Genomic DNA, 50,770 nt, shown 5'->3' with positions numbered 1-50,770 from the left:
TTTACTCAGAATTTTGAAATTCTGATTGGAAATTTTTTTATGCTAATTCATGCATATTTTTTGAAATTCACATAAAATGCTTCTCTTTCTTTATTTGTTGACCAACTTTGATTTTTTTTTTTGTCCAGTCTAGTAGAGCTTTGCGAGATTCATCAAACTTGTACACAGAATTTTGAGTAGAAAATTATTAATGCTAATTTATGCGAAATTCATAAATTACAGAAAATACCTTTTCTTTATTTGTTGACCGAAGTTCAAAATGCTTCTCCTTTGTCATTTCAAGTTCGATTTCAATTCTGTTTGCTTTATATGATAGCACTAGGTGGGGGATTCAAAACTTCTGCACAGGATTTTAAAACTCAATAAATATGCTAATTTATGCACATTTTTCAAAATTAACATTTATTTATTGACTGATTTTGATTTTTTTGCTTCAATCTGGTAGCGCTTCATGTGGTTTTTACACAGAATTTTGATATTTTGACTAGAGAAATTTGATGCTAATTTAAGCGAAATTGAGTTATGCATATTTAAAAAAAATTCTCATAAAATGCTTCTTTAATTGTGGACTGATTTTGATTTTTTTTTTTCATCTGGTAGAGCTGCATGAGGTTCACCAAACTTGTACACAGAATTTTGAAATTTGATTAGAAAAATATCTATGCTAATTTATGCAAACTTTATTCGTAACCACAAGAAATGCTTCTGTATTTGTTGACCAATTTTGATTTTTTTTTCATCCATCTGGTAGAGCTACATGAGGGTCACCAAATTTCCACACAGAATTTTGAAGTTTTGACTAGAAATTTATGCTAATTTATGCAAAATTTATTCATAAATCACAAAAAATGCTTTTTCTCCTATATTTGTTGATCAATTTCAAATGAAAGCTCTTGGTGGGGATACAAAATTTCAACACAGAATTTTGAAACTCATTAAATATGCTAATTTATGCATATTTTTCAAAACTCACAAAAAATACTTATATATTTGTTAACTGATTTTGACTTTTTTTTTTGGTTCCATTTGAGAGCTACATGAGGTTCACAAAGGTTCTTCACATAATTTTGACTAGAAAATTATTGATGCTAATTTATACAAAATTTATTCATAAATTACAAAAAAAATGCTTCTAAGTCATTTCTTCATCAATTTCAATTCTGTTTCCTCAATTTATGTCACCAATATAATTCACTAGTGTCAACTGGATTGAAATTAAAAATTTGTTCAATTTCATTGCGAGATGCCGGATGAGCTCCACATCATTGATGTGCTAGTTTTTCTCAAACTTTTGTTGAACGTTTTTTGGTTGATATTCCTGTTTACCTGTTTACCATTCAACTGTTTCATTCTCCTGTAATGAAATTGGAGAATATAGAGCATCAGGAACTACTTCTGTTAAAAGTATGTCTTCCTTAGACTGGGCACTTGAAGCGCACTTGCAGTTATCAGCCACCTTGTTCCTGAGTTTCTCCAAGCTGGCTAACATCCATTGAAACACCACACCTCCCACAGTCTCCCTGAAAACGACTAGCCCTACTGTCCATGGATGACTAAAGTCCAACACCCAATAGATGTAGGGGTGTCCATCCTGATCAGTGCCTCCCAGGGCCCAGTATATTACTGCAAAGGCCAGGTATGTACAGCCCACAAAAATGGGATAAATTATGCGGAAGAAGCGGCTCAGCCCCCCCCCCCACAGCATGGGGGGGCACCAGCAAAAATATTGAGTCATTTAGTCGGCACGCGAAGCGCGCTCAATAGCCAGGTATACTAACCTAATAAGAGACATGAACCGTGCCATTTAAGGGATATGTATCTCACTGATCAAATAACGCAATTTTTTTATATTCAGACCTAAAAAAGTGACATAAACAATTTTTGTAATCATGGTTCGTACCATTCTCACTTACAAACAATGCGAACACTGCGTGAGATGCAAGTTTTGTATATATTGATCCAATAGAACAGACATTTTTAAAGGAGAATGAAACCTTTAGAACAAGATAGCTTGTGTGAAAACAGAAAAATCAAAGAAACAGACCAACAAAAGTTTGAGAAAAATTTGACAAATAATGAGAAGGTTATGAGCATTTGAATATTGCGATCACTAATGCTATGGAGATCCTCACATTGGCAATGCGACAAAGATGTGTGATGTCACTTGTGAACAACTCCCCCCATTACTTTAGTATATATTTCACTTAAATTGCCTCTATAGGAGGGCAAGTAATACAGATCTTTAAAGAATATATCATGGTTAAAGAGTTTGTATCACCATAAGAAAAAGCAAAAAGAGACATTTTGGGGGTATTTTATAGTCCATCAAAGCATTGCCAATGGGAGGATCTCCATAGCATTAGTGATTGCAATATTCAAATGCTCATAACTTTCTCACTGTTTGTCCGATTTTTCTCAAACTTTCGTTGATCTGTTTCTTTGATTTTTCTGTTTCGACAAAAGCCTACTTATTCCAGAGGTTTCATTCCCCTTTAAGGACTATTTTTCAGGAATTCATGAAGAGCATACATATCTCACCATTGTCATCTAATGCGAGCGCCATGCGCGTGACTTTTTTAGAATTACACCTCCGCACTGACATGAATCACTTTTTGTAGTATTGTAATCATAAACATGAAACGTATCTCACTAATCATATTGCAAGCGCAAAGCGCGAGCTATTTTTTTATAGTCAGACCCGAAGAGGGGCATTCTAAGGCTTGTTTGTAGGAATCAATTAAGACCATACGTATTTCACAGACCAAATTCATGAAGAGCAGACATATCTCACCAATCCACTAATGCGATCATAAGCACGGAATGGAAATGTTTTCTATTCAGACCTTAAAAGAGGGCAATCACTTAAAGTAGTCGTGAAAAAGAAGCACTTGTACTACATAAAATTATCAAAGCTCGAAGTGCGAGGAAATATATTTGGTGTATATTGACTTGAAAACGGGAATTTTTAGTACCATTTTATCCCCTTGATTGAACAGGATTATATATCTCATCAATACTTGACTCCCGACATAACAGCGAAAGTCGGATGTTATATGAGTAAATATAGTTAAAGTTTGTTTGGTAAAGACACCTTTACACCGGAGGAAGTTCCCGAAAAAAAATCCTTGGGGCGTGGTGCCAATTTCGTTATTTTCGAAAAATGTGAAATCGTCCGTGCATGCAACGTCCGCGCCAAGTCCTCAGATTGGTGACATCCAAGATTTACCACTTCGACCAGCAGTTGTTGCGTTCTTTCCGTGTCCGCTACGTAGATGCCCGGCGTAGATGCTACGTCTACGTTGATGGAGCTGTTAGTAGGTCCTAAAGAGGTCCGTCCTTTCAGACGGCGCTCGATCCCGAAAAGAAGTGAAAATTGAAAACTTTCGTATATATTTCACATCCGATTGTGATGAACATTTAAATGTTTTGCTCTTATTTAAATCAATTTTAGTTAGGGGTACACTAACATATCATTATTCATAGTTTCCCCATGTAATTCACCAATAATCGCATCGAATCCACAATGGGGTGTTTTCTTGGTGACCCGACAATTGCTCCGCCGACATCTGATCCGCCGACAATTGCTACGCAAAATAAGACAATTGCTCCGCCGACAATTGCTCCGGACAATTGCTCCGCCGACAGTTGCTCCGTCGACACTTGCTCCGCCGATATGTGCTCCGTCGACACTTGCTCCACCGATATTTGCTCCGCCGATATTTGCTCCGCCGACATCTGCTCCGCCGAAAATTGCTCCGCCGACAATTGCTCCGCCGACAATTGCTCCGCGACAATTGCTCCGCCGATATTTGCTCCACCCAAAATTGCTCCGATTATACGACAATTGCTCCGCGACAATTGCTCCGCCGATATTTGCTCCGATTATACGACAGTTGCTCCGCGACAATTGCTCCGCCGATATTTGCTCCGCCGACATCTGCTCCGATTATACGACAATTGCATTAACATCTTATTTCTCCAAGTTGGTCTATGTTACGGAATGATAAGAAATTCATCCTGATACAAATTGTTTTGTTGTTGTTTTGTTCTTGTTATTCGTTAATGTTTTATTTATTTTATTCTCCCCCTATCATCACAGCTTTCTGCTTAAAAAACAAAACAAATTGTTCTCCCTGCCGCTGCCACTTGAAAAATTGTAACGGAGAAGGGGAATGACACACTCCCCATTGAAATTGTGAATCTGGATTTTTGTTCATATATTATTATCATTGGTTTCACTCCGGTCTTGAGCGGGGAGAGAATTTGGGGGGGGGGGGGGGTGCTGGACACAATGTCTCTTCTGCTTTCCAGCAACTTATACACCATACATTCACGCGGGCTCTCTCTCTTTCTCGTTTTGTTCTTTCACGTTGTTTATTTTTATTGGTGACCGCTTGATTTATTGTATATTTATCAGTATTACAATTTTTATCAATCATTTTTATTTACGTCTTGGGCCTTATCTACCCTTGCACTTTTTTCCTTCAATTTGTTTCAAACGAAAGTATGATCATCACTGGCGTACAGATTGGGGAGGGGCGTGCTAGGGGTCACGGATCCCCCATTCTCCCTACCAATGAAAAAAAAAAGAATAAAGGAAAGGAAAATAAATGTCATCCTTGTCTGGCCCCCTCCATTTTTTGTTGTTGGCTCATTACGCTACTGGTGAGTTACTAAAAAACTAGACTTCGGTTGTATTTTTGTTCTATTCTGTGCAATAGCGACAATATAAATATATTATAATAAATGAATATATGTATGTATATCTCTCATTACGTCTAAACAAATAATGTTATTTTTAAAAGACAATGATATGTATACCAGCAATAATATAGTTACAAATTCATGAAACCCAATACGCATCTCACTGAATTTATAATGCGAGCACAAAGCGCGAGCTGTTATTGACCTGGAAAGGGGACATTTATACGCCTTTTTAAAATTGTAAACATGAAGCATATCTTTTATTTTTGGATTATTTTTTAAAATTTAATTATCCTTTTTCTATCAGTGAAGAAAACAATCATGATCAACATAAAACAAAAAAGCAACTCACTATTATATACAGTATTATCATAATCTAAAAACCTACGGTGTATATGACATGATATGGATGTGGAGACCAGACTGAGAGCACTGTGTATACGAGAGAATATGGAAACCAGAGTGGAGGGGTGTGCCGAGAAGGTGACATAACATGTAGCCTTTCACAAGTTGGTATTTTCTTGAATATTAATTTTTACTTACTGAATGTCTTGGTCATGTTTGTGTGGGACAAAATTTGCCGACAGTAAACATTTTGCGTGACTACAGTACAGGTTTTCGACAAATAAGGTGGGGTACCGTTGAATTTCACCTGTAGCAAATGTTTCCACTTCGGAGCAAATTTCGCCAGTCTGAGCGATTTTGACGCTAAGAATGGGGTATGTCTAATTTGTTTGTACTGTTATAACATGGAGCTATATGGTTATAATAATTACATGAAAACGCGTATTTTTTCCCCATTTTAATCACCAGGCACGTAATAAAACTTACACAAATGCTCCCCCCACCATGAATAAGTATTAAGAATATCTATCCCTTAGTGCTTACCCCTTTTTTTCTATTTCTTTCTATATGCATGTATCAGGGGCTGCGGAGCCGGGGGGCTTTAGCTTTAGCCCCCCAATTTTCAAAAACCGTGTACAAAAAAACGTAAGAATGACCATATGATTGTGATTTTTAGCATGGACAGCCCCCCACTTTTGACTCAGCCCTCACTTTGAAAACCGTTCCGCGGCCCCTGTGTATGACATGTAATATATCATGCAAGCATAGTTTAAGTTTACTTTGTAAATTGACGCCTTCAGCCTGTGCTACAAATTATTGTTATGCGTATGAAAGTACGAATAAAAAAATAAATAAATAATTGTCACATTATCGGAGCAATTTACGGCGGAGCCATTTTCGGCGGAGCAGATGTCGGCGGAGCATTGTCGTATAATCGGAGCAGATATCGGCGGAGCAATTATTGTCGCGCAGCAATTGTCGTATAATCGGAGCGATTTTCGGCGGAGCAAATATCGGCGGAGCAATTGTCGTATAATCGGAGCAGATGTCGGCGGAGCAATTATCGGCGGAGCAATTGTCGGCGGAGCAATTTTCGGCGGAGCAGATGTCGGCGGAGCAGATGTCGGCGGAGCAAATATCGGCGGAGCAAATATCGGCGGAGCAAGTGTCGACGGAGCACATATCGGCGGAGCAAGTGTCGACGGAGCAACTGTCGGCGGAGCAACTGTCCGGAGCAATTGTCGGCGGAGCAGTTGTCGTATTTTGCGTAGCAATTGTCGGCGGAGCAAATGTCGGCGGAGCAATTGTCATGGAACCGTTTTCTTGACCGAGTGATTACAATTCTGGCTTGAACCATGCAGAGTCATATGTTAATTCTAGACATGACTGTCAAACAACCTCAATGATTTTCAAAGTTAAATAAATAATTATTGCGAATAAATTGAGAGTATATTCACTATGGTCTTATTATGTCGCTCGAATGTCTTTTATCAAATTCACAAGAAGAATATGTACCCGAGTCACACATCTTTGATATTTTAATATCAAAACTGTTGTTTCAGAAACTAGGTTTCAAATATCCTTCTAGTTTGCCATTACTCAGACGAACTTATGTGAAGCAATACAACGGATCTACTTTCCTTTACAAATCAGTAATTGATGTATATAACATAATTATCGTAACAATCCATTAATGCGCATGCGCATGCAGAATTAGTGCCTATACCCCATACCACCCCCGGATACCACCAGGATAAATATTTGGTTAAATACGTTCACCTGTAAATTGTCCTTGTACTGACATGTCATGTGACATTTTTATGTCACAGTCATGCATACTGGCAAACCGAATCCAGGCGGTGTTTCATCAATAGTTTTGTCCAACAAGTTGTTGGATCTGACAACTTTCCTTGATTCTGATTGGCTGAGAGCAAGGAGCTGTGTTGGAAGCTCCTTGCTGAGAGGCACTGTAACTATGGTTACTGTCGGATAAAACACTACTTGTCTGATGAAATGTCCGACAAGTCCTTTCAATAAACACTCCCCAGGCCGACCCCCAAAAATGGTTTATTAAAACATGCGTCACAGCCAAAAGCTGAATAAAAAACATGACAAGTTTCGAAAGGATATGAACAGTAAACGGAACGACACTAAAATTACAATTATGAAATCAAATATGTGCAAGATAATTGCTTCTGATAAAACCAGGGAATAAATTATTGAAAACAAATTATGGATTTTTAAGTGCATTGAGGAACGTTATACACAAATTAATGAATGACAAACTACTTTAAGGCAGATTGCACATTATTTGGAGTCAGTTTCATATATATGACTGAAGCATTATTTTGATGACAACCATCCCCCTTGATACAGAATCTTAGACTATATCATGGGGCAGGCCTACCGAGGACTCACTCTGTCCCTTCGAGCCAATTAGACAATTAACCGGTCCATCCAACAAGTACTATCCATAGGCTACACTTATGTCGGATAATCACTGGGTCACACAGGAAATATCCCCGGGGGGGGGGGTTAAAGGGGTGTTTTTTCAGTTTTGGACGCGGTCCGCGCATGGACTCGTTAAGGGTATAAAAAACACCGATTTTCAAGAAAAAGGGTGGTTTTGAAAGACTGGTCAATGATCAATCGCGGGGTCAAACGTGTTTAGGGTATGGTTTTTTCCCCAAGCTTTTTCCCCGAGGTCATATTTTGGCGACAACTTGTTTAGGGGCCAAAATGTGTAAATAAAGCCCGCGAGAACCTTGTTTAGGGGGTATTTTGAACACAGAGAAAAACTCGTTTAGGGGGTGTTTGGAAATTCCTTGGTCACGCGTGTGTACAGCAATACATTTGACTGCCCCCCCCCCGGGAAATATCCCTAAACTTTTAAGGGGGGCTTATCCATATTTCATTAATTTGAAATTGATGTTTGGATGAAGTATATGCTTTTGTACAACTACCTTTAATGAGATATCCTCAGAAATGACAAATCTATAGGAAATCTATCCTTGATAAGAAGTATATTGTAGATTTGGCATACACAAGAATTAATGCCTGTGATAGAACATTATCGTTAATGATGCATGTGATAGAACATTATCGTTAAATGACGGATACTTATTTATACAAATGCCTTAGAGGTATTTCTAGAGCATTTCAAAAGACATTGTGGCAGCATTCATAGTCCAATCCCGACAAAATCTCAAGAATGCCTTTGATGAAAGTCAAGAATATGAAGCGACGGTAGCTACTTCTGTCAAAGGAATGACTTCCACAGATCGGACCCTTGGGGCGCAGTTGCAGTCATACGCGACCTTATTCCTCAAAAGCTTTAGGCCTGCTAACAACCACTGAAACACAACAGCACCTATGGTCTCCCCAACAACGACCAGTCCTATGATCCTGGGACGGCTGAAGTCCAAAAGACGATAGATGTAGGGGTGTCCATATGGATCAGTGCCTCCTGCAGCCCAGTAGATTGCCGCAAAGGCCAGGTAGATACCGCCCACGAATAACGGATAGATTACGTGGAAGAAGCGAATCGGTATTGCCGTCACCATGAGGTCAATAACCATGATGATACCTGGTACAGCATGTATGTTGATGTTCTCTGCTAGTTTGTATGTCGGTAGGTCATAACCGACGGTTGGCCAGAAAGATACGGCGATGAGTAAGGAGATGATGATACATATGCTGAAAAGACACCACTGTAGTCTGTAGAGGACAGGTGGTTCTGAATGATGTAAAAACAAATAATAAAAATAGACAGTCATATCATTTTAACTCTATTCTTCACGGTGATGTAACCAAAAAGAAAATATATTCGACAGATGTTAATCGTTTGATCAGGATAATATTGCTTAGGCTACTTATCAGAAACCAGGAGGGTGTCTCATGAAAGTTTTCAGCTCTGACTAAATTGCCAGTGTTAATTCTTCTTGTTAATGTTTCAAAGTAAAAGTGTTTAATGACTTTACAGACCACCTATTTCTGCAATGTCATCTTTTCTGTCTCCTTTTAATTCGTTTCTTCATGTACCATCTATAGCTAAGGAACAATTGTAACATTAAGAGGTGATCCCAAGACCCCCCTCGAATTATGTACAGCAGCCTATGGGAGAGGGTTGCTCAAAACGAAATCGCCGAGCACGCCTCCAACCACTTATTTTGTATAGGTGTGCATGGTGGTGATTCTGATTTTTATTGATTGATTAATTAATTGATTTTTTTATTTATCGATTTATATATTCTATTTCATTATTATTGGGGGGGGGGGGGGCTATATAAGGATAGGGGCGAACAGTGGCAGGCCTATGGTTTCCAGACTCACTCACCATTGTGGTAACTGCTGAGATACATGCCATACCATTGGTAGTAGGCATAGTCCGCTACCGCATTGAGGAAAGCAACGATGAGATAGAGTGTGGTTAGAACTAAGTTCCAGTCGGATAGATAGATGAAGATCTTTAACCCACTTACTCCTGCGATGGAGGTAGAGAGGTGAATCACTAAAAACACAATGAGGTAGGTCACTATAAGCAGGCGGTAGATCACAAATGACAACTTGGCATAGGTGTCACACTGTATAGAGAAATGTAATTGAAACCAGCAGGATAATATTTATTCATAATAATCATACAGTCAAACTACAATGTAATCGGTTTTTGTCTCACCTGCATAGCAGAGTGAGACTATAGGCGCCGCTTTTCCGACGGCGGCGGCGGCGTCAACACCAAATCTTAACCTGAGGTTAAGTTTTTGAAATGACAGCATAACTTAGAAAGTATATGGACCTAGTTCATGAAACTTGGCCATAAGGTTAATCAAGTATTACTGAACATCCTGCCTGAGTTTCATGTCACATGACCAAGGTCAAAGGTCATTTAGGGTCAATGAACTTAGACCATGTTGGGGGAATCAACATCAAAATCTTAACCTAAGGTTAAGTTTTTGAAATGTCATCATAACTTAGAAAATATATGGACCTAGTTCATGAAACTTATACATAAGGTTAATCAAGTATCACTAAACATCCTGCATGAGTTTCACGTCACATGACCAAGGTCAAAGGTCATTTAGGGTCAATGAACTTTGGCCGAATTGGGGGTATCTGTTGAATTACCATCATAACTTTGAAAGTTTATGGATCTGATTCATGAAACTTGGACATAATAGTAATCAAGTATTACTGAACATCCTGTGCAAGTTTCAGGTCACATGATCAAGGTCAAAGGTCATTTAGGGTCAATGAACTTTGGCCAAATTGGGGTATTTGTTGAATTACAGCCATAAATTTGAAAGTGTGTTGGTCTAGTTCATAAAACTTGGACATAATAGTAATCAAGTATCACTGAACATCCTGTGCGAGTTTCAGGTCACATGATCAAGGTCAAAGGTCATGTAAGGTCAAAGAACTTTGGCCACGTTGGGGGTATTTGTTGAATTGCCATCATATCTCTATAAGTGTATTGGTCTAGTTCATAAAACGTGGAAATAAGAGTAACCAAGTATCACTGAACATCTTGTGCGAGTTATAGTAGTTTTCAAAATCAGCACTGCTGCTATATTGAATCGCGTGATGCAGGTGAGACGGCCAGAGGCATTCCACTTGTTTTTTAAAGATATCTAATGATGATTCTAATGCGCCAACAACTATGAGTACCATAGCACTTTCCAATAAAGAAAAGTCATAATCTCGAAGAAAAGTAATATCGAGGGTATTTGTAAGAATTACACACATGAAGTACTTGGAACAGTTCTGTTTCAAAAGTATTAAGTGTAATTATACCAATGCCCGAGCAAAATGATGAAGGGTAATCCTATATATTTTATGAGAGAGTGATATTCGGGCGGCACACTCTTAAAATTGTTGGGCAAAAATGCCCAACTTTTAATCAACCCTGGGCAACATACTGTCCATACAACTATTGGCTAAAATCTGCCCTAATTGCGAAATGAAAACTAATAACTGGGTAATAAATTTGCTCAATTGAATATTAATTGCCCAGAATATATATATTTTTACCACCTTATATTACCCAGCACAGTGGACAGTATTTTGCCCAACATTTCAAGTGTATAGCTAAAATAAATGACTAGTCAAGCGATACATTTCATCCATTGATTTGATTAGGACCTATGTGACAATTTTATAATGGTTATTAATGATAATTTAGTTTATAACGCGTTTGTATCCAATCTGCAGAGCACCAAAGGTGCTAAATGTCACGATGGTTAGTATATTGTCATATCTTTACCCCATGCGCAATCCTGGTGCGCAAGCGTTTAAATCATTGAAGATCACTGCCACTACACCTTGGTCGAGTGAGCAAAATCGTTGATATTTTTTATTTTGATTATTTGATCTTTGGCTAAAGAAACAATCCCATGGCTGAGATTCGAATTGAGGCGGAAGTCAGAAACACCAGATGTTTCAATATCGGATATTGGCAGTTAAAATAATTACTTTTGGAAAAACATAAGTGTTTATATCATGCCGCACTCTGCAGATGGTTAATTTTAAGTAATTCATAAACTGAATAATGATGATCATTTCCATTATTTTCAATTACTATGATTACCCTTATTATTATAAATATCATCATTATTATAATTATTGATCATGTTGATGAAAGAATTGTGCTTTGAAAATATTTTCCATTACACTTTATTATAATGACGATTCTTTTTACGATTTTTAAAAATAGGATCTTGGTTTGAAAAGGCAAACAGGGATCATACAAATAACTTGAACTTAGGCCTGGCCCTTTATTGTGAATTAACATAAAATAAGTAGTGCCTCGTAAAATACTTATATTTTTCTTCACCTTTCCCTATATATTATCTGCTACTTTTTACACTCTGCTCCGATTTAACATTACATATTCCTACTATATACCCATATTTCTCTTTATGTATCAAACCTAATCTCACTCAAATTCAATCTCTGTCCAGTAAACGAATGTATGTCAGAACATGAAACTCTTGTAATTTCACAATCATTACGATAAAAATTATGATCTAATTATTCACTACACAATCAAACCAGAACCAGGCGTAAATCATCAAATTTAGCCCGATTCAAAATCATAATGACGATTCAAACTAATGAATTGAATCATTGTGAAGTTGGTGTAGAACATACAGACATCAAAAGTCTCGACATGATCATTCAGCAATATGAAGAAATTATTAAGAGTATATTTACCAACGGTCTGACAATGTTGCTCGGGTATCTAGTGTCAAAATCACAAGAACTACATGTCTCTGAGTCACACATCCTCACATTCTTTTGTTAGAGATGTTCTGATGACATTAATTTCTATGTTGCCACACCCTTATGGAAGCTTATGTGAAATGTTACAGAGGATCAATTAAGCGTCCCTGACGAACTGAGCATTGAGATATAAACACGTTATAATTATATTGGAAACCAGCCACCAGGAGAAATCTTGGGATAAATACCACCACCTGGCATTGTGCTGGCAGTAAGCATATCGGGTGACACAATGTAGTACTATGCTGAAAGTCACGTGACCATCAATACCAGTGAATACAGTCCAATGTCGTGCTTTACATTAATTATTCATCGATTACCATCTACTCTCCAATGGATTTTGTCAGATTTTAAGTATCTTTATCTTGTGAACTATCTCAACTGAGGGTGATTTAGGGTGCATTGTGCAATTTTTTAAGCAAATTTGGGCATTATTTCGAATAATCTAAATTAAGGATCAAAACTCTAACAAAACAGTTGAATTTGATTCCTCTTTGGTATTTCATGTAAAGGTAGTGGCCTGTTAAAAAAAAAATAAGATAGAAATAATAAGTAAAAATGACACGGGTTTCTAGGCTCTCAGGCCTCGAAAATAAGAATTAAGCATAATTATGCTTTATTAATTTGTAAAGAATAGTTTACATTTGCCCTACATAACCTATTGTCAATTAAAGGACAAGTCCACCCCAATAAAAAATTGATTTGAATAAAAAGAGAAAAATCCAACGAGCATAACACTGAAAATTTCATCAAAATCGGATGTAAAATAAGAAAGTTATGACATTTTAAAGTTTCGCTTAAGGTTACAAAACAGTTCTATTCACATCCTGGTCGATATGCAAATGAGGAGACTGATGACGTCATCCACTCACTATTTATTTTGTATTTTATTATATGAAATATTCTAATTTTCTCCTCATTGTCAAGTGAAACAATGATTTATTCTTCACTGAATATGTGTAACTAGCATTGTTTAATACTATATTGTTCAGTCAAGTTGGTCCTTATTGTCAAATCTGTAAAAAATGAAAAATTGTATAATTCAAACAATAAAAAACAAAAGAAATAGTGAGTGATGGACATCATCGACTAGCTCATTTGCATGTCACTGAGTTGTACACCTCACTGTTTTGTAAAAAATAATCGAAACTTAAAAATTCCATAATTTTCTTATTTTACATCCGATTTTGATGAAATTTTCAGCATTATGCTTGTTTGATTTTTCTCTAAGTTATTCAAATCAACATTTTTCTTTGGTGGACTTGACCTTTAAATTTGCTTACCCAAGCATTATATTACAGGAATAAATTTATTATTCTTCCATGTTTCCTACTACTTCTTATGTATCCTTCCTCCGCTGTAATCGGAGATCCACGGTATAATTATACTGCATCATTAATTTTGCGCTAAATATTTTAAAGTGAGAGTAAGGCAGAGCGAGAGAGATAAATTTTATGCAAAAACTTTAGGACAAGTTGGTTGAGGTAGTTTTTGCATGGAGGAATCGATTAATACGCTGTTGGGTAGAAACAGGACAGAAATGGCAAATTGTTGTGGTTCTTGATCGTTGTAAATGTTCAGAAATAAATTATTGCAATTCATCGTCTTCTTTTATTAGGTTTAGGATTGTTTTCGTGTGAGAGCTAAACGCATTTTGATATGTTATTGTTGCTTACACTTTGTATTTTACTTTGTTAATGATTTCGCAATTCAGTCTTTGGCTGCTAATTTGTTTTCCTAATAAACCATTTCAATTAAATACAAAATTTTCATAAATGGGAATTTTCATATTCAGTGGTTGAGCTTCTATCGAAGTAATCATCAAATTCAGTCAAAACCTCACTTCAACAATCCAAGGATGATTATTACGCCTCTGCTACATTATCACCCACGTACAGTACAGTGGAATAGAAATATCTGTTCATTCGTGACTATGATAAACTTCATAAGCTATGAAATCAACTCTCAAGTGCAAATGTTATAGTACTTTCACTATCTCCATAGAGCTTCTACATCTATGTATTTAAAAAAATGAAATGAAAAGCAAGCTTTCTGTGGCAGAGAGGGAGTTTTCATGCAGGTGGCATTCGTTTGGGAAAAGATGTAGCCTATCGCGATCTCTCGTTAAAGCACATATCCCTTTCTTTCTCCACACTTGAAGTCAACGGAGTCCACTCTTATTACTTGCTCTATTCACTTGTCGTTCCATATCTTGTTGAGACAGCTTGAAGCTCATCGTCTTCTGTTCTTTTTTCTATCGGACAACATTTGCATTTTGCAAAAATCTTCTTCCGATAAAGGAAGAAGAGCGTAAAGAATCCATGAATAAGGAACATTCCAATAATTTCTCCTGCTACTACAAATATCAACCGGACAGGATGCCGACCAAAGTCCAGAAAGACGTATATATAGTGGTTACCGTAGGGGTCAGTTCCTCCTGCTGCCCAGTAGATGAGCGCGAAGATGAGGTAGATAACGCCGTAAGCGAGTGGGTAGATGATGTGCTCAAAACGGAGGGGCAGTGTGACGATACCGACTTCGAGGACAGCGATGATGATCCACATTCCGTGTAGATTGATGATGTCATAGGCTTGAGTTGTTGGCAGTATACCTGTCACGATCACCCAGATCCAGAATGTGATACCTCCAACACAAGAAGATGATAGAGAGATGTTAAAGAAAAGCCATTGTAGCTTAAAACGCCACGGAGTATGCCCTGTAAATGAAAGGAATAAAGGCAATGTTATGGAGAATCATATTGACGGCAGTAATATCGCTCATGCTAAGTCCATTCTTTACTTCAGAATTTTGTGTATTGATAATTTAATATATTTAACTGCAATATCCGCTCATAGACCATTCAAAGCGCAATAAATATAAAACTAAAAATCATAAAGATTGTCTTTACTTTGAATAGTTTTTTTTTATGTTGTTGTTGTTCATTGGCTTGATCTGAATGCTTTGATATTTTCCTAATTGCAAGCCTACCTGTCGTAACAGCAAGAATCCATCCTCTGGATTCCTTGTATACATCAATAGCTACGTTCATAAACGAGAGAAGGAGGTAGATAGTGATACACACGTAGGTCCAGGTTTCGAGGTAGATGAATGTTTTGGCGCCAATTCGACCACTTATTTCCCGCGCCAGGTGATAGATAAGGAAGACAAAGGAGTATCCAGCCACTCCGAAACGGAATAAAACGAACAGGACGATTGGACATTTTGCACACTGAGGGTGAAAAAATAACAAGAAGAAATGTGAAAGATAAAAGAATCTTCAACAAACGAGATGAAAGAATTGCTTAGGAAGAAGTGTGCATCCTGTGCCATGTTTATATAAAACTTATAGGCCTATACACTAACACAGTAAAGAAATATATTGTGCGAACCCACATCATACTTCTCCGCCTTTCTTTCTATCTGTATGTTTGCCTCTCTCTCTTTCCATTCAATCCTTCCATCTCAGTCTATAACACAATTTTCTTCATGATGATGAAACTATATTTTCCCTGTCCAATTTCAGACTATTCACATTTCTATTTTCACGAGAATCTTTAGAAACAAGTAGGATTCAAAACTGAGCATGGAAAGATAACGTTCTGTTGTATACATGGTATATGCAGAGCGAAACACAAAGTGGATTCTGCTTCAGTTCTACTCAAGTTTTCTCAAAACGTTTCACAGCGCCTACCTTTTGGAACAATTTAGACACTCATATAATCCAATCGCCCTTTTTGTATTCTTTTTAATGTAGGCTGAAAAAGTTTATTACAATTGTATGCTTGCCATTAGGTAAACACTTTGCTCGAGTGACTATCATGTAGAACCACTGTAAGATGTATTTATTCCTCTTCACTTGATTCATCTTTCTTTATTGCGTAAGGAATTTTTAATTTTTTTCTGGAAACCTGTTTACAAGCTATGCTTTTTAATATGTTCCTCATATTTCACGTAATACATACGTGAGTAAAAACAGATTGACACCTCAGAAATAAATATGTCATGAATGCATAATCGTTATATATAGTTGGAAAGAGTATCTTCTCCCAAAATGTTTATACCATATTTTTGTTGTATGTCTTCACGCTTGGATAATCAGTAGGCATTCTTTGCAGTGATGTAAATTTCGATTTGCGCCAAAGTAAGGCATTACTCCAATGAATGAATCCAGATGGCAATGATGTCGTAATCCTACATGAGTTCATAAACAAATATGCTAAACCATTTTCAATGAAATTAATTGCTACCCAAAAGTGTTTATTAAAGAATAATAATGTTAATTACTGAGAAGGTGTGTTGAAATGGATTTTAATGCAACCCTTGTAGGATTATGACATCATTGACGTCTGGATTCATTCATTGTAGTCATGCCTTACTTTGCCGCAAATCGAAATATACATCACTGCAAAGAATACCTCCTGGTCATCCAAGCGTTAACACATACCACAAAAATAAGGTTTCGGAGTTTCAAATTATTTGGGAAAACATACTCTGGTCATATTATAATAATTATGTGTTTAAGGCCCTTTTCCCTTCAATTGGGGATTTGTGAGTTGTCGTTTTTTTTACTCACCCGGTATATTACTTTGCAAATAAGTGAAAGTAATTTTCATTATTTTCTCATTTGCTAAAGATGCACGTTTTTTGTGGAATGTGAAACAATAGATCAAATAAAAAATCAAATCAAAGTTATAACAAACGTACATATTAATAAACGCCTTTCCCAATAAATTCTTATGCTGTAACTCATTAATGGTTTTGTAAATACTTACCATGGGTCTGGTGAAGTCTTTATGGCAATCATGATCGAGCTTCACCTGTCCCAAGTCTACAGAATGACATCCATGCACTAGGACATCTATGAATTTTTCATCGCTGGTCGGTGGCAGCGGTTCCACCGAAGGGGGATCAACTGGTCTTGATGTCTTGGATCCCATCTTCTTTACTTAGATTGTGTGGTTCGAATATGTCGAAGTAGAAAGTTAAGTTACATAAACTTTAGATGTCTATTCTTGTGCGTATGTACGCAATATTTTGTTTGATGAACATGTCGAAGCTGGAGTCGTTTATCAGTCTAAGGATATTTGACAAAATGTAAGTTGAAGTATGTTCGTGAGAATTTTTTGAATGAAGAATCCTATTTCTGTCCCATTAATGTGATTTGCTGACAAATAAATCCAAAAAAGAAGTTTTTATTGTTTTCAAGAGCGGTTTCCCGCTAGTGCTACCCAGTTCTCCAAATCGCGAACATTCAATGCATTACTGACGAGCAAGATTTTTTGAAAATATTTTTGTTCAGAGCTTTCAGCCCTGCTATATCGTGTAATTCAAGCTCAAGTGCCCCAGATGTACAGGTATATAGACACTTGCTTTTTTGAACCAAGAGAAAATGATGAAGGTGGTTCGCCAAACTTATGGTCAAGGAAATTACTCGTCGTGAAATAGTTTTACTCTCCATATGCATTACTCTGGGTGATATACTCTCTCCAACGAACTCGCTTACATAAGACCAAAGCAAGGATATCCTTGGTACGTATGAAACTACATATATAATTATTACATTCAGCTTCCATTTCACTACGGTTACTTGGGATTAGCTTACAATTTTTTCTCTTCTTTTTTTCCCAGGGGAAGGGGGCAAAATGAAGAGGCCTTTGTATATTTCACTGGTTTATTTGACAGTTTTCTTTATTAACATTATGATAAGCACACCGTGCTACCATGGAGCTACTAACACGTTCAAACAATAATACAGTAACAACAAGACAAATGATATATGATGATGGTGTGTACAAAATAAGAAAAAGATTTTGTTCCTGCAAGGTATCCGTGTCAAATTGGAAGTGCAAAATGTCATTCACAATAATGCGATAAGATCGATAATGATTAGATTGAAGTAAACATCAATTATTTCATAATTAAAGTAGAAGTTTAAAGTGACGATGGCTAATAAAGTGACGTACAGAACAATTCCATTTCACCTTAAAATCGAATCTGTGATTGATTTCCCCTAGTACGAACAGAATTAATTCCCGAAATTCTCCAAAAATACTTTCCAAAAACGATCAATCAGCCTAAATACATAGTTTAGCAACACACCTTAAAACTTACCGCTCAAGTTTATCTTCGAAATTCAAGTTTTTAGATACATGATGACACATTATTTTATTAAAAGATTGCACACATGGTTGTCTATGCGTGTCACCTATCTAACTTGCTTCATAATAAATATCTACTTAATGGTCCTCATAAAAATCTGTAGACCCTATTTTGAAGAAATATAATTCATCAAATGAATTTCATTTCTTTAAAATCAAATTCGTTTAAGTGCTCAGTCGTGCATGCTAAATCTACGGAAGAGTTCTTCGATGGCATCGAATGCTAAACAATACATGATGGTAAGCTATACGATAAGCTGTAGTAAGGTCCCTCCTAAGAGTCCGTCCTACCAGATAATACAATCAAATAAATGGCAACTTGCTTAGGTTCGCTTTCAAGCAAACCGCTTTCTATATAGAGATGAAATTATTCTTAAAAATACATGTTCAATTTCCATCTGGGATATCTGCTCGGTGTAAAAATGGCAGAGGTAAAAATGGCAGAGGTAAAAATGGCAAAGGTAAAAATGGCAGAGGTAAAAATGGCAAAGGTAAAAATGGCAGAGGTAAAAATGGCAAAGGTAAAAATGGCTGAGGTAAAAATGACAGAGGTAACAATGGCCAGTCTTAAACTCCCATGCCAAAAAGTCCAAAAGCCCCTCCATGTACAGCAGAATAAATAAGAAAGGTTCTGAGAAGAAATTAAGAATTATAATGTTGGACTAATGGAAAGGGTAACATTTCTAGATCTTACTTTCGATCTTCTGCACCAAATTGATAACACTTGAGTTGGTATTTTTTCTTTTTCTTGGACTTACATCTCATGTCAAATCGCTCTTCTAATATTCAAATTTAAAGCACACTTTGAATCCCAAGTATTATACTTAATTCATTAAAGGGGAAATTCACCCTGACACATAAAGTTTATTGTAATAGAAAATAATCAAAATGATATTTTTGAGGGTTTAAGGAAACCTATCAAAGATTTAAAAAGCTATTCGATTTTTATATTTTAATGGTGACGTCATTTGCGAGCAGTTTTTCCCATATATGGTGTAATAACAATATCAATGAAATGTCATTTTCTTAAAAAAAAATTAAAATGGTTATTATTGTACCTTAAGTATATCAACATACAAATCATTTCACATCCGCTCCTGAAAGATTTTTTTAGCATGTCATGATCTTTACCTCTATCATTTTTGCCTCTGCCATTTTTACATCTGCCATCATTACCTCTGCCATTTTTACCTCTGCCATTTTTACCTCCGCCATTTTTACCTCTGCCATTTTTACCTCTGCCATTTTTACCTCTGCCATTATTACCTCTGCCATTTTTACCTCTGCCATTTTTACCTGGCACCGGGATATCACTGGCCTACCACGTCTTCAAAATATCAGGCAGGTATCGAAGAGGATTGAATATCGCGCACTTCAAATTAAAGAGCATGATATACTATCAACTCTTAGCATTGGCTTCCTCTGCTTCTATAAGTCCTTATTCCGCCCAGTTTACATAACTATTACTTATTTTTTATCGCTACTGCATGGGACAACCACTAATGTTACGATATAAATCGTAGGTCATCAAATCAATTATAAGTCTTAAAGTGAAATGTAAAATTGAGATTGATTACTAGTCCGCTTCTTGGAAAAGAAAAGGTCAACTGATCGGTGATAATTATATCAATATCGTCAATCGATTGCTTATAAATTTCTTGCAAATTGGTTTGAACATTTCCATGCATTCTATCTGTTAGGAAGTTCCATAGCGGATCCAGTCGGTCTACCACCAGCTGAGTTGGTTCCATCAAGAGCGGTGTAAGATGGATTGTTTGAATGCGTTAGCCATTCCCGAAGAAGGTATAGTCCCTTGACAACGACTTGACACAATATGGTAGCTGCTATCAACTCCACGCTAAAGATAATGGCTTCGCGAGGATCATCACCAAAATCTAGAGATGGGTAGATGAATGGCAGGCCCCATGGGTTGGTACCACCAGCCTTCCAGTAGATAGCAGCGAATGTCAGGTAAGCAAGACCGAGGAAGATGGGGTATATCACATGGACGAAGCGGATGGGAGTGGATGTGGTTAAGAGGTCTATCAGAGCAAAGATTGCTGGTAGGAGATGAAGGTTGATATTCCTCACCATGTTGGTGAAGAATATCTGGATGGTAGGTGTGGTGTAATAGAGAATCCAGAAAGTAAACGTAATCACCACTGAACCGTTGAGAACGATGTTGAATAGAAACCATTGGAACTTCAGACGGGTTGGTGTACCTGTATGAAGAGAGAAAGAAAAATCAAATATTTAGTTATATTTTACTCAGTATTCAATAACTTCGAATAATCTATACATGCTCACAAGAAGAGTCCTTCCTGATACTATATGAAAGTGTTTAGAGCTATCAAATCTTAATCCAGTGTATGTTGCATTTATCATTTTCAATGTAAATGATCTGGCTTCATTCTTCCATAAAGATGTGGACAGGATAAAGAATAAGCAAAAAGAGAGAGAGAGAGAGAAAGAAAAGAAGTCGGGAGGAACGGATATCAGTCTCCATATCAACAACTCAAACTTAAGTGATTCATGCACAGACACACACAGTATATCCCATACCCTCTTCCCCTACATAAGATCCACCCACAAACCAGTCGACCCAACCCACACGTACAGTCTGTCACATATTTGCCTGCAGAGATCGACACACTCTTCCAACTTGATACTTCCTTTTTTAATACATCACGCACCCATATCAACCCAAACGATCACATTAATTAACACACTCCCTATTCAAATTTCCGCACCAACACACATACACCAGCCCTCCTCATATACATCTTTAGAGAATCAACCAACACCCTTTCATTCACACTCCTATACCACTCCAATTTAAACATTCTAACACCCACACCTATAGAATGGTGCTCGCACATCCTCTCTTACATGTGCACCCAAATAGGATTCACACTCCAACACCCACAAGGCCTACACAGTTTCTTACAGTCTCTTTAACACACATACACCAGCCCTCCTCATATACATCTTTAGAGAATCAACCAACACCCTTTCATTCACACTCCTATACTCCAATTTAAACATTCTAACACCCACACCTATAGAATGGTGCTCGCACATCCTCTCTTACATGTGCACCCAAATAGGATTCACACTCCAACACCCACAAGGCCTACACAGTTTCTTACATACACATACAGAGTTACATCCACACAACTTTGAAATTCAATTTAACCTTCCACACGCACGTACATCAACCCAGAAAATTTTAATCTCCTTAACACAAAGTACTCATACTAGCTCCCACACACGCACACACACCCACACACCTCTTTTTCATACATACAACTTTAAACCAGAGTACCCTTTCTGACTGACATACCTATATTACTTACATGAACCCTCTAACACCTATTTCTTAAACACACACCCACTGATGCACACCCCAGTATACACCCCCACCCACATCAATGTGCATCCTAACACCCTTAGGGAATCACATTCACTCAACCTCTCATCCCCTTCAAACCCCTTCGAACACAGCGCACACGCACCAAAGTACTACACACACTCTCATCCACTTTCACCCTCGTATAGCCATACCTGTACTAGCAAGCGCATACTCGTTTCTCATTTACACCCACATCATCACGTCCTCCCACTTCACTCTCCCACACCCACATCCCTTGCCACCAGAGAGTCATGAATCTCACTCCTTTAATTCATATTCATCCTCCCATAACCACACTCACATCCATGAAGAGAGAGTGCACAGGCACGTCCAACATAACCTTTATATACACCCCGAGAGAGACACACAATACCGCACACCCACATCCAAGCACACCCCCATACCCAAACCCTCATACACGGATACCCTCTCTTATTAGGTGACTTTCTTGATAGACTTCTAATAGGAAAGTTGTAAAATCAGAAGTCAGATTACCTCACAACCTTGAAAGATCTATAGTATTTAATATTAAAATTGCTACCCAGTAATCCCTTATTTCACCCGTTCCAATAAAAAATGGCTACAGTGAAAACAGATATTCATCAGCTACCGATTATTTAATCGCTCTACACAAATCAATTAAATGAAAGTAAAGCCGAAATAACATGCTTTGCTCAAGTGCATTTTCGTTTAAGGAATTCAATGATCCGTTTAACAGTCCTGTCTTTCAAGAAGAAAGAAAAAGAAGTCATATAATTCATGAGGCCCCGAACTTTATTTCCTTTTCTTCTGCCTGTCATACCAGCATGTTTATCTGATTGATATCTGCTCAAGAAATTGATACAAATATCCCTGAAGACTGAAAGACAGTAAGCCAAAGACTGAATATTATTTCCATCAATACCCAAGGAAAAAGTATCTCAGCGCGCACTTAAACTTGGAATCAAATGACAGCCTTCTACCTCCAAAACCAACCTTCGATTATAATATGATTCCCAAGACGATGCAAAAAACGATATATAGGTAATAAATATATTCAATTTAATAGGATATATTCTCTGAAAGGGAATATTCCACACCCATTCTAGAAAAAAAATATGTTCGGTTATTGGATCTTTGTTACAATCAAGACCGTTATTCCCATGATATCTTCAAAATGTTTTGTGTAAATTTTATTCTTGAAAATCCACAAAAAGAGTGCACTAAATTCTCAGCTCTGAAGTTCAAAGTAAAAAAAAAAACAGTTTGGAAACCGAAATTTAGAAAATACAGAAAAGTGTCCCAACGAATAGCCCTGTGTTTATTTGCCTAAATTATGAAATATTCCACCTATATACAGACCAAAATAATGTTCTTACCTTCAACTAAATCTCCCCTTCTTTTGAAGAAGAGATAGGCATCTATTAATGTGTTCGTGAAGGAAACCAAGACATAGAGGTTGAAGAGAAGGTAGACCCAGGTAGTAAGAAAGATGAAGGTTCGAACCCCATCGAAGCCATTGATAGTTGTCACCAGATCAAAGATCATATACGTGTTGAAATAGAGGAACACGATGCAGCGATAGATGAAGTAGAGCACAACGTTGATACCACACTATATCACACAACATAATAATAAAACACCTGTCAGCAAGTATAATAACAACACTACAATTTCAAGAATATAAAGTTTGACCATTCCTACCTCCATGGTTTGACCAATAGTATCGATAAATACTGAACAATGTGAAAGTATTTATTGACCAAACTGACCAGATTTAGTTCACCATTCTCCCGGACCATTCTTTTGGATCAGACACACATATTGGCCAACATTTTAGTTGAAAATGTAAAGTTATCATATAAAACGACAATAATGATTTGCAAATACTCGTAAAGATTATCATGACGACGGTGATAATACTACGACTCCTCCTTCTCGACCTTGCACTACTGTCACAAAAGGTATTCCAAATTTCTCGAGAAATATGTAGGTCTAAATAAGAGTATATATATAAAAAATACACTATTTATTTCGTCTTATCAGTGTAGGATTTACCTTTTTTACAGTTTGGAAAAAAAATAAAAACATCTGAAATACCAAATATCTCAATTTGTCCTAAAATGTTACACCGGATCCACTTGAATACTTTTTATGTTCTTGATTTAATTAAGAACATGCATATTTAGTAATACATCTATGAAAAATAATATTTCATATAACAAAACACAAAGAAATAGTGTGTGACGTCATTAGTCCTCATGCATTTGCATACCAGTTTCATTGTTCTATAACTGTTTTGCGAAATTGAGCGAAAGTGAAAGTTTCTTATTATGTATATCCTATATTATCATAAAAATACAAATATCTCAAATACCAAATATCGCAATTTGTCTTAAAATGTTACATCGGATCCACTTGAATACTTTTTATGTTCTTGATTTAATTAAGAACATGCATATTTAGTAATACATCTATGAAAAATGATATTTCATATAACAAAACACAAAGAAATAGTGTGTGACGCCATTAGTCCTCATGCATTTGCATACCAGTTCCATTGTTCTATAACTGTTTTGCGAAATTGAGCGAAAATTAAAGTTTCTTATTATGTATATCCTATATTATCATTATCAACAACAACATCATCATGATCATTTTTGTTATTGGTATTACGTAGAGAAAATAGATCTGTTCACCTGGAGAACGGTTTTACGTCCAGATGAAGAGATTTGTTTTCTCTTTATAATTTGACTTTTAAGGGCGTAGGCGGAGGGGGGGGGGTGCACTCGATGTACGTGCACCCTCCCGCTGAAGAAGAGGAGTTCTGACAAGCAAAACGAAATTTGTGCCCCTTCTTTTGCTTCCAAACTTTTAATAGTTCCACCTCCCCAATATGTGCACACTCATACCACTTTAGTTCCGCCTCCCCAAGATGTGCACCTCCATGCTCAAACCAGCCTACGCCCTTGATTTTCTTCCTAGATAAATCTAAACATGCATCAGTTTGTCATTGTTATTATCATTATCAAGATTAGCTTTTCAAAAATATATACATATACAAGCAGTTACAAAACAAAATGAAAAAGACAGCGAGAAGCAGAATGAAGGGGGAGAAAACTTAAAATAAAGTGAACAGTTTCCAATTCATGCGCTTGTAGTATATACACACGAATATTCGAAGAAATGGTATTTCTAAATATTGCATAGGCCTATTGATATTCAAACATAAACTTGCTGATGCTTTAGTATGCATATTAACAATTTCTATATCTAAATTTTCTTTAATGGGATTAGTGAAACGGAAATAACAGCTGATTCATTTTTTTATCGATTATACACAATGCATGAATGAATAAAGCATCTGGTTCCGTACCGTAACACGTGCTCACAATTCATTGTTAACAATTTTAGATTCAGTAGTAATAATGTAATATATCAATTTCATTTCTATTGTACTCATTTCATCACACACTCAAATCATAAATCATGAATGTGAATATCAATTATCTAATCTTGCTAGACAGTCACTTAAATATGTCGGAGGATAATGATAACAATATCCCAATTGTTTAGCGCATTCCCAATCTAATCACTATCATCAATGAATAAGAAGTTATCATTTTAGTGATATTACAGTTTCTTTCCGTGAGAGGATAGAATACATCGTGTTTTTATGAATACATTTTCTTGCATGCCTCTTGCAACAATATTACAATGCAACATTATTTTTTTAATTTGATTTCTACTTTGATCCCGAATATGTTCTTCATTTACATGCGTGGAAGCCAAAATACCATGATTTCCAGGGATAACGTTTGAAAATATTATTTGATGATAGTTTTTTGGGGTGACGTGTTTCAAAAAGTTAATAAGAATAATAAAATAAAAATAATTCTGTTGAAAATTAGCAATTTTTACACTGAAATACATAAAAAAAAGCCTACCTGGGGTACATTGATACTTGGTGAAATATCAGGTTGAAATCCAAAATCCGAACATTTTAGAGACCAACAGGCCCGCGATGACGCTTCCATTTTGTTATCACAATATGACTACTATTCTTCAACAATATCTCGATTCGAATGATGACTAGCTTATCAAGATGAAACATGGACTGATTAATATATCCATCCGAGTTTGAATGATTACGACAAGCTATACATCATAATCTTTAATATCCGGCTTATATAGAACAACCGAAGCGTATACATATTGATATCCGATGCGTGCATTTATCATCCACCAGCATTAGACACTGTATGCCAAATGGTTTGGTGTTAGATATGGAGCGAATTGATTTTTTTAAAATTATTTTTTCTTTTGCCATCCACCCAATGTGGTTCGCCACCACAAACCAATGGTGGAAATTAGATATTCACACACTCAATAGTTGGTGGGGCCGTGCTGAAGAAAGCTAATACGTTTTGAAATCTTATCCCTTTGTCTTATATGTTTCAATAATTTATTTCACGACTGAATGTGTTCCAATCTATTTTAGTATGTCTCATATGGCCTTGGTTGTAAAATTTATAATGTCATTTGCATTCTTTTAACATTATTATTTTCCATTTGTTTGCACACAAACTCCCCCAAAGTGGAATATTTAGTTGCAATGCGATTGCTAAATGAGCTATGACCCTGCGACCCCTTGTCAAATTTTCTTTAACTTGGTAGCTAAAGATGCATGACTTTGAAAGAAATATATCATGACGTTATGACATGATAACTGCAAATCTGCTGCCGTTATTATCGTTTTATAGGCCCGACTAGCGCAGGGGCCGCGGAACGGTTTTGAAAGTGGGGGGGGGGGGGGGGCTCAGCCAAAAGTTGGGGGGGCTGACCATGCTAAAAATCACAATCATATGGTCATTTTTACGTTTTTGTACACGGTTTTGGAAAAAAGTGGGGGGCTGAAGCCCCCCAGCCCCCCGGTTCCGCGGCCCCTGTAGCGCCTGTGCTAAATGGGGACATATAATTTTGTAAGAATACGGATTTGCTTGACTATGTCATCCATATAACCCTGTTGTAAGAGTGAAATATTATTCAAAAACGTAATTTTTATGAATTATAGCATTTCATCTGCCATGTAGGTGATAAATATTGTATTTTGACATTCAAAATAGCCTCTACAAGCCCTAACTAAATTATTATGTAACATGCGTATAGTGAAACTAATTTTCACAAGAGTGAGAATCATAAAATGCATTTAACTGTGATGTACGAGTAAAAATATTGTATTAAACATGATTTCTAACTAAATACATCACATATTGGTCATGGAGGTAATGGTGTACATTGAAATCCAAAATGGCTGCCAAAGGTCCTAAAAGTATTATATACATTGTAACTTGGGACATACAATTTTGACAGAATTTGGTTTTGCTTGACTACAGATATTGCATATAATTGGGATGTAAGAAATATTGTAAGAAATATTGTCTAAAACCATGGTTTCTAACGAGATATATCATCTTGTGTAATTAAGTTGATAAATGCTGCATTTTGAAATTGAAAATGGCCACCATAGGCTCTTTAGATAATTTTCACAAAATGGCATATATGGCGACCATTTTGAATGTTGAAATACCGTATTTGTCACCTAAATTATATAAGATATGAGATATTTTGTTATAAATCATGTTTTTAGACAATATTTCACTCATACAACACCATTTAGTCAAGCAAAGCCAAAATCTGTTGAAATTTGTTCCCATTCACATTGTACATAATACCGTAAGGGCCTGTAGTGGCCATTTTGACTTTCAAAATACAGTATTTTATCACTTAACTTGCAGAATAAATGATATATCTTGTTAGAAATTATGCTTTCAGACAATAATTCACTCATGGATCACGTCTATTACTTGCATTTATGGTGCTCACTCCTGTGAATATTCAGAGCTATAGCTCTATGGAATATTGGTTTCCCAGTTCGCATTATACATAATACAGTCAATGTATATGGCGGCCATTTTGAAAGTCAAAATACAATATTTAACACAAACTTGAAACCTGAATGATATATTTCGTTAAAAATTATGTTTTTTAGACAGTATCCCATTACTTTATCACATATATATGCATTTTAGTGCTTACTCTTGTGATTTCTTTGGTCCTCTTTCTCATTGTACATAATACTGTTAGCACTGGCGTACCTATATAGGATTTTCCAGAAGGGGGGCAAATTAAAAAAAAAAATTTAGAAGCAAAAAAAAAAGAAAAAGGTTCTCAACCACAAATACCACAAAAAAATTTGACAAGCAAAAAAAAAAAAAAAAAAAGGGCTTCAACCAAAAAAAAAGGATTTCTTACCAGAAAAAAATTGACAAGCCAAAAAAAAAAGGTCTTCAGGTTCAAAAGAGGGGATACACGTCTGATTTTATTGAATTTTTACATTACAAATTATTAATTTGGCTTCTCAAAAGGGGGGGGGGCACGTCCCCTGTATCAGTTGTGACTCGTCAGGGGGGCAGGGATATATACGTCCCCCTGCATGAGTTGTGACTCGTCAGGGGGGGCAGTCTGCAACATTTATCACATACATGGCAAAGTAAATAATATATTTCGTTAACAATTGTGTTTTTAGTCAGTATTCCACTCGTTTTTTTTAATATGTATTTTATAGTGCTCACTCTTGTGATTTTTTTGCCCGGCCTTTGCCATTGTACATAATACTGTTTGGGCCAGTGGCGGCTATTTTAAATATCAAAATACAGCAATTTTCCCATATGACATAATAAATTATATATCTCGTTAGTAATGATGGTTTGCATACAGTACTTCGTTCATAGATCACAATTTCTTGCAGTTTAATAGTGCTCATTTTTGTGAAAATTAGTTTTCCCTATTCATATTGTACATAATAGAGTATTCAGGGGCCTATGGCGGCCATATCCCAAAAAAAAAAATTTGTCAAAAACTATAGTTCACTCCTGCCACACAATTTTATGCATTTTTATAGCCAATGTGCGGGCAATTTTAAGATTTTCATGGGTAATTTGCATATTGGATTTTGCCAATTTGCGGAAAATGCTCAAGGTTACACGAATGGCATCGTTCAGATTCGTAATCAGCACCCTCGAATTGACAAGAAACCATAAAAAAATATTGTATATATGAAAAAAAACAAGGTTATGCCTCTTCTATCCTGGACTATAGGGACATAATTCTTTCTTGGTAAGGTTAGCAGCACACAAAAGTTCGACTACATGTACCACACTACTAGTATATAGCTATTATGTAACATTATTGTTCAGTAGTTACGGCCCACTTGTCTTGAATAAGAGCCCTGGGGCCGATTGCACGAAAGGGTCTTTGCAAGAACCGTCTTTCGTGTCGCCCATTTATTGTGATGCGCCAGGTGAAACGCATTTTAAATAAATTACCTGCAAACATATTTCATTCATCCGTTAAAGTAAACAAAATCTTTGTTTATAAAATGATGTGATATATCATAAATTGTATACAAATTGATTTTAAATGCTAGCTAACAAAATTTATTTGTTTATCCTACATTTCAGAAATATCCAGCACACAGCGCATCATAAAAGATGGGCGACACGAAAGACGGTCCTTGGAAAGACCCTTTCGTGCAATCGGCCCCTGGATATTATCTGAAAGCTGACCTCTCATACCAGCCTACTATACTATGCATGGTGCATTGCGTTTATCTACAGTATTTGATGTGTAGTGAAATCACTGACCACAGACCACGGTGACATATAATGCGAGGACATTTCAAAAATTTATAGCGTTCTGCACACTGTCTTGGCACGTTAATTAGTACAACTAACCTCGCATGCTTGTGTGAGTGCACTTGGCATCAACGTTCGCCACAACTACATCTATCTAGATAGATCTCATAGTTATACCGGTAAGTTTTGCCATGACTATATCAGATACAGATCTACCGTCATTTATAATATTTTGATGTATCTATATCCATAAATCATACCGTATGTTTTGTCTGCTTGCCCTGATCTCATTTGGTTTGCCACTAGGATTTGTTTTTTTAAAGGTTTACGACACTTTACCGTGTAAACAATATGCAGATATGCCAGATATGTAAATAAATTAAAATAATGTTTAATACATGACAGGTATATGGTCGATCGCGACCTTCACTGGCCGAATTGTGTATTGAGTTATTTTTATTCGATCAACACGTAGAGGGCTATATATTAATTCTTCCATTTTGAGAAAAATAATTTGCAAGAGTTTTCACTGTTACTAAGTTGTTAACTTGCGCTGGTATGCCGTATGGTAATCTCGTGCTAATTATTGCCCCATTTAGGTACGACAATATAACAAGCCTAGACTTTCTAAAAGAAAAAAAGCCCGCTAACTATGAACGGTGATCTAATTTCTGAGTGAAGTGGAAATTAATTTCAATTCGTAAGGTGATTTTTGGGAAGTTAAAAAAATAATTCATCCGTTCTTGTTATTACCTCCACGATTACCACTTTCTAGTTTTGTTTAGCCGTAGGGTACTATTAAAGAAAATTCTATGCAACGCATTTTTATCATTTCGTCGATTTTAATACCCTCATTGTCTGGACGTACATAGACCAAAAGCTTCGGTCTCTGTTATGTTGGTTGATCAGCTGGCTTCACTCACCAAATACAGAGACCGAAGTTCTGTCGCGATCTGTACAGGGGACTCAATTGGCCATATGTTTAAGTTCGGATAAAACAGGGCAGTGAAGTTGCGCGACAGCCGAGGTAAGTCACTGTTTTTGTTCCTTTTAACTTGATTTTCCCCGTTTTTTGGCAATTAATGCCAAGATGGAATATTAATTTGCATTTCGGTCGCGTTAATTTTCAAAAGTTTGATTCATTAAAGACAAAAATTGAAGAGCCCCGACGGGGGGATTTTGCATTGGAAGTCCCCTAATGGTGGCTGCACGATAGCGAGCCGTCTGTGTATGAGGAGAAATTTAAAAAATAAAAAAATGTTAAAAAACTCCTCAACACAGACGGCTGCCAGCTGTCTAGGACGTAATAATATAAAATAATAATAATAATAATAATACAGGTATATTTACCCAGGGAAGCCGCTTCAGTTCCGAAAACTGTTCTCCCAGCGGGCCCTGCTATTCTTTTTAAGTTTTCTGCACCGAGGCCCCGGTCAACATGTCATTAACATATCCCAATCGGTCACAAAAATTTTTATGCCATTTTGAGGGATAAATTAATGACATGTTGATGATCTACAAAGGCGTCGATCATGGGGCAGCTATCATGGCTATAGTGGCGATCACCCCTACGAAAATATTAGGGCGGCAAACATCGATTTGCCACCCAAATAATTTTGACCCTTTAAAGAATTTCAAATAAAATGTATTGAATGATGTATTAAATAAAATTGGAAAACACTATAGAACCATTGGAATGAAGATATATCTTATTAAACGTATATTACAATATTTTGAAGAAAAAAAATATGCTTAGATTCTGTTTTTCATGTGCCTTAATATTTCCAATTCGAAACTTGCATGTCTCGACGCCCCTCTAACCACATGCATAATTAGTACGATTACAATGTATACTGGTAGCCTGTATAATGAACGGGTATGCCTATAATTATGCCCATATAATCTTCCTTCAAGATGATTGAAACAAAACCTAGATCTATATGAGTTTCCTGTCGTAAAATTCAAGATATTTTCACCAGCGATCCCGGCACGGAAATGTTCCGTGAATCGTTCGTTATATATATCATAGGCAACTTTTTAAAACTTTTCCAATTTCAATTTTAACTGGAAACTGTGACATTGGATGTGCTTATGCAGTTTAACATAACATTGTATTGGTATGTATGGATTTAATTTTCTTGATTTCTCAATTTTAGTTGAGCAAGAGTCATTAAACAGGCACCGAATATCATAATGTTCATCAAGCCTCCATCAACCGTTATTTTGTTGAGCAAAACCATATCAAACTCTGAAGTCTAAAATGGGCATATGGAATGTCAAGTGTATTTTCATTGTAGAATTTTCTCTCCACTCCTGTGGGCATTATGTTTAGGATATTTAATATAGTTAAACTTTTGAATGATAATAGTTTTGTCGTTCAAATTACGATCTCATTACTCGCGTGCTGCATTTTATTTATCATCAAGCTGCTTTGGAATAATGATTCAAAGGGATGATTGACGGTACACATGCATTTCATTTCCTATTTATTATGGTGAATATGACATCATCATCATCACAATCACTTTATAAATGTACTTCCTGCCACTGTCATCATTTATTAAAGTGATTCACGTTTCATATCATCATTGGTCTTGTCAATTTAGGTACAACAAATTACCCCCCCCCCAAAAAAAAAAAAAAATAATAATAATAAATAAATAAATAAATAAAAAATCAGCCATTTTGATAGTACTAGAATAGCAAACTGATTGTGAACACGAGCTAGCTGGTCTGGAGCTTCTCCTTTGTGTAGGCAGAGTAGCTATAGGTAATCATAATCTGTAGAGAAGTAATGGTATATTGAAAGAGAGACTATGTTTCCATAGCATTAAAGCCGACACAAAATTGAAAAATTGAAATAATCATGATAGGCATATTTAATAGTTATTGTCAGATCTATGTTTGTAATTCCCCCGATAAATCATATTGTTTTTCTATTCTCTTCCTTTATTTTTATATATTATTTTCCCATCGTAATCTTCTCCTCTCAATTTTCTTTCTATCGCTTGAACAATCGATGATGGGGGGGGGGGGGGAGTGGGCTGTTTCAGTCGATAACTAATCATTCCATTTTCTGACAGAGAACAAGACCTAGTTTGAATGTACTTCTGTTGTATTTTGTCCGAAATAATGATGACATGTATTTCTACCTAATTTCAGCTATGTCAGATAATAGACCGTGGATCCTTGCTACCATGCCGCCATTCTTAGATGAGACACGGGCTATGGTGGATAAAGTCTTTAGGCTTGTTATCTGGAACGACTTCCTCCAAAATCCGGACGAGTATCGACATAAGATACAAGGAATTTTGTATATACCAAATAAGAAACCACCAATGCCGGAAGAGCTGCTCAGAAGTATACCAAATTTAAAGGTGAGATTGATTACAACACGAAGCCATTGAATATATATAAGAAACATCGTAGCCTACCGAACCTGAAAAGGAATATTTCAAACCTGGGGGCCGTTTCATAAAGCTGTTCGTAAGTTAAGAGCGACTTTAAGAACGACTGGTGATAATATCTTACGCACTAAACCATCGCCTATGAATATACCATTTACCACAAGAAAAGATAACCAGTCGTTCTTAAAGTCGCCTTAACTTACGAACAGCTTTAATAAACACCCACCTGATCGGAAGTGGTATATGAGAAAAAAATATCCCAATTCCCAAAGTGAGGTATGAAATGTCGGTGTAAATAATGTTAAAAAGGCAAATAAGAGAACTTATCAATATCAGTCAATTATTATCCACCAAAATAAATTATGAATCATTTCCCTTTTCTTCTTTGGGCGTGTTAAGAATCACATAGAACAATAATGATATGTCTCTATGTTGAAGTCAGACTACATTTAAGCGTTAAATTGGATGTTCTCTGCCATTAATTTTGTTTGGTCTTTTATCGTTTTATTTAGGTGTTAGCCACCCATAGTACTGGTATAAACCATCTGGATCTACCGCTGCTATGGAAACTCGGTATAAAAGTTGGTCATGCTCGAGATATTCTGGATGACACATGTGCTGATTTCATATTTGGATTACTCATTGCTGCAGCTCGAAGACTACCAGAGTGTAAGTAGAGTATACCCGTATACCCCAGTGGTGGAACAAGGGGGCGTCGGTCCCCCATGCATGGAGCCCGGGGGGCACTCGACCAAAAAAGTAGTAGGTATGTGCCACGGGCGAGACAAAAAACGGGGGCCTTGGAGCGGGCTTATTGTCAAAAGGAGGGTCCTCGGAACGGGCTTCGGAACTACAATGTTTGTGAAAATGGGGGGTCCTTGGAACGGGTTGCCTGCGTGTGAGTGCGTATGCATCCCTATGGAACGTGCATGCAGCTAGCCCGGCGGCACGGGCTAGCGCAGAGGCGATGGTCGGACAGCGCTCTGCGGCCGCTTTTCACCAAAATTGCGGCTCATTGTAGCAGATCAATGTGGCCGGAACGGCGTAACGGAAAATATGCGAAGCTTTGGAGCGGATTTCTTTCTTCTTTTTTTCTCGATAAAAAGAAAATGCTAAGCTTTGGAGCGGCTTTCTTTGTTCTTTTTCTCAATAAGACAAAAATGCTATACCTTGGAACGGAAATTTGAGTGTAAAAATGGGGGTCCCCTCCGCGGCACATACCCACTATGCATTATATACTGAGTGCCCCCCCCCCCCCCCGGGGCATGGAGGAACTTGAAAAAATACAATTAAAAGTGTATAAAACAATGGGGTCTCCTGGGAGTCAAAAGTAGAATGGGGATATTAAGGTTGATTAACCTTTTTTTTGCTTGTCATTTGCGGGAAAGTTTGTGGCAAATGTGATGACATTCAGACTGCATTCAGACCCCATTTTTTGCTTCACATTGAAAGAAAGAAAATGGGTGCCCCTTTTTAGGCCCCCTTTCCAATGAAATTTTTGATCATGTCCTGCCAATGAAATCCTGAATCCTAGAACATTGTTAATCAACGAAACAGAATCACTTCGGAGTATTGTATACCTGTCCATTAACATTCACGTCATGTTTTGGCTTGATATTACATGGGCCAAAAACTCTAAGGAAGTTGAAGTTTGAGACACTGTTTATGTATAATTTCGGAAAAATTTACCAGCGAGCTCTTTCTTCAAAAACTTAACATTGAAAAGCAAGACATTTTTGCAACTTATTCTGTATTACCAGGAAAATAGCAATGAAAAGAGGTGGAATAGCTAGATATTCAGAACATTTCTGAATTATGATGCCTTAAAAGCTAATTTTAAGCAATTTTGATCTTTTTTTCAATCGTTTATAATAATTAAGATTAATTGTCATACTCGATTCACATAGGTATTGCCGAAGCACAAGGACATGAAGGAACTGAAATTGGGTGGGATCGGTCTCATGTACCCTTTGGAGTCAAAATATCTGGAGCAACAATCGGTATTCTTGGAATGGGGCGTATTGGTTATGAAGTCGCAAGGAGAGCATCGGGTTTCAAAATGAAAGTCCTCTATTATAATCGTACACAAAGGTAAGTCATTTGATAGTCTTGTAAAGTGACTTTTCAATTAGTTATTGCAAAAGTACAGCATTTCATATCTTAATGCCAATTTTTGACATTACTATCCATCTCCTTGACGCCCTGTGAAGCTGGCTAAAATGTAAGTTTTCGATGTTTCTCTTGTGGACTAACTTCACGTGACAACATGTCTGTCTTTCTTCATATCGTTCATTTTTCATTATTCATGTAAAATGTGCAATACATGTTTAAGGGCTTCCAACAGTATATCAGGTACTGATCGAGTCACACTATACTAAAAAAGATAAATAAATAGTCTTGAAATGGTTGTGTTTTCGTACAGAAACGAAGCTGAGGAGACAGAAGTGAAGGCTACCTATTATCAGCGGTTGGAAGAAATGCTTCCTAAGCTGGATTATCTTGTAATAACTTGTAGTCTGAATAAGGATTCTAAGAACTTGCTTGGAAAGAAACAACTCGACTTGATGAAACCTACTGCTATCATCGTGAATGGGGCCAGAGGTTTGTATCATCTATCCTTTTTAAGCTCATGTAGTAGAGAGGCCGATGTGCATGGTGTGGATGGTGACAAAAGGCGGGTCTACATGGGGGCTGGGGCGATCCGCCCGCCCCATGTGATTTTCAAGGACTGAGGAAAGAGATGAAAAGAAAGAGAGGGAGATGAAGAAAGGGAGAAGGGATAAAAAGAAAGGTCTTTGTTGTATAAGCTAGATTTATAACTCCTGTAATAAAATCACTTTGAGGTATTCTGTCATTTCAATTATTTCCATTTCCAGCGATTACAATGTAATGTTTTTTTTGCACGTCTAAATATAAGCAGTATTATATAGCAAAATATCATGGAATAAGAGTGGAGGTGCATGGCTTCCTTTCTTCACAACCATTCTGCTTACTTCTCCTTTTATTAATATTTTGATCTCATAATGTGTTACCTTAAGAAGCACGAGTTACTTGTGTATCGATGACGGAATTAATTTTGTAATTTCTTGGTATGCAGGATTGGTCATAGATGAGGATGCCTTGGTAGACGCATTACGTCATAACAGACTCCGTGGAGCAGCTTTAGATGCCACTCATCCTGAGCCTTTAGCGAAAGATCACCCCCTTCTTCATCTTCCTAATGTTATAGTTACACCTCATATCGCGTCACACGTTGGGGAAACCCTGGAAAATGTTATGCAGAACTGTATTGATAATATCATTGCTGGTATAGACGGTCGGCCATTGCCCACCGAGGTTGAACCTCATCCTTGAACACCCCCCCCCCCCTCCTAGACAGGCTCCTAGAATATTTCTTCCCTCAAGAAATAATTATGTGGATAGAAACCATTTCCTGGATTCTTCAGACAGATTGAAATTATAAGAAAGTTCTCTTTTCAAACTAAGAATACGCCTAAAAGTACGATTATAACAATCAGCGCCGTACTATGAAGAATCTTGCCAACAACTGCCGTCATTTTGTTACTCAGATTTATTTCTTCAAAGACGGATATTTCAATTCCGGATCTCATTAATCCAACTAATCGTCAATCATTGCAACATTTAACCCCCCATAAAAACTAATACTTTGTTATCATATTTGTTTGAAATAAATCGTGCATATAAATTAATTATATTGCAACTGGACCTAATGATCAAAGATAAAGAATACTTTCATTGATTTTTATGTTTAAATATGACAATGAATTGCCGAACTCTGTTGTAAACTTGAAAAAAAGATACTTTCGCCTTTAATTATTTCTCATTCACGTACAGCCCTCCGGATCATTGTTATTCTTAGGGAGAAGTTAGTCAAGGAAATGTAAAGGATTATTGTGACTAATTAACTTTTATCAATAGCTACTAATATGTAGTTAATAGGTCACGCATGTTTTACACTTGTGCTTTATATACATACTTTACCAAAAGTAACGTACACTTTTGGAAGAAAAAACATTCGCCTAATAAACGTTTCAAATTTGATTTTTTTTTTTCCTGTCGGACTCCACTAAAATGGGTATTTTAGCAATCACTTCGCATTCGCAGACGCTTTCTATAAAAACGCTGATGATCAATACCCTTTCATATCAAAGCGGTCTTCGTCGAAAATCGAGGAATCAAAACAGTAGTGTCGTCCTGCACTCTGGACAAACGACAAATTTACAATTTTCCGTCCGGTCCCAAACTTAAGAAGATGTGCTGTCCCGGTGGGTGTTTCATAAAGCTGTTCGTAAGTTAAGAGCGACTTTAAGAACAACTGGTGATCCTGTCTTGTTGTAAATGGTATATTCATTGGCGATGGTTTAGCGCGTAAGAAAGCATCACCAGTCATTCTTAAAGTTGTTCTTAACTTACGAACAGCTTTATGAAACGGCCGCCAGGTCCACCAACTTTCGACAATGACGTAAATTATGTAACTTCTGAAGCTTCCCATGGCAAAGAAGAATAGTGTAGTAGTTTACACAATACATCTTTCTTGGGCAAATGTTGGTCCTGAAAAGGACCACCCAAACTTGACCGTTCGACAAGTATGTTCCTGTCGTCTTCAGGAGAAATGGCAGACAATGACCTCTAATCTGTCCATTGTGATTTGACGGGCATTTCCAATTGATTTTCAACGTTCAAAAAAGCGTCTGCGAAGTGGATGCTAAAATACACGAATCGCTTGATGGAAAGAGAGCAAACCCGGGATTAAAATGAAATCAGCAGCCTGAATTGAGCTCTCCTAATAGAATTTTGATTGATATAGTGCAATTATCATTATCAAGTCTTTGTTATGATATTGGAATTGTAGATATTGGATTTTTAAATTGTTTGAGGCTTCGTAGAGATGTATGCATACCTGAAGGGCGATTTCGTTTGTTTTAATGGTCCCGGTGGGGGGGGGGGGGGGGCAAGACGGACATTTCCCATATGTTGCTGTACGAAAATTCGAAGTTCGAAGGGGGCACCGCCCATTGAATAAAGCAGATTTTCATGTTTCTTCCGTTGTACACACTCGGATTAATGTGTGTGTTGGGGCAGAAGGGCAAGGTTGAGCGTGTGTGTGTGTATGGATGTTTGCGGGAGGGAGTATGCATGGACGCGGGATCGTGTGTGGGCGTGTTTTTTATTGCGGTTAAAAGGTTACAAGGTTTCACTAAAATAAAATCTAGCCCGGCTCTAGATCTATAGGGTTAATTGTTATTTTATGATCTAGTAAACTTCTTGATAATTATGATATATTAAAAAAAAATCAACATTGAACTTACATGTATATAATTGTAAGACACCGGTCTTAATTAATCACCTGCCCGTTATCTATTTTATTTCATTAAAAGTGGTTATGATAGCATGTCTTGCTGGAAAGTAAGCTACCATGACAACAGAGAAAATTTTGCTTTTTGATTGGCTCTTCCATTGAAAGATGTCGTTTAAACAGTTCTATTCATTTCATTTCTTTATATCATTTCCATTCTATTTCTTCATAAGAATACCGGTCTGATGTTGTAAATGGACGACTGCGTCATACAGAGTACGTTTGAAATCCTAACAGTGTCAGGTAAATAAAATCAACGACAACCTAATATATTTTCCAACTCTAAAAATTATAATTTTTCTTACCAACACTTACTTAATATCCAACCACAATAGAAAACCCGGTGATAAGCTTGCACTGGGTGTTAAGATAGGGGTCCTAGGAATTTTCGACCCCAAAATGTTTCACGACCAAGAATAAAAAGGAAAAGATGGAGAATGAAAGAAAGCAAATTCAGTGAGAAAGAAAAATATTACTTGACCATTCAAACCATTGAATAGAACAAAATTAAAGGGGAATGAAACCTTTGGAACAAGTAGTTTTGTATCGAAACAGAAATATCAAAGAATCAGAACAAAGACAATTTGATAAAAATCGGACAAATAACGAGAAAGTTATGAGCATTTTAATATTGCAATCACTAATGCATTGGAGATCCTCCCATTGGCAATGCGACAAGGATGTGTGATGTCACATGTGAACAACTTTCCCTTTGATGGACTATAAAATACCCCCAAAATGTATCTTTTTGCTTTTTCTTATGGCGATGCTAACCCTTTATCCATAATGTATTCTTTAAAAATCTGTATTACATGCCCTCCTATAGAAAGAACACATGATCTACTGATAGATGTGATAAAAGAGGCAGTTTAAGTGAAATGTATACTAAAGTAATGGGGAGAGTTGTTCACAAGTGACATCACACATCTTTGTCGCATTGCCAATGTGAGGATCTCGATAGCATTAGCGATCGCAACATTCAAATGCTCATAACTTTCTCATTGTTTGTCCGATTTTTCTCAAACTTTCGTTGATCTGTTTTTTTTTTATTTTTCTGTATCACACAAGCTATCTTGTTCCAAAGGTTTCATTCTCCTTTAAAGACATTAAAGTAAGTAATAGATGAATAGTGGATTTTTTTAGGCTTTTGGGCGCCATCTTGGATTTTTTTGTACCCTGGTCTGCTTATTTTCGATCTAACCTGTATCACTAAATCTTGTTACCCCTTTAAACCATGAAATATGCACCGAAATTGGATGTCTAGCGTGGATAATGAGCTGAGTTATGTCCATTTTCTATGAACGGCAGCCATTTTGGACGCCATCTTGGATTACGGAAAACCCCCAAGGTGGATTTATGAGGACTTTTAATTCAATTCAATTTATTCAGGTCCGTAAAGGAAATTTGTTTTGGGATTTACATACATACATTTCATGACAACACCAAAAAATACATGTGTGAAAGACATGCAAAAGTATGAATGACAAATATAAAGAAATAGTGCACCATTACAAACAAAATATATATACAGACATAATATCAACAAAGAAAAGAAAACTCCTACAAGGCACCAGTATGTTATTCTGGATACATTCCCGGATCTGCCCTGAAAAAAACAGCTTGTTACCGCCTTTTATTTTAAACCTAACGCTCTTGGCCTATTTATGGAGTTATTCTCAACACTGCTTATAAGTCATACGCCAAATTAATCTGCATCTACCAACCGGTTAGATGATATAACGCATCAATAATAAGTGTCTAAATCTTAATCATCAGAACATTCTATTGGCTTAAACTGTTCACTGTCCCTATTAATGATGTCTAATCAGAAGGTCAAATATATGTGATGCATACTTTTGAAATTTCCTACTCTTTCAACTTCAAAGGAAAAAAAATGTGGAAACACGCCCAGGGTCGGATCCAGCCTTCGCCAATCAATTGGGGGGCCCGAATTTTTTTTCAGCCATATTTTCCCCGATCGGCCACTCAAACATGATTTTTTTTTCTTTGTAAGGGGTAGTCGTAATCGTTACTTCTTAGCTTTATTCTTATAAATCAACATAAATAGTATCATAATTCTTATTTATATAATGCGAGCGCGAGCATTTTTTTTTAATTGTATGTATTTTTTCCTAAAATTTGGACATTCTAGGCAATGTTTGTTATCCTGAAAAAGATGTATAATACGAACGCGAAGCGCGAGCAGAAATTTTTGATACACGTTTTGAACTGATCGAAAAGGTAGGCCTATACCTACTGCTTGCAGTTAGACATGAAGACGTTACATATTTCAACAATCAAATAATGCGAGCACCAGGCGCGAGCTGAAATTTTTTGACACTTTTACCTAAAGAATGGAAATTCTATGCACTTTTTGTAACTTAAACAGAATAAGTATATAACTTAATAATTGATGCGAGCGCGAAGGGGGAGCCAAAAATTTCGAGATTTAGACCTAAAAACGAGACACTCTATTCATATTTTGTAAATAATGAAAAGGATGAGTAATTGGGGATCTTCCTTACATTAATAATGCGAGCGCGAGCAGAAAATTTTTATATACGTTTTGAACTGTTCGAAAAGGTAGGCCCTACCTGCTAAGGACTGTGTGCACTTAGCCATGAAGAAGTTAAATATTTCAACAATCAAATAATGCGAGCGCGAAGCGCTAGCTGAAAACTTTTGACATTTATACATAAGGAATGGAAAATTTTATTCAATATTTGTAATCGTGAACAGGATAGCTATATAACTAAACAATTCATACAAGCAAGAAGCGCGAGCGGAAAAATTCGAGATTTAGACCTATAACCGGGACACTCTATTCATGTTTTGTAAATCATGAAAAGGGTGAATAAGCGCGTGTTTCAGATTTAATCCAAGAATCTAGGCATTCTAAATAATCTATTATCATGAAAATCAAAGCGAGCGCGAAGCGCGAGCATAAATATTTGATATTCCGATCTGAAAAAAGGGTCAATTTCAGCTCTATATTTCAAGCACTTTGTAGGAAAATCAGAGGTGGATATGGATCGCACTTAATAAAGGGCTGATATTTTTCATCATTATTTCTTTTTAGTTTTGACATAGGACCGGGAAATCCTTAGGACATGTCATCATATGAAAATAATGACTATTTTTCTATTCCTCTTGCTAAGCGCGAGATGAAACAAAAGGGACAATTTAATTATTAAATTGATATCTTATTTGTTAATGCAAAATGAGGGAGCGGAATTAATGCGAGTGCAAATCGCGAGCCATATTTTTTGATAAACTGTCATGAAAAGGAGATTTTAAGTAGTTTGTTGTGTAATCAATATTGACACAAACATAACTCGCCAATCAAAATGCGAGCATGCAGCGCTAGCTGATACGTTTTGACAATCAGAACTGAATAGGGATATTTTGGAAACTTTATGGAATACACGAAAATAATAAGTACCTGATAAATCAAAATTTGCGAGCGCGCAGCGCGAGCAGAAAAATTTAATATTCAGACCATAAATAACTGACATTTTTACATAGCACTTTATACAAATCAATTTGTAAATAACACAAAATGAAATTTCGATTTCCGAGGTGAAATATATATGTTTTGTGTATTGACTTCCAAACTTGGTATTTAAGCTCAATATTGAACAAGTTATGTAAATCACCTAACAGGCAATGCGAGCGCAAAGCGCGAGCGAAAATTTAATACAGTGACATGAAAGATTCTTTTTATTTTCCAAGTTTTCCCCTCATTTCAATAATTTTTTATTCACTCGTCTTCCTCTTCTTCTTTTTTCTCCGCTCTTTTCCTTTATTTCTTTCCTTTTTTTTGCTCCGCCAATAGGGGGGGGGGGGGCGGGCCCCCCTGAATCCGCCTATGCACGCCTACGCGATGTATCATATATCGGAGATTGTAAATCATGGATAATGACAGGATAGTAACATTTTGGCAAATGGTCAGAACATAGTCTAATATTGATTTTTTGTTAGAATCTAATTTTCCTTTGATTGCATGACTCTGGTACACAAATTATAAGATGGGCTTTGTGTTGAATATGATAAACTTGTTTGGTATCCTTTTTCTCACAAAAATCCGTTCATGAGTTCTAATTCATATTGCAATCTAACCAATATATTCATTATTTCGAAACTGGTACTGGGTTTGTGAAAATAAATCACCGCAGCAGGAAGTTCAAAGGTAAATGAAATGTAACAAATCCCATTGTTACGCTCTAGAACCCATCATAGTGCTTGGTATGAATTAAAATTTTACGGCTCCTTCCTAACAATTTCCAGGTATAACAGCGATAAGCTAAGCTGTATGTGGGATGTGCGGAAATGTGCGTTTGTGTCCCTCATTTTGAATTGAATTGAATTGAATTTATTTTCATACTTCACAAGATAGCAAAATAATAACATAATACAATTGAGAATATACATTTGATTACATACAAAATATAACATGTATAATGGCAGTAAATAAAGTGAAGTATGAAGGAACCTGCATAAAAAGCAGAGCTTGTAATGTCTGCAGGTTCCTTAAAGTAATTAAGAAATTAGTAATCAAGGAGATCGGACACTAAAAAAAAAAAAATCAGACTACAAAGGAAAAGCCAAAGATTAGCGGGGTAAAGAATGAGAGGGAAAGTAGACAAATGTGAAATAGAGCGGGGGATGAGCGAAGAATGAAAAAAATCAAAACTAGGCAGTATACCTTTAAAAAGGTACAAATCAAATACATTATATATATTCAGCCAGAGCGTCTTAACGGGGTTCATAACTGGACAAAAGAAATGATTTCAGTTTACATTTAAACATACTTAATTAAGGATAAACAGCTAGATATTTCGTTTGGAAGATGATTCCAAAACATTGGTCCTTCAAATACAATTGTTCTTTGAGCAAATAATGTACGAGTACGTGAAAAGTGAAATGAGTCCCTTTGGCGGGTTGGATAAGAATGGATGAGGTCGTTTCTTTGAAACAAAGAAGAAAACATTTCCGGTATCATCTTTTGAGAGTTGAAACATGAATGTACCCAAATGAAATTCGTAAAGATCATGAATTTTCAGGATTTTATTTTTTATAAATAATGGATTTGTGTGTGCATAAAAGTCAGATTGGTTAATCAACCTAATAGCCCTCTTTTGTAATGTAAATAAAATTTCTAATACCGTCTTGTTTGTATTACCCCAAGCCAATATACCATAATTTAGTCGTGATGAAATGAGAGTCATATATAAGTTTAATAGTATATAATCAGGAAAAAAGAAATTTAGCTGGCTTAAAATACCGATACTATTTTGGGCGAGTGCGTGTAGGTGGGAGCGACTGCGTATGTGAGTGTGCACATTTTCTTACAGTCCAACAACCGGTGACGTCCCGGTTCAGAAAACCATGCCCATCAATTCCCCAACTCACTTCTATCCTTTTCATATCATAAATGCAAGATTTGTAAGACGAGATCTGACCGTGTGGCCTAGGTGTGTGTGTATGTAGGGGGCGGTCTCGGATCGAAGCGTACCCGGTTAGCGCACTACATTATGCTCACATTACATGCATTATGAACCTAGTTCGTGTATTGAAATTAAAAGCCTCTCCTCTGCATCCTTTGTAATATAAATTACACAAACGGCTATATTTAAGAAAAGTAACGAATTAACATTTATTTTTTTATGTTTTTGAAACATATATATGTTATCAACAAATGGTTCATCTAAATAATGAATGCTGAAGTGAAATTTTTTCCGAGTTCTGTTTTTTTTAAATCCTGTTCATGAATTATAGCCTATTGACTTCAGAGTCACGTGAAAGGGTCTCGTCGTCTCTTAGGAATGATTCGCAAATAGGCTACCGCTACAATAACAAACAGGTGATATTTTTCCCCTCTTTAAATAACCCAACTTTTAGAGACAAGCGTATGAAGCGAATTGAAAGGGCATGAACATCGAGAGCACTTGAATCAAGCTCTTTGCATTGAAATAATACTCCGATGCTCTTATTAGCAACGTGAAGGTCGAGAAGCACATGAAACTGTACCTGTGACAGTGAACAGAGATAATTGAGAGACATCGCTCTATTGCTTCAAATAATTACCATGATTAAGAGGTAAAACATTTTTTCTCTTTCTATTATGAACCACTTATTGTATCGTGATAGGATGAATACACTCGAGAACACTGAGTTAAATTTTACCCAATATTGGGTACAAAGGGACATGGTTTTTTTGCTGGGTATTATCTTTTTTACCCAACCAACAGGCATGTTCCCATTTTACCCAATATTTTGAAAAACCTTTTTATAGAGTGTACTCTAGTAGTTGGATGAGTTAATCGCATTTGTAAATTTAGTTCAAAATTAAAAACCTTAACTTGACATTAGGTAGTTAAGGGAAAGCACGTATATCCACCACTCGCTCAACTTTCACTAATATTTATAATATTTGATGTTACTCATTTAAAAAACTAATTTACATACTCTACACTCTAGAAAATATTGCGTAATAATGCTCCATGAGGGTAATTATATATGTGTTCAACCAACATTGGGCATTTTCATTTATCCAGTGTGATTGAAATTTTGCCCATTCTAAAGTAATTGCTGCTTATTTTGTAACGTTACTGGACAATATGCTCCCCGCATTGGGTAAAATACTGCCCCAAAGCGGACACATTATTACCCTCGTGCTGGATAAAATTTGACCCAATATTCTTTACAGTGTAATCTATAGAAAAAATTGAATACAGATATACATGACAGTTATTTAAAAAAATGTAAAATTTTTCTGCTCTTTAATGAATATTCATATATTTATATGTTAATTGTTCTTCGTGTTATATTCACATTCGCGTCAATAAGTCAATTGAAAAATATAAGTACATTAAACTTGGCCTTGTGAATTAATTAGTGAATTACTTAATTGAAGTTAAATCTACTTTATATTCGAAGCAAGTTAGAAGTACTTAAATTTTCTTGAATCAATATAGTACCAATAAATCAAGTAAATTTATGACACTTTAGTTTGAAATATAATTTCAGAAGTAATGCATCTTTAATAATTAAAACTGCATAAGGAAATAAAGAAATATTTGCAAAGCAGTGCATTCTTTTAGAGTGTACAATTTAGAAACAATCCTCTATTTTTTTTCAATTTTTATCGTGTTATATAATATTTTCCTTTATCAAAATTCAATTACAGATTGGCCAAAATGTTTCGAGAACGATTCCGGATTCTCTGTTTACTAATCATCGCTTTCTTGATGGTCAATGCGGGTATAATGGTTTTATTAATGAACGGGTATACTTTTTCGATCTTGACGAGGTCAACTAAGAAATCAAACGAGCAGATTAACAACTTTGTCTCTCGGCACAACATGAAAGGGGACATCAATATGGTACTAAAGGATTCCCAGGAGACTCAAGAATACTCAATCACACAGCGAGATAATGTCAGAGGGATCGGAAACCGAACATTGAAAAGGAGTGATCAGTTTTTGTCAGCAAATATAACAGACCACCACGTGCAAAATATGATTCATGAGAGGTGTATTAAGTATTTATCGATATTTACTCTTGAAGTGAGCACATTTAAAGCTTGGCCTGAATATGCTATTCTTGAAAAAAAATTTAGTGAAACAAAAGATCGGAAGGGTCCTTACTACGACAATACAGTTATTCGTATTAATGATGTTCCAACTGTATTCATCGAATGTCCAGACTTTATGTGTGATATAGCACTTCGGACGACAGACGATGAAAATATATTGAAACAAAGTGACGCCATATTCATCAACTTTTCGCCATGGAGGTATAGGAATAGAATGCATAAAATTTCAAATCGACTCGTGAAAAGTCTGCCAGAGAATATCAGACTTTTCTTCTATGCAATGGAAAGCCCATTGATGATGAATTACTGGGACTCTACTATTGATGATATTCAATATCATTATGACATGACATATCACTCAGAGAGTGATGTAATCCTTCCATATAGTCGCTATGTCCTAGGGGAACCGACAGATATGAAAGTTATCAACTATGCCGAGAATAAAACCGACCTCCTTGTATGGGTGGCCAGTAATTGCAACAATACATTCTGGCCACGAATGGAATGGGTACAAGATCTAAAGAAGCTGTTAACCTTTGATACATATGGTAAATGTGGTGACAAAATTTGCCTCCCTCGAATGTCTCCTGAATGCACAAGGAAACAATCTCGTTACAAGTTTACCTTGGCCCTTGAGAATGCACAGTGTAATGAGTATATCACCGAAAAGTTTTGGGTAAACGGCCTCATGAATGGTGTTGTTCCAATTGTTTATGGAGGGAAACGAATAAGTTACGAGCAAGTAGCTCCTCCTAATTCATTCCTCCATGTCGCCGACTTCTCTTCACAGGAAGAACTTGTAAATTACCTCCTCAAAGTCGACAAGAACGACAGCCTTTACAATGAGTTCTTTGCATGGCGGAGACAAGGCCGCGTTGAGAAAATGTACCCTGAACTCCAACCTAAATCATTTTGTAAAACTCTTCCCATACTGTCAGACTCAACCCCAACACCTGTCAAGAAAGTTAGAGATTCGAAATATTTCCAAAGTTGTCAAGGGGACGGTCATAGATCATTTACAGTGGAGGGTGACATTAATAACTGGTCGCCATGGAAGTAAAGGAGGGCCTTCGATGGAGAATCCAGGTCAATCATGACAATGGACATGATGAGCAAAGCGAGATATTTACTTTTTCAGTCATTCAGAAGATGGTGGCTCGATCTTCTTATTTCTAAGGTCTACTGTTACTGCACGTTTTGGTAAATTGCAAATTTTAGTAAATTACCAAAATGTGCCGGACATTGATCCATTTTTAAGATTGGGGGGGCAAAATCATGAATCAACGTTCCAAAGGCGCTCGATCATACAAAACAAACAACCTCACCCACGCACACACACACACACACATAGGCATATATATGACTTATGAGATACCGACACGTATCTCACCAACAAATTAATGCGAGCGCGAAGCGCGAGCTGAAATTTGTTTAGCATACTGACCTTAAAACAGGAAAAGGGTACTTGTTTAGGACTGAAATTTTGTTATATTCTGACCTGAAAGCTTGATATTCTAAGCATTATTGGTACCAATGATTAAGATTGGTATCTAAAAGAACAATAGATGCGAGCGCGAAGCGCGAGCTGAAAATGTTGATATTTCGCTCTGAAAAAAATTAATTGACAGTTAATGGACGTTTTTGATAAAGAACAAGCTATATATCCAGCAAAAGATTATTGCAAAGCGAAGCGGGGGTTCCATTTGAGGTTTAGCACTGAAAACGGGACATTCTATTCACCTATTTAATTATGAAAAGTATGGGTTTTTGCTACAGAAATGATGCGAGCGCGAAGCGCGAGCTGAAAATTTTTATATTCCAATCTGAAAAGCAGACATTTTGAGAACGATTTGAAATAAAGAACGAGTTGTGTATCTCAATCTCGCTTACTGAACATTACAATCTTATTTTAATTTTGCACATCCGGAATTATTGGGGGGGGGGGGCAAAACGATATGTTTGCCCCCCCCCAATATTTTCATTGGTGGGGCGATCGCCCCCCTGCCCCCCCCAGGATCGACGCCTCTGCTTCTGGGATTATTCGCTCACTTGACTGCTCATTCAATGCATACAAAATACCGTAAATATCGACACAAGAAAGGCATTTCATTTGGTCTCTATTTTGTAAAACCACATCGGCTCAACGCATTTGGTTTACCTTTAATTTTGTCTAATCTCGAGTTGGTCTAATATCTACAATTCTACATGGTCTAATACCCACTACGTCCAATGCCATTTCGTCCAGTAACCATGTCGTTTAATGCATTTTAGTCCAATATTATTTCGTTCAAGAGGTCATAGGTTGAAGTTGGAAAAGAAATTTTCTCGGCTTGATATTAGGAAGTACTTTTACAGTAACATAGTTTTAGATATGTGGAATAGTCTTCCTGACAGTGTTGTTTCAGCTTCTTCAGTCAACTGCTTCAAAAATCGCCTGGATAGACACTGGTCAAAGAATTATGACTTGCTCTACATGTATAAAGCCAGTGTAGGCAGTATTGTCTTTGTTTTTCCATGGTTTTTAGCATACATGTACACACTTCTGACAGTTCTTTCTCGTGTTAAGTATATATGTATATTTTGTTTTAATACCATGGATACTGTACTACCACCAGAAGATATACTACGATCGATGAACAGGCACTCAACTCAAGCCTACAGCATCGTGGACTCAAAGTAAAGTAAGTAATAGCTTTTTCGTCAATAGCCAGTTAGTCTAAGAGCCATTTCGTCTTAATTCCACCGTGACTTTGTTTAATAGGCACTTTTATAGCCAGGTCGTCTAACTTCACTGCCAGTTAGTCCAATACCAACTTGGTCCAATTGCTGTTTTGCTCCAATACACCATTGGTCCAATTGAGAGTATTTCCAATGAATACCCACTTGGTCCAATTGACAGTTCCGCCAATTTCCACTTGGTTTAATACCCGTTAATGGGGGCAGGTGCAGATCCAGGGGTTGAATTCGTCTCCCTTCCAAGAGCCATTTCGTTCAACAGCAACTTCTTGCAATTGCCAGTTCGTCTAACTTCATTGCCACTTGGTCCAATTGTCATTTGCTCCAATACCCACTTGTTCCAATTGCCATTTTGCTCCAAAACCCACTTGGTCCAATTGGCAGTTCGTCCAATTTCTTCATGGTCTAATCACAATTTAGTCTTTAACCAGTTGGTCCAATAGCCATTTAATCCATATAGCATTTGATCTTATTGGACTAATGTTAATTGGGCGAAATAAATGAAATTAAAATGGATATTAGATCAACTGGTTATGAGACGAAATGGTCATAGACGAACTGGCTATTAGACGAAATGGCTATTGTAAGAAGTGTCTACTGAATGAAATGGCTCTTAGAAGGGGGACACATTCACCCCCTGGATCAGCGACTGCCCCCATAGACCAAGTGGAAATTGGCCGAACTGTCAATAGGACCAAGTGGGTATTAATTGGAAATACTCTCAATTAGACCAAGTGGGTATTGGACCAACTGGCAATGAAGTTAGACGAACTGGCTATAGAAGTGGCTATTGGACAAAATGGGTCTAATAGGAAGTGGCTATTGGACATTGCTGTTAGACGAAGTGGCTCTTAGAAAAACTGGCTATCGGACGAAATGACTATTGAACAAAATGGTGTTAGATCAAACGGCATTAGACGACATGGTCATTGGACGAAATAATAATATTCCGCATTTATATGGCATTGGACGTACTGGCAAATATACTATCGCTGACTTTGTCTCTAACCCAATAGCCTATTATCAATCTTTACTCCAGTATAACCGTTAAATCTGTTTTTTTTAGTTATTACCAAAATGTGCAGACACATCACGTTATAACTGCACATTTTGGTATTAAACAAAAAAATCCTGTCGGGCATAAGTGCACTAACAGCACATTTTGGTAACAATTTTTTAACCAAAATGTTACCAAAACGGTGCAATTTACCATAATGTGCCGAAACATCTACAGCCAGACACCTTTTTTAAGGGGCTTTCACAATATTGCTCTTGCGACCGTTTGCGATCACTTGGTCACCAGTGGCGTACCTAGGATTTTCCACAGGGGGGGCAAAATCTGCCGCCAAAAAAATTGACAAGCAAAAAAAAAAAAAAAAAATGAAGGTTATTGTACCAGAAAAAAAATTTACAAAGCAAAAAAAAAAAAAAAAAAAAAAAAAAGGTCTTCAATCAAAAATGAAGGTTGTTGTACCAGATAAAAAATTGTCAAGCAAAAAAAAAAAAAAAAAAGGTCTTCAAGCTCGTCAGGGGGGGCAGTGATATGTATTTTGCATGGGTTGTGGCTCGTCAGGGGGGGGGGGCAGAGTGCCCCCCCCCCCGTAGGTACGCTAGTGTTGGTCACAATAATTATGTTGCACCCATTCGCAACGGTTGTAAGCAGTCGCACCACCAATTGTGAAAGGGGTTTAAGGCAACCACATAATTTTAATTTTAATTTTTTAATTTCATCAAACGGCATATTTGTCGCCAAATATATTTGACTTGCAGAAATGGACGCTAAAAAAGTCTGCATGTCGAAAGTCGAAACTGGTAGCTATTTCGATTTTTACATATAGCTATTTATGAGGCGCCGAATGTACCAATATTATATAGAACAATTATTTGTTATATAATCATTATTTATTAAATAATAACTATTATTTATATATAATTTACATTTTATTTGTAAATAACTACTATTATATAAAATATCATTTCTAATTATTTATATATAATTCCAAGTAATACTTCATTATTTGTAAATAATAATAGTTCGACATTCCATTATTTATAAATAATGATTATTTGTTTTTCATTA

At 36.5% G+C, this 50,770-nt stretch overlaps 5 protein-coding genes across 7 annotated transcripts; 2 read left to right on the top strand and 3 right to left on the bottom strand.

Moving 5' to 3' along the window:
* Positions 1-4,984: 4,984 nt before the first annotated feature.
* On the bottom strand, positions 4,985-12,448 carry LOC129274404 (protein rolling stone-like). The gene is made up of 3 exons (XM_054911221.2): positions 12,259-12,448; positions 9,386-9,632; positions 4,985-8,785 (listed from the first exon to the last, which is right to left on the bottom strand). The coding sequence occupies exons 1-3, from the start codon at positions 12,328-12,330 to the stop codon at positions 8,277-8,279; spliced, it is 828 nt and encodes a 275-aa protein (XP_054767196.2). The 5' UTR covers positions 12,331-12,448; the 3' UTR covers positions 4,985-8,276.
* Positions 12,449-14,516: 2,068 nt separating this feature from the next.
* Positions 14,517-17,532, bottom strand: LOC129274416 (protein rolling stone-like). Its single transcript, XM_054911231.2, has 3 exons — positions 17,100-17,532; positions 15,316-15,556; positions 14,517-15,043 (listed from the first exon to the last, which is right to left on the bottom strand). Exons 1-3 carry the CDS (start codon positions 17,262-17,264, stop codon positions 14,517-14,519), a joined length of 933 nt encoding a protein of 310 aa, XP_054767206.2. The 5' UTR covers positions 17,265-17,532.
* Positions 17,533-18,005: 473 nt separating this feature from the next.
* On the bottom strand, positions 18,006-26,133 carry LOC129274427 (protein rolling stone-like). Its single transcript, XM_054911242.2, has 4 exons — positions 25,824-26,133; positions 23,256-23,490; positions 19,789-20,707; positions 18,006-18,883 (listed from the first exon to the last, which is right to left on the bottom strand). Exons 1-3 carry the CDS (start codon positions 25,911-25,913, stop codon positions 20,175-20,177), a joined length of 858 nt encoding a protein of 285 aa, XP_054767217.2. The 5' UTR covers positions 25,914-26,133; the 3' UTR covers positions 18,006-18,883; positions 19,789-20,174.
* A 3,289-nt stretch (positions 26,134-29,422) lies between these two features.
* On the top strand, positions 29,423-37,813 carry LOC129254644 (probable 2-ketogluconate reductase). 3 transcript variants are annotated; one of them, XR_010296212.1, is made up of 7 exons: positions 29,426-29,752; positions 32,736-32,950; positions 33,493-33,649; positions 34,888-35,071; positions 35,403-35,581; positions 36,078-37,266; positions 37,441-37,813. XR_010296212.1 is itself a non-coding variant. In XM_064111915.1 (6 exons), exons 2-6 carry the CDS (start codon positions 32,738-32,740, stop codon positions 36,332-36,334), a joined length of 990 nt encoding a protein of 329 aa, XP_063967985.1. In that variant the 5' UTR covers positions 29,423-29,752; positions 32,736-32,737; the 3' UTR covers positions 36,335-37,813. The 3 variants fall into 3 exon arrangements, 2 of the variants coding, with proteins under 2 accessions (XP_063967985.1, XP_063967996.1); XM_064111915.1 differs by having other exon boundaries at positions 29,423-29,752; positions 36,078-37,813; XM_064111926.1 differs by lacking the exon at positions 29,426-29,752 and adding an exon at positions 30,281-30,600 and having other exon boundaries at positions 36,078-37,813.
* A 7,908-nt stretch (positions 37,814-45,721) lies between these two features.
* Positions 45,722-47,014, top strand: LOC129274438 (4-galactosyl-N-acetylglucosaminide 3-alpha-L-fucosyltransferase FUT6-like). Its single transcript, XM_054911252.2, has one exon. It carries the CDS (start codon positions 45,722-45,724, stop codon positions 47,012-47,014), a length of 1,293 nt encoding a protein of 430 aa, XP_054767227.2.
* Positions 47,015-50,770: the final 3,756 nt, after the last annotated feature.

Source organism: Lytechinus pictus, chromosome 2 (assembly GCF_037042905.1).
Source record: "Lytechinus pictus isolate F3 Inbred chromosome 2, Lp3.0, whole genome shotgun sequence".
Classification (NCBI taxonomy): Eukaryota; Metazoa; Echinodermata; class Echinoidea; order Temnopleuroida; family Toxopneustidae; genus Lytechinus; species Lytechinus pictus.
The sequence above is the reverse complement of the archived record's forward strand: the minus strand, read 5'-3'. Positions and strand labels throughout refer to the sequence as shown.

Bases quoted from the DNA above. Each gene is read 5' to 3' on its own strand.
- LOC129274404 (XM_054911221.2), bottom strand. From the start codon at position 12,330: ATGTGTGACTCAGAGACATGTAGTTCTTGTGATTTTGACACTAGATAC. The intron at 9,633-12,258 runs GTAAATATACTC...TTCTCTATACAG, and splicing joins GCAACATTGTCAGACCGTTG to TGTGACACCTATGCCAAGTT. The intron at 8,786-9,385 runs GTGAGTGAGTCT...TACATCATTCAG, and splicing joins TCTCAGCAGTTACCACAATG to AACCACCTGTCCTCTACAGA.
- LOC129274416 (XM_054911231.2), bottom strand. From the start codon at position 17,264: ATGGGATCCAAGACATCAAGACCAGTTGATCCCCCTTCGGTGGAACCG. The intron at 15,557-17,099 runs GTAAGTATTTAC...TTTCACCCTCAG, and splicing joins AAGACTTCACCAGACCCATG to TGTGCAAAATGTCCAATCGT. The intron at 15,044-15,315 runs GTAGGCTTGCAA...TTTCATTTACAG, and splicing joins GATTCTTGCTGTTACGACAG to GGCATACTCCGTGGCGTTTT.
- LOC129274427 (XM_054911242.2), bottom strand. From the start codon at position 25,913: ATGGAAGCGTCATCGCGGGCCTGTTGGTCTCTAAAATGTTCGGATTTT. The intron at 23,491-25,823 runs GTAGGCTTTTTT...TGTGTGATATAG, and splicing joins CAAGTATCAATGTACCCCAG to TGTGGTATCAACGTTGTGCT. The intron at 20,708-23,255 runs GTAAGAACATTA...CTCTTCATACAG, and splicing joins AAGGGGAGATTTAGTTGAAG to GTACACCAACCCGTCTGAAG.
- LOC129254644 (XM_064111915.1), top strand. From the start codon at position 32,738: ATGTCAGATAATAGACCGTGGATCCTTGCTACCATGCCGCCATTCTTA. The intron at 33,650-34,887 runs GTAAGTAGAGTA...CGATTCACATAG, and splicing joins AGCTCGAAGACTACCAGAGT to GTATTGCCGAAGCACAAGGA. The intron at 35,072-35,402 runs GTAAGTCATTTG...GTTTTCGTACAG, and splicing joins TATTATAATCGTACACAAAG to AAACGAAGCTGAGGAGACAG.
- LOC129274438 (XM_054911252.2), top strand. From the start codon at position 45,722: ATGAAAGGGGACATCAATATGGTACTAAAGGATTCCCAGGAGACTCAA.